This window comes from Heterodontus francisci, chromosome 14, assembly GCF_036365525.1.
Source record: "Heterodontus francisci isolate sHetFra1 chromosome 14, sHetFra1.hap1, whole genome shotgun sequence".
Classification (NCBI taxonomy): domain Eukaryota; kingdom Metazoa; phylum Chordata; class Chondrichthyes; order Heterodontiformes; family Heterodontidae; genus Heterodontus; species Heterodontus francisci.
In genome coordinates, this window is record NC_090384.1 from 24,243,120 (window position 1) to 24,315,208 (window position 72,089).

The following is a 72,089-nucleotide window of genomic DNA, read 5'->3' on the forward strand; positions in this document are numbered from 1 at the left end:
CGTAGTTCTCTGCCTCACAGATGCACAACAGTGACTCCAGCTGTCGCTTGAGTTCTGAAACCCGAAGTTCAAACTTCTGTAGCCGGTGACACTTCCTGTAGATCTGTTCGTCCAGGACACGTGGTGTATCCATGACTTCCCACATACTGCAGGACATACATTCCACTTGGCCAAGCTGATCTGCCATACCGTAACTTTAAAAACATTTTATTTCAATGAGAAGTAAAATAACTTACCAGTTACTCACCATCAACTTCATCCCCTGTACCCAAGAGAGAGGCAGCTACTGGAGGCTGAACAACGGTAGAAGAAAGAAACGAGCCCCTTCCTCATGCACCAAATTCCCACTTTACACTCTGCACATTCAAATTTATTTTCTTCTGAATTTATGTTCCCAAACAATATGCACGGATGTTGTGGGATTCCCCCATCATTGAGGATAGGGAATTTTGTGGAGCCTCTGTTTCCTAATTGTCTACCACATTTCATGACTGGATGTGGCAGGACTGCAGAGCTTAGATCTGATTCGTTAGTTGTGGGATCGTTTAGCTTAACGCTGCATTTGTTTTGTTTATGGCTATAAATGGCCGATTGTATTCTGATAGCTTTCATTTTAAAGTAACAAAAATAAACCTGCTCGAAAAGTAACATTTAAAACTTCTCACAGTACATGCACCATCTGGATGCAAAGTGAGTTTTTTTCATATATGGTGCTGATGAGGATGTATCCACCAAGAGGTGCCTTCCCTTCTCAGTTCTTTGAGCTTCTTTGCACTGGCCTGGGACGACTCTGTGGAAATCAGCACCATTTTTCGTGAAGACAGCTGCCTAGACCGTCGCTGGCTTTAATGTCACAAGCTCTGCAACTGCACATGGACAGGAAGTTTGCCCTCTGCAGTTGCAGTACCAACAACTGTAGCCATTACAAAAAGTAATCAAAAAGGTTAATGGAATATTGGCATTTATTTCAAAGATATTCGAATGCAAAAATGAAGAAGAATAGCTCAAATAAGGCCAATTAATATATTTAGAGTAAGCTGGAAAAAAACTCAGCACCTGAAAAAAAACTTCTGCAATTAATCTCAAAGTAATAAATCAGATAATTGTCAGACATGGGCTGAAAGTCCATGATATTGTTTATTTTAAATATGCATTTTAGCAGTTTACATATTGTTAATTTCCACATGTAATTGTGTCTATCGGAAACCCTCAGCTCACCTGAAAATGTTATTGTCTCAAATTCATAGTAAGTAACACTTGGGGCAGGGGTAGGGAAAGCAACATATCTAATTGGTTCTACCAGCCTTCATTCTTCTCACCCAACCAATCTGAGCAGTTGATACTGACAACCTACAATTACAGTGCAAAAGAAGCAGATTTTTCCATAAAATATTGACACATTAACTGTCTGAAAAGTTGATGGTTGGCATGCATGTTGGTCTATGGGAGTAATTTTCAACTTCACCCCTGGGTGGTAATATAGTAGAGTGAATCACCCATTAATTGTAGAACCCTCCTGATCCGCTCTGTCATATTACTGCCTATGTAGTGAAGTTGAAAATTATCCCCAATATTTAAACATAAAATGTATACATTGATCTGTTTTGTGAAATAAAAGTATGAGAGATTGGCAGTCGTGTGCTAAAATACTGCTCTTTGAAATGGTAAAGAAAGAAATTGGACAATAATGTCTCCACCAGCTGGACAGAGAAAGGAATTCCAGAGTTGAAGGAAAACCTTTATGACTCTGTAAAAGAGCCAAAAAAGGAGGGGGAAAAAATGGAATTGATTATGAGTAATAGGGACAATCTAATCTCCAACACAAGTGGGTGAGGCTTTAAATACCAGTGATCATAATGTGCTCACATTTAACACAAGAATTGGAAAGGTCCTTAAACCAAAGGTGCCAAGATTAAAGATACTTCTGTCTGTTTAAACAGCATTACCAAGCAGTCTATTAAAAAAAGCATTTCAAACCATGAAGGAAAGTGGCATAGAATTAAGACAGATTCAATATATAACATATGTCAAGAGTGCAAAAAAGGCATCAGAATGGCAAAGAAAAATTTGAATTTAATATGCGAAGAGAAGTGAAGGATAATAATAAAAATGGAGGTGAATTTGGCCCAAATACTTTAGCAGCTAAAGAGGTCCCGAGATGGGAATTTAGCCCATCTTTCATGCATGACACCACCTCAGTAAATAATTTGAAGTTCATGCTAGGAACAACTGCTTGGAGCATCATTAAGGGGTTGATTGACAATTAAATTGCCTCCTAGTGCTCATTAAAAAGGCTGCATACCATTTTCATTGGTAATTCTTCATTTAACTACTTAGTGTTGTGTGATTGCCTTTAAGAGAGATGTCCCTTTAAGATCTTAGTATGCCAATGAACCAAGTACCAGGATGAAGTCAAGTAACTACAAGCCAGAGTCATTCTGGTACTGTAACACCCAGAGTAAGGTCTGTAAATAGTTAGCTGTGTACTGTATATCATAAGAAAGAGAAGCACAGTTAAGGTTTCAAGTCAGTGAAGGGTCACTGACCTGAAATGTTAACTCTGCTTCTCTCTCTATGGATGCTGCCAGACCTGCTGAGTATTTCCAGCATTTCTTGTTTTTATTTCAGATTTCCAGCATCTGCAGTATTTTGCTTTTATATTACTGTACATAATAGTTAGTAGTGGAAGATTTTTGAGACCTGTTTTGAGATCTTCACCAACTGGACTCTACGCATCTCGTTTATGCTGCATCAGACAACATAAAAATAACTCATTATATGTGACAGCTGTGGTGAGGAAACCAAAATCTAGGTTTGAAGACCACAGGGAAAACACCTCTGAAAACGACCTTCCTACAGCCACTGGAGAGAAAGTTCAAAAGGTACTGGCTCAAACAGTAAAAAAAAAAGAACTTACCTAAAGCTGTAGAAGATGGAGTGCTGAACGACAGGCTGCAAATCAACCTCTGCGATCGGGTGAGTCATCGTTTTGACAGTCCAGGAATCCCCGCTGAAAAAAAGCTATGAGGTGCTTGCAAAGTTGATTTTTTTTTTAAAAAGTCTCAGTAAAAGAAAAAAAAACAGGGAAATCCCAATCCCTATCTCAAGCTGATTGATTGTTTTCAAATCTCCCCTCCCAGGCTGATTGAAGTCGGCACCAATACAGGAGGCGCCCGACAGCAAAAAAAGCGGGAATCCTCCCTTCACGCAGCTCACAGCTATTGCTTAAAAAAATCATCAAACCACTTGAGCGTGAAGAGCTTTCATTCACACAGCCAGAAAACACATAAAATCACTCAAGTGTGAAGAATTGCCTGTTGAATGGTTGTACAAACAAACCCGAGCAGAGAAAAAAAAGCATTTGAAATGCCTATTGGACAACGGTGTAAACAGACCAGCTAGAGTATTGCTGAAAATCGAGAAATTTTGTTGAAGCTTTTCATCTTGCATTCATCAGGACAATTCGCAAGAATATCAGTGTAAGTAAAACAACAAATTTATAATGTATGAGAAGAGAGTGCAGATTGGTTGGGAAGTGGACTCTGATTGGTTGAGGCATTGCCATGGTGAATGCACCAGTTTATGGTGACTGACAATTAACTGCCAAGCTTTGTTTGAAATTTAGAGAAGGCAACTTGACTCTGATTGGTCATGGCATTACCCTGAGGAATGAACCAGCGAATTCTGCCACTTACTTTGTTCAGGAGAAACAGTGCAATGTGCATACATGTTCTCTCTGTCTGCAAAGATCAGGACTCTGTGTACTAATGTATGTAGCTTCCAGTATGTGCAAATACGGCACACTGCGAGCCCGACTGACAATCTTAAATTGGTTGTCAGCATAATTCTTAGCACACTGAGGATTATTTAGCCAATGTTGTCCAATTGGGGAATTACATCTGATGTTGGACACAGTTATTTTGAGTTTTACAAACGCAGGCTGGTCTACCGCAAGCTTACCTTCACTGGTCAATACACGCGCTGGGATTCTTACAGTTGCACATGCTACAAGATTGGACTTATCGGCAACCTCATAAATAGGGCCTGAGCCATTTGCTTACCATGCAAGCTTGATTTTGAAATAGGGCAAATCAAAGGCATCCTGCGTGACAATGGCTACCCTGATCAGATCATTTCTTGCAGTATATCACGCAAATTTATGAATGGCTTAAGGCCATCTTTTTTGGTGCTGAAAAGTGCCCTGTCTTCGTGAGGTTACCCTGAAAGGGTAATGTATCCCACTAATTTGAACAGTTAGCTGTTTTATGCTGCTGTTATGCAATAGCAACACGTGTGGTGTTCACCATTAACAGGATGCTGCCTTCAAGCCAAAAAGACATTCTGCCTATTACACAAACAAGTAATGTGATGTATGAAGTAAATGCCAGTGTGATGCTAGGTATATAGGCTGTATGTCCCAAAGACTTGTGGATCGTATCAAATAACATTTCCATTCTGCTGTTCGCAACGAGCAAGGTACAGACCGTACCCAACCAGCCTGTGCTTGCAAAACTCAAAACAGAGTGTCTAACATTTGATGTGATTCTGCGATTGGATAACATTTTCTAAATAATCCTCAGTGTGCTAAGAATTACACATACATTCAGTTCAAGATTGTCAGTAGGACTCTCTGTGGTGCATTTGCGCGTACTGGAAGCTAGATATATTAATTGCCATGCAGGCCCCCACCTGCCAAGCATGAAGCATATTAATTTCACCACATGGACATTAAATTTCAAACTGTTGTTGAAGTGAAGAAAGGACTTGCTTTAGAAAAATTGCCAGATCTTGGCTGGAAAGACATTTTCAGACAGGAAACAAAGAGTAGGAGTAGACGGGTCTTTTTCCGAGTGGCAGGCAGTGACTAGTGGGGTACTGCAGGGATCAGTGCTAGGACCCCAGCTATTCACAATATATATCAATGATATAGATGAGGGAATTAAATGTAATATATCCAAGTTTGCAGATGACACAAAACAGGGTGGCAGTGTGAGCTGTGAGGAGGATGCAGAGAAGCTCCAGTGTGATTTGGACAGGCTGAGTGAGTGGGCAAAAACATGGCAGATGTAGTATAATGTGGATAAATGTGAGGTTATCCACTTTGGTGGCAAAAACAGAAAGGCAGATTATTATCTGAAGGGCGATAGATTGGGAAAGGGAGGCGTGCAGTGAGACCTGGGTGTCCTTCTGCAGCAGTCACGGAAAGTAAGCATGCAGGTGCAGCAGGCAGTTAAGAAGACAAATGGTATGTTGGCCTTCATCGCGAGAGTATTCAAGTACAGGAGCAAGGATGTCTTGCTGCAATTATACAAGGCCTTGGTGAGACCACATCTGGAGTATTGTGTGCAATTTTGGTCTCCTTATCTGAGGAAAGATGTTCTTGATATGGAGGGAGTGCAGTGAAGGCTCACCAGACTGATTCCTGGGATGGTAAGGATTGACATATGAAGAGAGATTGGGTCGATTAGGCTTGGATTTGCTAGAGTTTAGAAGAATGAGAGGGGATCTCATAGAAACCGACAAAATTTTAACAGGACTGGACAGACTAAATGCAGGAAGGATGTTCCCGATGGTGGGGGAGTCCAGGACCAGGGGTCACAGTCTAAGGATAAGGGGTAAGCCATTTAGGACTGAGATGAGGAGGGATTTCTTCACCCAGAGAGTGACGAACCTGTGGAATTCTCTACCACAGAAAGCAGTCGAGGCCAAATCATTAAGTCTATTCAAGAAAGAGTTAGATATAGTTATTAGGGCTAAAGGGATCAAGGGATACGGGGAGAAATCGGGAACAGGGTACTGAGTTTGGATGATCAGCCATGATCGCATTGAATGGCAGTCCCGGCTTAAAGGGCCTACTCTTGCTCCTATTTTTCTATGTTTCTCTATTAACAGACGGTGTTTGGAAGGACAAAGCAGCCATTCCCTGATACATCCAACCCACAATGGACCCTTGGCTGGAAAGACGTTTGTATGTTAACAGACAGTGCTTAGAAAGGACAAAGGACCATTCCCTGACACATTCAGCCTACAATGAACTTTTGATCACCAGACATTGAAGGTGGGGGAGCTTGCATTCCAAGTAGACTGCTAAGATGGCCGAATACACAAACGAACATGGTCAAACCAGCTAATCACGAGTAACCTGCTGGGCAACCTGAGTTTTTTGAATTTGTAGAAACAGTTTGGGAAGAAAGCAGAATGCTCCTGGACTGAGAAGATCTCTCCTGGATGGCTCACCATAGCCTCTCCTGTCTCTCTGTTCCCATCTCTTTCTCACAAGCCTCTGAATCCACTGAAGACACATGAACCCCAAGAGAGAAAAGTCTCCTACAGTGATCAAAGTTTCAGAAGAATACCGGGACCCAATGAAAAGCAAGATGTACTTACAATCAAGGGATCTACAGTGAGCTTGAAGAAACATAACAAAAACTCTTCATATATTGCCTCAAACTGTTCCACTTTATTTTTCTTCTGCTCCTTTCTGTCTCTATTTGCATGTGTGTATTGCATACGCATGCTAGCGTGGGGGCATCGTGCACCCGTAGGCGTCAACCAAATTAGAGATTAAGTTTAAGTTTAATAAATTCCAGGGTTGGGGCCGACCATGACTCATGGCCCTCCTGCCTTGGGCGCTATGGCGTTGGAAGGATGAATGAGAACGGGCAGAGACTGCTTGAGTTGTGTACCTATCATAACCTCTGCATCACCAACTCGTTCTTTCACACTAAACCCTGTCACCAGGTTTCATGGAGGCACCCAAGATCGCGTCGTTGGCACCAGCTAGACCTCATTGTCACAAGGCGAGCCGCCTTAAACAGTGTTCAAATCACACGCAGCTTCCACAGTGCGGACTGCGACACCGACCACTCCCTGGTGTGCAGCAAGGTTAGACTCAGACCAAAGAAGTTGCATCATTCCAAGCAGAAGGGCCACCCGCGCATCAACACGAGCAGAATTTCTCACCCACAGCTGTTACAAAAATTTCTAAATTCACTTGTAACAGCCCTTCAAAACACTCCCACAGGGGATGCTGAGACCAAGTGGGCCCACATCAGAGACGCCATCTATGAGTCAGCTTTGACCACCTACGGCAAAAGTGCGAAGAGAAATGCAGACTGGTTTCAATCTCATAATGAAGAGCTGGAACCTGTCATAGCCGCTAAGCGCATTGCACTGTTGAACTACAAGAAAGCCCCCAGCCATTTAACATCCGCAGCACTTAAAGCAGCCAGAAGTACTGCACAAAGAACAGCTAGGCGTTGCGCAAACGACTACTGGCAACACCTATGCAGTCATATTCAGCTGGCCTCAGACACCGGAAACATCAGAGGAATGTATGATGGCATGAAGAGAGCTCTTGGGCCAACCATCAAGAAGATCGCCCCCCTCAAATCTAAATCGGGGGACATAATCACTGACCAACGCAAACAGATGGACCGCTGGGTTGAGCACTACCTAGAACTGTACTCCAGGGAGAATGCTGTCACTGAGACTGCCCTCAATGCAGCCCAGCCTCTACCAGTCATGGATGAGCTGGACATACAGCCAACCAAATCGGAACTCAGTGATGCCATTGATTCTCTAGCCAGCGGAAAAGCCCCTGGGAAGGACAGCATTACCCCTGAAATAATCAAGAGTGCCAAGCCTGCTATACTCTCAGCACTACATGAACTGCTATGCCTGTGCTGGGACGAGGGAGCAGTACCCCAGGACATGCGCGATGCCAATATCATCACCCTCTATAAAAACAAAGGTGACCGCGGTGACTGCAACAACTACCGTGGAATCTCCCTGCTCAGCATAGTGGGGAAAGTCTTTGCTCGAGTCGCTCTGAACAGGCTCCAGAAGCTGGCCGAGCGCGTCTACCCTGAGGCACAGTGTGGCTTTCGTGCAGAGAGATCGACCATTGACATGCTGTTCTCCCTTCGTCAGATACAGGAGAAATGCCGTGAACAACAGATGCCCCTCTACATTGCTTTCATTGATCTCACCAAAGCCTTTGACCTCGTCAGCAGACGTGGTCTCTTCAGACTACTAGAAAAGATCGGATGTCCACCAAAGCTACTAAGTATCATCACCTCATTCCATGACAATATGAAAGGCACAATTCAACATGGTGGCTCCTCATCAGAGCCCTTTCCTATCCTGAGTGGTGTGAAACAGGGCTGTGTTCTCGCACCCACACTTTTTGGGATTTTCTTCTCCCTGCTGCTTTCACATGCGTTCAAATCCTCTGAAGAAGGAATTTTCCTCCACACAAGATCAGGGGGCAGGTTGTTCAACCTTGCCCGTCTAAGAGCGAAGTCCAAAGTACGGAAAGTCCTCATCAGAGAACTCCTCTTTGCTGACGATGCTGCTTTAACATCTCACACTGAAGAGTGCCTGCAGAGTCTCATCGACAGGTTTGCGGCTGCCTGCAATGAATTTGGCCTAACCATCAGCCTCAAGAAAACGAACATCATGGGGCAGGACGTCAGAAATGCTCCATCCATCAATATTGGTGACTACGCTCTGGAAGTGGTTCAAGAGTTCACCTACCTAGGCTCAACTATCACCAGTAACCTGTCTCTAGATGCAGAAATCAACAAGCGCATTGGTAAGGCTTCCACTGCTATGTCCAGACTGGCCAAGAGAGTGTGGGAAAATGGCGCACTGACATGGAACACAAAAGTCCGAGTGTATCAGGCCTGTGTCCTCAGTACCTTGCTCTACGGCAGCGAGGCCTGGACAACGTATGCCAGCCAAGAGCGACGTCTCAATTCATTCCATCTTCGCTGCCTCTGGAGAATACTTGGCATCAGGTGGCAGGACTATATCTCCAACACAGAAGTCCTTGAAGCGGCCAACACCCCCAGCTTGTACACACTACTGAGTCAGCGGCGCTTGAGATGGCTTGGCCATGTGAGCCGCATGGAAGATGGCAGGATCCCCAAAGACACATTGTACAGCGAGCTCGCCACTGGTATCAGACCCACCGGCCGTCCATGTCTCCGCTTTAAAGACGTCTGCAAACGCGACATGAAATCCTGTGACATTGATCACAAGTCGTGGGAGTCAGTTGCCAGCATTCGCCAGAGCTGGCGGGCAGCCATAAAGACAGGGCTAAATTGTGGCGAGTCGAAGAGACTTAGTAGTTGGCAGGAAAAAAGACAGAGGCGCAAGGGTAGAGCCAACTGTGCAACAGCCCCGACAAACAAATTTCTCTGCAGCACCTGTGGAAGAGCCTGTCACTCCAGAATTGGCCTTTATAGCCACTCCAGGCGCTGCTTCACAAACCACTGACCACCTCCAGGCGCGTATCCATTGTCTCTCGAGATAAGGAGGCCCAAAAGAAAAAGAGAAAAAAAGAGAATAAATTTCAACTTTTCTTCTTTAAACCTATGAAAGCCTGTTTGTGCTGGTTTCTTTGCCTTACAATTGGAAAGCAGTGAATAAGGATTCACCAAAGGGGAGCTCAAAAACATGGTGTGTTTAAAATTAAACCCTGTTACAGTAAGACCAGGTGGAGGCTGAAAGGGAACCCTAGCGCTCTTTCTCATTTGGTCATAAGATATTACACAGGGCCCTGTTCTTTGCAGACAGAAAGAACACTTACAAACATTGCACCTGTTTCAGTGAAACAAAATAAGTCATAGCCATTTGCTGGTACATTCCTCAGGACAATGCCTTGACCAATCAGCGTCAAGCCGCCTACTTTAAATTTCAAACAAGGCTTGGCAGTTAACTGTCAGTCGCCATACACTGGTGCATTCACCGTGGCAACACCTCTACCAGAGTCCACTTGCCAACCAATGAGCACTCTCTTCTCATACAGCATAAATTTGTTCTTTCGCTTACATTGGTATTCTTGCAAATTGTCCTGATGAGTGCAAGATGCAAAGATTCAACAAAATGTCTTTATTTTCACCAATACTCAAGCTCTGTACTACCAAATGACTATTTGTCCACCAGCTAGAGTGCTAAAAGCTGGATAAACAGACAAACTCTGACAAATACCTACTCCTGTCAATCAAAGCAGCCAGTTTAAATAACAGTTTCTTGAAGGAGAAACAGTGCAGAGTCATAAAGCAAGCTCTTAAATCAAGTTTTAAAGCAAAAGAACATAAAGATGAATATCAAATTTCCCAGCATGACCTGGAAGGCCATGGATATCCCATCAGAGTTCCAACTTTTCAAACAGAGATTGCAGTCATGTTTCACCGACCAAGTAACTGCAGAACCAGAAAAGCAGGCTGTAAAAATAATGATAAAAATTGGAAATGAGGGATTATGCAGAATCAATACCTCAAGCATATCTGAAGAAGACCAAAAAGATCCCGCAAAGATAGGAAAGTGCTGGAAGATCAGCTCAGATTAAGGATGAATTTTAGAATTCATTGCCTGGAAGTGAAGTTTTAAATTGTACAGACTGTGTTTGAACTGGCAGAAATGTTCCTGGACTGAAAATACCTCTCCAAGCTGGTTCACCACAGCCTCTCCTGTTTGCTCCCATCTCCTTCTCACGGAACTCCAAAACCCATTGAAGACATAGGAACCCCAACAGAGAAAAGTCTCCTACAGTGAACAAGGTTTAAGAAGAATACTGGCCCCCAATAAAAAGCAAGATCTACTTACAATCAAGGACACTACAGTGAGCTTGAAGCACAGTAACAAAAAACCCTCCTCAGAGATTGCCTCAAACTTTTCCACTTTATTTTTTCTTCTGTTCTTTTCTGTTTCTATCTGCATGTGTGTATCGCGCATGCATGCTAGCGTGGGTGTGTCGTGTATCCATAGGCATTAACAGATTAAGGGTTTAAGTTTAAATAAATTTCACTTTTCTTCTTTAAACCTGAGAAAACCTGTTATGCTGGTTTCTTTGCCTCATAATTAGAAAGCGGTGAACAAGGATTCACCAAGGGGCAGCTAAAAACACAGTGCGTTTAAAAATGAAACCCTGTTACAGTAAGACCAGGTGAAGACTGAAAGGGAACCCTGGACCTCTTTCTCATCTGGTCATAACAGTCCCTATTGCCACATAGACCAAAGGTTGAGAGCTCTTGGATTCAACAGGATTGCGGGATTACCCATATTCCAGGGAGACATTGATTGTACACATATGACCATGTAAGCCTCTCATTTATACTCAGAGGTGTTCAAGAACAGGAAGGAAGTCCATTCTTGAAATGAGTAGCTTCTCTGTGACCACTGGCAGTGCATCATGCAGGCGAATGCTTACTGTCCAAGGAACTGCCAGAGTGTGTTTACAGTGAGACAGTCATTCGTTCCACAGATCTTTGAGCCCCAATGCAATGTGCATGTTGGCTACTGGATGGCAAAGGATACCCTCTGATATCGTGGCTCATGACTCCCCTGAAAAACCCCCAGACTCTAATTGAACACTAATACAACGAGAGCCATTCAGCAATTAGGTATACCACTGAACAGACAATGGAGGCTCCTGAAGCAGAGGTTTAGATGCCTTGACTGGGTCAGGGGCTGCCCTGCAGTACTCAGTCGAGAAGGTGTCCATATTCATGGCGATTTGCTACGGCCCGAAAATCTGTCAATTAGCGCCAGCAATTGTGCCAGAGGGTCAAGCTGAGGAGCTACAAGTGAAAGAAGAGGAAGAAAATGAAAAGGGGGGCTCGCAGAGCACCACAGGTTTCCAGGTAGAAAGCCTGCACCTTAGCGGGATGATTACTGACGTCTAATTATAGAGTGCTTTTAAGAGTTCTGCTCCACGATCAGACTCCAGAGCATTGTTCCCACATGATGTACCTTGATTCCACCACTGCCAAATTTATCTATGTCAAAAACAAGGAAAACGTTACACAACCAACAGCACTCGCAAATATTCACCACTGGTGCTTACCCTAGTAGCTATTTATAGGCTACTATGTGTAACCTGGTGCTTTTACAAAATGCAATCCCAGTGGCAGCAGTAAGCAAGGTGTATGGCTGCTGAGAATCTGAAGAGGGCAGTTCGGATGTCCTGTTGGGTTGCCCACAAGAGGCTGTGGGCCATGACGACCCGTCCTGAGACTGCACCATTTCAGCATGTGCTTCAGCAGCATTGACTGCTTGGCTGACAGGTAAAGGCAAGGGCAAAGGTGCAGTGGCAAGAAAGAGCAGCAGTGCTGGCATCCAGAGAAAGGCCAGTGGGGTCCTGGACCATGATTGTATGCCACCATCTCGGCCCTCTGTTTACCCAGTCCAGTGAATTGGTAGAAGCTAGATCTCTTGCCATGGGAGACACTCTGGAAATCCCTTTCAACCAAGGAGCCCAAAGCCACCATGTAGCTGCCTGAGCTTCCATTGCGGCACTTCATCATTCCATGCAAGTTGCAGTAACTGTATTGGAAGTTGCACCCTCAGTCATCAGATCCTGCATGCTGTCAGGCTCCACAGGTCTTGGGCTGGAATGGAACAGCCACTCCATGCTAGAGAATATGAGTTCAGGCTTTGCATCAAGTCACAGGTCAAGATGGAGGCAGACTTCTCTGTCCCTAGCCAAAGCCTATAAGCTTTCAGGCAGACTCACCATTGCTCCAAGCATTTGGTTTGTCTCACTTATCAGCCTTCCTCTGAAGCTTGGCCTTGCAGGATTCTCATTTGACCCCTCTATAGTATGTGACCTTGCCCCCCACCCACAACAGAAATGTGCCACCTGTGGTGTTCCTTCCAGCCTGCATACTGCCCAGTGTATCTTACTATGAGCATCCCTCTTTTAATCTAACCTCTAAGTTATACGTGATGCTGGTCTATGAGCAGGTCCATGCAACAATAGTTGCCACCTTGCAGTGCATTCTTCTTCGGTTCTTTGGAGGGTGGGTGGGGGGAAAGGGTGAGAAGGGTGAGGTGGCTATTCCTCACCTTGAACTTGCTCCAGGAGGCGAGGTAGATCCTGGGAGCCTGCAATGATAAAGCTGGACTAATAATGTTGCAACATGTGTGGCCACTATAAGAGGATGTGTGTGCTGCAAACATATGGAGTTTGGGAGTGAAAATAGCTTTGAACAATTTGGGATCCGGACTAGTTGTGTAACTGTAAAGAAGCTGGAGTGGCCATGTACCTCCAAGTAATATGCTGCACCTCTGGCTAAGCTGTCTCCCACTCCTCTCCTGATCACAGCCAGCACTGCAATGCCTGAGTCAGATCCTCCTGATACCTGTGATTCTGCTGCAGTCTGTTATGTGCTGTTCTGTCCTGGAAGTGAATGAGTGCATTGACACATTTATTTGTGCAAGTGTGATGCCTCATATGAGAGAAGAGCTGAGATATATATTGGAGGTGTGAGCAGTGCTTGTGAAGGGTGCAATAGCTTCAGGTGAGTGAATATCAGTGTATCCTTAGATGATGGATGAAGTTGTGATGCTGGTGGTAATACAGTTATTGAGCAGTGTGTTTGTGAGATGGAATTGTACTTTGACCAAATTTCTTGCAGCACGAGACATTACCACCTCCTGGGCGTTCACCTCTCACGTATTGCATTAGCAACCTTTGTAGCATCATTTGCCCCTGTGGGTACAGAACATCGCTTCTCCTCTGAACTTCCTCCACCGTCTATTTACATCCCTCTAGAGCAGACAGGTAACATTAATCTGGAAATAGAGCTCAAGGGTGCTGCAGACATAAATTGTAACATTATTCAGATTACTACAGCTGTGCAAACTTTAGGTAAATAAATCTCAGGGCCCAAGTATGATGCATGCAAGGATTCATAGGAGGAAATGGCAAGAGTTGAAAGATTAGATTCCTTGGTGCTATACGGTTTTGTGGCACACATCTTCTAGAAATCACTGGCGTGGTGCCTGAGGATTGGAGAAAGGTAGATATTATTCCTTTTTTTTAAAAAAAGAAAGTTAGCAACATTGGGCCAAAATAGTGAGATATCCTGCCACTTTATAAATTATTGGTGCAATCACACTTGGAATACTGTGTACTGTTCTGGCTACTATTACAAGAGTGCTTCTATTTTTTGTTAAATATATTTTATGAACTTATTGTTGAATTATGGACATTGATTCATCTGGAAGCTTGAAGAGCTGCTGAACTTTGTGTTTTTTTTCCAAAAGAGGTCACAAAAGGCTTCCTGAACCTGGCTTACAAACAAGTCCTTACTTGAAGGCACCTGTTTTCAGATAAAATACTGGCAGGGAGCTTGCTGTTTTGAGTTGGAGGAGATGTTTACAGAGAAGTGACAGGTCAAGATTTATAGCAGTCAGGAGGCTTGACTGCTGGAATGTTTTTGGTTTCACTTTGAATTAGAATTGAAAAGAAAAACTAGCTTATTTTTTCTCTCTTGGAAAAGAACCCTGCATATCCAGTGAGTCAGTCTCATCTTCCCTCCTGTATTTGAAGAAACCCTGCATATCAAATGTATGGGACTGAAACCCCTGTTGCCATATTTCTGCTGTAAGGCCCATCTGAAGCCTTTGTAGCTGCATTTCCTGGAACGCCTACCCAAACTGATCTTCAACATTGCCTGCAAACAACTATTCTAGGACAATCCCAGTGACAGCCACCTATACACATTTGGGACGCCAAACCAAAACAAAGGACATCTTTCCACATCTCTTTTTTCTTCAAGAATGAGCAAGTATTCAGCCTAATTTTTTTTTTTTGTAACAGAGCTCAAAAGCAAAGTGCCCTTTCATTTTTACGGTTAACCAATGCGTGTATGAGAGTGTGAGGGGCTAAGGTTAAAAGGGAACTGTTAGATTTCAATCTGTGTGTTTTTGCTTTGCTTCATTACTGGTTAAGTCTTGCTTTACAATTAACAGATAATTTTGTTGTTTATTAAAGAAACCTGGTTTGTGTGTTTTATTCCGGGATGAAAATACAGTCTATGATTGATCATAGTGGGAAAAAATTCAAATATATGTTGTGACCTGTGGAGAAGTGGAACTAGAAGTAACAGTGCACTCCTCCCATCTTGGCCGTAACACCACCAGGGTACAAAAAAGGATACTGCAGCTATTGAAAGGCTACACAAGAAATGAACCAGAATGATAAAGGGGATGGAGGAATTGGATTAGGGAGCAATTAGGTGAATTAGGCAAGTTCCCTCCAAAAGAGAAAGTTACAAGGTGATATGATTGCCTTTTTTAGAATTCTAAAGGGGCTAGATAATGTAGACTATGACAAGCTTCTTCACTTTTTCTAGAACCGTAGAACCAGAGGACACAACCTGCGCTTGAAGGGTTGTAAGTTAAAATTAATCTGTGGAAACAATGTTTCAGTGTGTCAGTAGTTAATCTATGAAACAAATGCCCTAGGGAGATTGTTTTGAATCCTTCAAATGTAAATTAGATAGATTTCTTTCAGAAAATAACATTTTGGGATAATGGATCTGAGTAATTTGAGATATGACATGTGGTAAGTGTATTATGCTTGTGATGAACAAGTGACTTTGGACTAAGGGTGGGTGGTGCATAAAATTTGCCCATTTTCACGTACTGGAATCATTGTGTGTGATTACCCTGTGCCCAGTTATATTGAGGCAAGCAGTAAGCAACGTTTGTGTTGCTTGTGCATCAACAGAACTGTAGCATGCAGCCCAGTGTGAAACACGCTGCTGACCAGCTGCATGCTCAACAGGGGACCCAGCAGCTCATGTGGCGAGTCTCCAACAGCTAGCCTGTACTTCTTAAAAGCAAATTGCCCCTTTTAAAGGGGAGATGCACTCAGGGTACAGCAGCTGTTATACAGTCTCAGAAATGCTTGACGGAAGGAAGAAGATTGGTAATGGAGCAACAGGCCAGAAAGAGAGCTTCCAAATCCTCAGTTAAGTTATTCGGAGGCCTTAGTGATGGAGGTGGAGAGGAGGAGAGAGGTGATGTTTCCACAGGGGGCCAGAAGGCCCTCAAGGCATATCCTCTGAAGGGAATGGGAGAAGGTGGTCACAAGGTCAGTTCCCAGTGTCTGACCTTAAAGACCTGGCTACAGTGCTGTAAAAATTCATTGACATCACACAGGTGGTCAAGGTCAACGAATGCATTCTCAAATGACATCTCCTACCCATCAACTTCTCACTGCTCAATGCACCACACTCACATAACTCGCCCATGAACAATCAAGATTCATGCCTAACATTCAGATGTTCCACCCTCACACACTAACCAATGCTGTCAGTCTCACACCCACCTCACAGCTTCCACATACCTCCAGCATTTCAGCTATGGCAGGCACATCACTGACATTCTTCCCTCTGAAGATTTGCTACCCGGCCAGCCCTTGAAGCCTCATCCTGAAGAGGATGAGGAAATGCAGACCTCTGAAGAAGCACTGTCGCTTCATCTGACAATTGTAGCCACCAGCTCAGATATTGACACTGCATGTATGTTGGAGACTAGTATAGATGAGGGATCAGCATGTATTGAGTTACCTGGCACAAGTGGGCTGCAGCCTAGGCAGGGGGAAAGGGTAGCATATGTGACAGTTCACTAGAGAGTAAGGTCACAGATGGGTCCTGCTGTATATGACTCAGATGAGTACTTTGATGGGGTGGCAAACAGGAGAGCACGGATGGACGTGCACATGTATTGGACATGTATTTTACCAGCAGCAGGAGGGTGGCTCAGACCCCCAGAAAGCCACCAGGTTTTATCTTGCGGGCTGAGGAGGGCCTCCGGCCTCCTCCAAAGCCCCTACTACCCCCACTGAAATAAAGACCCCCCCAATTAAGGGCTTGGGGAGCATAAAATCCTGGCATGGCTCCCCAGGCCCAGAGGAGGTGGGCTCACTCCTGACCTTTGGGCCAGTGGGTGGGGCTTCCCACCCCATGTAAAATTTTGGCCAATGAAACTGGAATAAAAAGCTATTCTCATTTATGGTGACTATGAAACTACTGGATTGTCATAAAAACCCAGCTGGGTCACTTTAGGAGTGCAAATCTGCTGTCCTTACCTGGTCTGGCCTACATGTGACTCCAGACCCACAGCAACATGGTTGACTCTTAACTGCTCTCTGAAATGGCCTCTAAGCTACTCGGTTGTATTAAACCATGACAGAAAAGTTGAGAAAGAGTAACACTGGACAGACCAACGATATCGACCTAGGCACTGCACTGGAAATGACAAAGGCACACCCTGCACAGTTGACCCTGCAAAGTCCTCCTCACTAACATCTGGGGACTTGTGCCAAATTTGAGAGAGCTGTCCCACAGACTAGTCAAGCAACAGTCCGGCATAATCAAACTCACTGAATTGTGCCTTACAGCCAGTGCCCCAAACTTCTCCATCAACATCGCGGTGTATATTCTACAGTGATATACCTCCGGGAGAGAGAGGACCTGGAAGTCCTTAGCATTGACTCTGGACCCCATGAAGCCTCATGGCATCAGGTCAAACATGGGCAAGGAAACCCCATGCTGATTACCACCTACTGCGCTCCCTCAGCTGATGATTGAGTACTCCTCCATGTTGAACACTACTTGAAAGAAATACTGATGGTAGCAAGGGCACAGAATGTACTTTGGGTGGGGGACTTCAATGTCTGTCACCAAGAGTGGCTCAGTAGCACCACTACAGAATGAGCTGGCCGAGAGTACTGAAGGACATAACTGCCAGATTGGGCCTGCAGCAGGTGGTGAGAGAACCATCAAGGGGGGAAAACATACTTGATCTCGCAGTCACCAATCTACCTATCGCAGATGCATCTGCCCATGACAGTATTCGTAGAAGTGACACATTCCTTGTGGCGACGAAATCCCACCTTCATACTGAGGATACCCTCCATCATGTTGTGTGGCACTGCCACCATGCTCAATGGGATAGATTCAGAACAAAGCTAGCAGCTCAAAATCAGGCATGGTGGGCCATCAATGGCAGCAGAATTATATTCAACCACAATCTGTAACCTCATGGCCCTGCATATCTCACTCCAACATTACTATAAAACTAGGGAATCAATGCTGGTTCAATGAGGAGTGCTGCAGAGCATGCCATGAGCAGCACCTGGCATACCTAAATATAGAATGCGAACCCAGTGAAGCTACAACATAGGACTACATGCATGCCAAGCAGCAGAAGCAGCATCCAGTAGACAGAGCAAAGTGATCCCACAACCAACGGATCGGATCAAAGCTGTGCAGTCCTGCCACATCTGGTCATGAATGGTGGTGGACAATTAAACAATTAATCGGAGGAGGAGAAGGCTCCAAACATCCCCATCTTCAATGAGGGCGGAGCTCAGCACATCAGTGCAAAAGACAAGGCTGAAGCATTTGCAACCACCTTCAGCAAGGTCCTTAGCATCACAGATGCCAATCATCATCCATTTTGATTCACTCCATGAGGTACTGGATACAACAAAGATAAAAGGACCCTGACAGCCTCCTGGCTGTTGTACTGAAGACTTGTGCTCCAGGACTAACCATGCCCCCAGCCAAGCTCTTACAGTAAAGCTGCAACACTGGCATCTTCTTGACAATGTAGAAAATTGCCCAGGTATGTCCTGTCAGCAAAAAGGAGGACAAATCCAATCCAGCCAATTACCGATCCATCAGTCCACACTCAATCATCAGTAAAGTGGTGGAAGGGTGATTGACAATGTTATCAAGTGGCACTTACTTCGCAATAACGTGACAGCGAAACTCAGTTTGGATTCCCCAAGGCGCATCTGCTCCAGACCTCGTTACAACCTTGGTCCAAACATGGACAAAAGAGATGAATTCCAGAGGTGAGCTGAGAGTGACTGCCCTTGACATCAAGGCAGAATTTGACCAAATGCAGCATCAAGGAGTCCTAGCAAAATTGAAGTCAATGGGAATCCAGGGATAAACTCTCCACTGGTTAAAGTCATACCTATCACAAAGGAAGATGATGGTTGTGTTTATTGGAGGCCAAACATCTCAGCCACAGGACATTACTGCAGGCTTTCCTCAGGGCGGTGCCCTAGGCCCAACCATCTTCACCTGCTTCATCAATGACCTTCCCTCCAACATAAGTCAGAAGTGGGGATGTTTGCACAGTGTTCATTACCCTGTGAAACTCCTCAGATACTGTTGCAGCAAGATCTAGACAACAATCAGGCTTGGGCTGATAAGTGGCAAGTAACATTCGTGCCACACAAATGCCAGGCAATAATCATCTCAAACAATAGAGCATCTAACCATATTCCCTTGATGTTCAATGGCATTGCCATTACTGAATACCTGCAAAACAGACACTAAGAGAATACGGAAGGGTGAATAGTTCAGTTTTGTATGCATTATTGGAAGCATTGTTAGATAGCCTTCACAGCGATCAACAAAGGTGCACCAAGAGAAGACACCCCACTTAAATGGATTGTCTGCTGCGTATCTATCATCTTTCATAGATGGAAGGATGCCAACCATATGTTGGCTCAAATTGTTATGGAATAGTTTTTTCCTGATGTCTTTTATATCAGAATTTTGGCCAAAGGGACTGAAGGTCTGCAGCAGATGAATGGAAAGATAGGAAATTGTGGTGCAATGGTGATGTGGGGGATATGATTTCAAGGGATTCGGAGTCTAAGTAGCTGATCACGGACAGCCCTGTCCGGAGTGAAGGGTTTCTGGATATCTCTTCCCTTTCTCCTCTTCCTCTTCCCAAAGTGCCATTCGAAAGCCTCATGTTAAGGGCTGTATTAACATGACAGAGGGCTTGCGAAGGATGCAGCGGACCACCATGAATTTGGAGAAACATTCCATTGCATACTGAAGGGTACCCCCGAGTGATTCAGGCAATTAAATTGCTATTTTAGGGGGATGATGGTTTGCTCCAACATGTTTCTGGTGGCAGCATGGCTCTCATTGTAGGCACACTGTCTACGCAAGATTGGGTGGTGAAGGGGAGTCATGAACCAAGTGATAGCCCTCGTCACCAAGCAGCCAGCTGCTGGTATGTCATGGTAACCCAAAGCTGGCAGGCACTGTTGACTGGTACAGGATGAATGCATCATGGCTACTTCCAGGATAACAGGCATTCACCAAGAAGATAGCTTTTAGTGTTCCTATGCACAAAAATTCCAGCATTATTTTCGGAGCTTCCTTGAAAGCCAACAAATGAGCGCAGTTAGTAGAAACTCATAACAGTGATTAATTCACTCTGGGGAGTGGCCATTTTGTGGGCAGGGCTGGCTTCTAGAGCACTGTTTTAAAAAATAGAGCAAAAGATCACAGAACTCAAGTTGTACTGAATGAAACTTGTGCTTAAAATTCTGCCATCTTTTGCACCAGTTATGTTGATATTGGGATGGGGGAGGGAAATGTGCTGAGAAAACTAACACGGTTGTGAGGAAATTCCAGGTCTATGCCTGTATTTATAAAACCCAGTATCCCATATGCTTTATTAACTGTTTTGTTAACATATCCTGCCACCTTCAAAGATTTGTGCACAACCATCCCCAGGTCTCTCTGTTCTTGGACCCCTTTTAAAATTGTGTCATTGAGCATTCACACTTTTCTGCATTGAATTTCATCTGCCATGTGTTCACACATTTCACTAGTCTATGTTCTCTTGAAGTCTATGACTAGCTTCCTCACTGCTGACTACATTTCCAAGTTTTCGATCATCTACAAATTTCAAAATGGTGATCTGCACCCAAAGTGCCAGTCATTAATGTATATCAGAAATAGCAGTCATCCTAGTACTGACCTTAAGAAAGTCCATTGTTGACCTCCCACCAGTTTGAAAAATAAACATTTACCACAAATCTGTTTTCTGTTCCTTAGCCAATTTTATATCCATCCTCCTATTTTCTCTTTTATCCCATAAGCTTCAATTGTGCTAACAAGCCTAAATTGTGGTACTTTACATACACAATAACAACCGCACTATCCTCATCTGATGCCTCATCAAAAAACTCAATCAAGTTAGTCAAAACACAATTTGCCCTTAACAAATCCATGTTGGCTATCCTTTATTAGCCCGTGCTTATCCAAGCAGCTACTAAACTTGTAACACAACATAACTATCCCACTACTGCTCCATGTTCGTCCAAGGAAATATCATGGGAGAGACATATGTTGGTGTCAGGACATTGCAAGTGACTCTTTTCCCTGCTTCCCAGACACGAGAAAAGAGTCAACATTTTGTCCTAAGGTAATCAATAAGAATAAAAATAACCCAAAGTGATTCAGCTGAGCCTGAGGACATGATTAGGTGGAAGGGTGGTTGCTACCTCATGATTTGCAGAATACAAGTCCAGAAGAAAACACAGCAAAGCAATCCCACCTATTACTCCTCCAACCCTTCAATCTATTACAGTGAAGTAACTAGAAAAAAGGTTTTATGTCTTACCCTCTAATTTTTGAAAATAGTATGAAGACTTAAATGCTGGAGTTAGAGGTCCTGCTACAGGAAATGCAGCAAAGGAGGATCTATGCTATTTGACGCTGAAAGTCAGCATCCAGTAAAATCAGAAGGGGGAAATGCATGGATGTATGGTACTGTCAAAACCACTGTAGTCAGCCAGCAACCTCTTAAATTGCTCCAAATGAAGTCATGCGTTGGTATTAAGAGGAGGCCAATAGCAAATTTCTTGCTATTTCTTGTGGAGCCTAAGTTAGGAACTATCACACTCTGAGATACCATTTTGAAACTTCAGGGCTGAATTTACTTGGGACTGCTCTGCTTTGTTGCCATAACTTTTGTGAAAGCTTGTTGGAAACCCGGTTCATATGTGCACAGTTTCCACTGAAGATATGTAAAGGAGCGAGAGAAGTCTCAAGGAATCTCACTGTCACATAAACAACTATTGCCCTTTTATCAAGCCTAAGCTGAGTGTGATACATTTTTTTATTTGTTCATGGGATGTGAGCATTTCTGGCAAGGCCAGCATTTATTGCCCATCCCTAATTGTCCTTGAGAAGGTGTTGGTGAGGCACCTTCTTGAACTATTGAAGTTCATATGGTAGGTACATCCAATGTGCTAGTTAGTTAGAGATACAGCACTGAAACAGGCCCTTCGGCCCACCGAGTCTGTGCCGACCATCAACCACCCATTTATACTAATCCTACACTAATTCCATATTCCTACCACATCCCCACCTGTCCCTATATTTCCCTACCACCTACCTATACTAGGGGCAATTTATAATGGCCAAGTTACCTATCAGCCTGCAAGTCTTTTGGCATGTGGGAGGAAACCAGAGCACCCGGAGGAAACCCACGCAGACACAGGGAGAACTTACAAACTCCACACAGGCAGTACCCAGAATTGAACCCGGGTCGCTGGAGCTGTGAGGCTGCGGTGCTAACCACTGCACCACTGTGCCGCTGTTAGGGAGGGAGCCCAAGGATTTTGACCCAGCAAAAGTGAAGGAATGATGATATAGTTCCAAGTCAGGATGATGTGTGGCTTGGAGACGAACTTGCAATTGGTAATATTCCCATGCATCTGCTGCCCTTGTCCTTCTAGGTGGTAGAGTTCATGGGTTTGGAAGGTGCTATTGAAGGACCCTTGGTGAGTTGTCGCCATGCATCCTTTAGTTACCAGTGTTGTGGCTGTACTGGGGTGCAGCTAGTTCTGGAACACAAGTCTTCAGTACTCGTGCCTGGATGTTGCCAAGGTCCTTAGCCTTTGCTGTGTCCAAGGCCTTCAGCCCTTCTTGATATCACATGAGTGAATCGGATTGGCTGAACACTGGCTTCTGGGATGCTGGGAACCTCAGAAGGAGTTAGATCATCCACTTGCCAACCTTGGTTGAAGATGGTTGCAAATGCTTCAGCCTCGTCTTTTTTTATCTGACATGCTGGGCTCCCTCATCATTGAGGATGAGGATGTTTGTGGAGCCTCCTCCTCCTATTAATTATTTAATTGTCCACCACCATTCATGACTATGTGGCAATACTTTGATCTGATCGGTTGCTGTGGGATTGCTTAATTTTGTCCATCGTATGCTGCTTCCGCTGTTTAGCATGCAAGAAGTCCTGTGTTGTATCTCCACCTTTAAAGGTGGAGTAAACAGCTGAGGCCTTTTGCCCAGGATTCCGCTATAAATCAATGAATTCAGCAGAAATGGATGCCGAGAACATCTCTGTTCTTCCAAAAGCCATCCACACTATTTTTCTTCTCCTTCATGGCTGCTTACTGGATAATGGCCAGTCAGATGCAAAATAACTTTCTGTATTCAGTCGCACTTGAACATTAATTGAGTTCACGCTCTTCTGTTCTGGTACCTTATGAGGTTGATATTAAGAGCCCTGATGCCTACATAGATGCCTTTTATGCACATAGTTCTGCTTCCTCCTTGAGAATCAAACTAGCATTCCATATAATCCATTTGTATTATCATTTTAAATGGTTAAATTTCATGATATTATTATATTTAGAGACCTACAGAACAAGATTTTGTCAGTGAGAAGTACTTTAATTACTTAAGGGAATGGAACTGAGGTTCATTCTAAAAAAAGTCGAAATGAACAAATTTGCCACACCTGATGGAGACATTTGTCGTGAATACTAATTTTACTGCTTTACTGAAGTGCAGGATGTGTGTTAACTTGGATGTGCAAACTTACTCAGGAGAACATGATTTCATAAATGAATTATTTTAATTAATAGTAGCCATCCAACCTAATCCTACTTTCCAGCTCTTGGCCTGCAGCCTTGTAGGTTATGACACTTCAAATCCAAGTACTTCTTAAATGTTTTGAGGGTTTCTGCCTCTACCACCTTTTCAGGCAGTGAGTTCCAAATCCCCACTACTCTCTTGGTGAAAACATTTCCCCTCGAATTCCCTCACAATCTCCTACCTCTTATCCTAAATCTATCCCCCCCCTGCTAATGGACCCCTCAACCAATGGGAATAGGGCCTTCCTATCTACTCTATCTAGTCATAGAGTCATAGAGTCGTACAGCATAGAAACAGGCCCTTCGGCCCACTGCGTCCATGCCAACCATAATGCCTATCTATACTAATCCCACCTGCCTGCATTAATTCCATATCCCTCTATGCCTTGCTCATTCAAGTACCTGTCTAGATGCCTCTTAAATGTCGCTACTGTTCCTGCCTCCACCATCTCCTCAGGCAGCTCATTCCAGATACCCACTATTCTTTGTGCGAATAATTTACCCCTTTGATCCCCTTTAAATCTCCTCCCTCTCACCTTAAATCTATGCCCTCTAGTTTTAGTCACCCCAACCATGGGAAACAGACTCTGGCTATCTACCCTATCTATGCCTCTCATAATTTTATATACCTCTATCATGTCCCCTCTCAGCCTCCTTCGCTCCAGGGAAAACAGACCCAGCCTATCCAATTTCTCTTTATAACTCAAGCTCTCCAAACCAGGCAACATCCTTGTGAATCTTTTCCGCACCCTCTCTAGCTTAATCACATCTTTCCTGTAGTGCGGCGAGCAGAACTGCACACAGTACTCCAAATGCAGCCTAACCAACGTTATGTACAACTGTAACATGATGTCCCAACTCTTGTACTCAATGCCTTGGCCGATGAAGGCAAGCATTATCATACGCCTTCTTCACCACCCTGTTTACCTGTGTTGCCACTTTCAGGGAGCACACCACTGGTCACCGGCCTCCAATCTGAAAAACAACCCTCCACTACCACCCCCTGCCTCCTATCACCAAGCCAATTTTGTATCCAATTTGCTAGCTCACCCTGGATCCCATGTGTTCGAACCTTCTGGACCAGGCTACCATGCGGGACCTTGTCAAAGGCCTTGCTAAAGTCCATGTAGACAATGTCCATCACCCTGCCCTCGTCAATCCTCTTGGTCACCTCCTCAAAAAACTCAATCAAATTCGTGAGACATGATTTACCACGCACAAAGCCATGCTGACTATCCCTAATCAGACCACGCTTTCCAAATACATATAAATTCTGTCTCTCAGAATCCCTTCCAATAACTTTCCCACCACTGATGTAAGGCTCACCAGCCTGTAGTTCCCTGGCTTATCCCTGCTGCCCTTCCTAAATAAAGGCACAACATTAGCTATCCTCCAGTCTTCCGGTACCTCACCCGTGGCTAACGAAGCAAAAAAAATCTCTGCCAGGGCCCCAGCAATTTCCTCCCTTGCTTCCCATAGCATCCTAGGATACACCTGGTCAGACCCTAGGGATTTATCAACCTTAATGTGCTTCAAAACCTCCAACACTTCCTCCTTTGTAATGTTGATATGCTCCAGGATATTGGTGTTCCCTCCCTTGAACTCACTAGCTTCCATGACCTTTTCCACTGTAAATACGGACGAGAAATATTTATTTAAGACCTCGCCCATTTCCCGTGGTTCCACATATAGACTGCCACACTGATCTTTAAGTGGACCTACTACCCTTTTACTCTTAATATACTTACAGAATCTTTTAGGATTCTCCTTTATCTTATCTGCCAGGGAAATCTCATAGCCCCTTTCCGCCCTCCTAATTTCCTTCTTAAGTGTAGTCCTACATCCCCGATACTCCTCGTGGAACTCGCTCGATCCCAGCTGCCTATACCTGACATATGCCTGCTTCTTTGTCCTGACCAGACCCTCAATATCCCTCGTCAACCAAGGTTCCCTAAACTTGCCAGCCCTTGCCCTACCATCTAACAGGAACATGCCGGCCCTGAACTCTTCCTATCTCAGTTTTAAAAACCTCCCACTTGCCAGACGTCCCTTTACCTGTAAACAGCTCTCCCATTCAACTTTTGAGAGTTCCTGTCTGATGCCATCGAAATTAGCCTTCCCCCAATTTAGGACTTCAACCTGAGGACCAGTCCTATCCTTTTCCATAACTATCTTGAAGCTAATAGAGTTATCTAGACTCCTCATAATTTTATACACTTAAATTAGGTCTCTCCACAGCCTCCTTTTTCCAAAGAAAACAACCCTAGCCTATCCAATCTTTCTTCATAACAAAAATTCTCCAGTCCAGGCAATATCCGCATAAATCTTCTCTGTAAGCACTCTAGCGCAATCACATCTTTCCTATAGGGCAGTGACCAGAACTGCTCGCAGTTCCAGCTGTTCCAGTGTTTAATACAGTTCCAGCGCAACATCACACCCCTGACATTCAATGCCTCAGGTGATAAAGGCAAGTATCCCGTATGCTTTCTTGACCATGTCATGCAGGCCCCAGCTGCCAAGAATGAGGCATAGTAATTTTGCCACATGGACACTGAATTGTCGCTGGGAAAAGGAGAAGGCCTGTTACAAGGTGTTGCCAGGCCCCGGGCTGGAAAGACATTTTTACATATTAACAGTGTTTGCAGACAAAGGACCATTCTCTGACACACACAATACACAGAACCAAGACATGGTCAGACCAGTTAGTCACATGACTAACCTGCTTGGCAACCTTGGGGTTTCTGAATTGTACAGTTTTTGAACTGAGAGCCTGCAGAAAACTGAATGCTCCTGGACAGAAGAAGACCTCCTCTCTCCTGTCTGCTCCCATCTCTTTCTTACTGAACTGAATCCACTGAAGACACATGAATCCCAAGAGAGAAAAGTCTCCTACAGCAAACAAGATTTAAGAAGAATACTGGACCCCAACGAAAAGTAAGATCTACCTACAATCACGGACTGCATAGTGAGCTCAAAGACCCATAACAAAAACTCTTCAGATATTGTCTGAAACTTTTCCACTTTATTTCTTCTGCTCTTTTCTGACTCTATTTGCATGTGTGTATCGCGTATGCATGCTAGCATGGGCATGTCGTGTATCTATAGGCTTCAACCGAATTAGAGTTTAATTTAATAAATTTCAATCTTTCTTCTTTAAACCGAAGAAAACCTGTGTGTGCTGGTTTCTTTGCCTTATAATTGGAAAGTAGTGAACAAGGATCACCAAGGCTGGAGCTAAAAACACGGTGTGTTTAAAATTTAAACCCTGTTACAGTAAGACCAGGTGAAGGCTGAAAGGGAACCCTAGACCTCTTTCTCAACTGGTCGTAACAACCATCTTATCTACCTGTCCAGTCACCTTCAGGGTTTCATGGACATGCGCTCCAGTCTTCCTCTGTTCCTCTACACATCTCTGCATCCTACCATTTGTTGTGTATTCCCTTGCCTTTTTAATCTTCCCCAAATGTAGTACCTCACTCTTTTCCCAATTGAATTCCATTTGCCACTGATCCACCAACCTGACTAGTCCATTGATATCTTTGAGAAACTTTGGCACAGAGTTGATGAACTGGAGTCTGAAAGCTGCAGTGCATCAGAGAGGTGGAAAGTTACCTGGACACTTTGTTCCAGAAGGCAGTTACACCCTTTAGGCTATATACTTCAGATTTGGTCCACTCCCAGGAACAGGAGGACGTGGCTAAGAGTGAGGTAGGTATGGGGATCCAGAAGGTACTAATGGAGGAGTCTCAGCCCTTGCACTTGTCCAACAGATTTCAGACTCTTGCAGCTTGTGTGTATGAGAGCAGGGACTGGAGGAAGCATGAGAAAACTGACCACAGCACCATGGTGCAGGGGCCATTAAAGTGGGGGAGTTAAAAGGAAAGTAGTAGTAATAGGGGATAGTATAGCTGGGAGGGACAAATACTGTTCTCTGCAGCCGAGTGCATGAGTTCCAAAGGCTATGCTCCCTGCCCAATGCCAAGGTTAAGGACATCTCCTTGGGGCTGGAGAGGAACTTGGAGTGGGAAGAGAAGATCCAGCTGTCATGATCCATGTGGTACCAACGACATAGGTGGAACTAAGAAAGATGTTCTACTGAGGGAGTATAAGCAGCTAGGGGCTAAATTAAAAAGCAGAACCACAAAGTAATAATCTCTGGATTACTACCTGAGCAATGAGCAAATTGGCATAAGGTAAATAAGATCAGAGAGTTGAGTGCATGCCTCAAAGATTGGTTGGTGTGGGAGAAATGAGTTTCGATTCATGGGAGACTGGCACCAGTACTAAGTGGGGGTGGGGGGGGGGTGGTGGTGGAGTGGTGGGGGGAAGGTTCAGGTGAGGAGAAATTTAGAAAGTTAACGAGAAGGACAAGGCAATAGTGCAGTGCAGTGATACAGATAAAGCCACATGTGCAGATAAGCCATGTCGAACTCCTCTGGCTATTGTAAGATTATTAGGTCACTAAAAGCTACTAACCAGAGTACTAATTGTTAAAATCTAGCTATTATAAACTAACATATGATATATTATCATAAACTAACATTTAGCTTTCTTACAACCCTTCTTTGTAGTACGGTAAAGTGGAAAATCTTAGGAAATAGGGCACAGTATGGACAAGATGTCATGGCAGAGGGATTCTGGGAGATTATGTCAAGTTGTAAACTGCTTACTTGCAGTGAAAAGGTGAGACCTTGAGAGCAGACAGTGAAAATAGCTTCTACATATATTTGTCTCGTAGTGAGAAAGGCATCCTCAAAATGTAAAAACATTGAGATAAAGTAGTCAACATTTGCGCAACTCCGATAGGTTAGCAACCATCAAAAATGATCCTTATTTGGTTAAGAAATGCATTCTTTAATACAGGGCTAATCACTGATTGGGAGAAGGGAGGGTTAACTGGAAAGCTGTCAGGATAAAAGGAGTCTTGTCTTTGGCACTGCATAGCAGATAAGTTTGAACAACAAAAAGAGACGAGAAAGACCGAAAACTTGAAGACCAAAAGCTGCAAGAGAAAGAGTTGTGTGCTCTGCCGTCCGGTCTCTAATACAGGTAGTATCTGTGTTAGACTGTTAATTACCACTTGAGTTTGTGACAATGGTTTATCTGAAAACTGAACAAACTTGTCTTTACCTTTATATCAATAAAATCAAATCACTATAAGCTGTTCTGCTACCACGTCTGTTCCACCTTAGAAGGGGTATAAAATACCCCTATCTTATCAAATCTTACACTATTCATGGGGTTGGTGTAGGGACAGCTATACCCATAAACAGAATCCTTCTTGACTCAATCCTCAATTCAGGAGAGGCGGTGGCATAGTGGTAACATCACTGGACTAGTAATCCAGAGCCCAGGGTAATGCTCTGGGGACAAAGGTTTGAATTCTATCACAGCAGGTGGTGACATTTGAATTCAATTAATAAATCTGGCATTAAAAGCTAGTCTATTGGTGACCATGAAACTATTGTCAATTGTTGTAAAAATCCATCTGGTTCACTAATGTCCTTTAGGGAAGGAAATCTGCTGGCCTTACCTGGTCTGGCTTATATGTGATTCCAGACCCATAGCAATGTGGCTGACTCTAAAATGCCCTCTGAATTGGCTTAGCAAGCCCTTGGTTCAAGGACAATTAGGGGTGGGTAATAAATGTTGGCTTAGCCACAAACAAATTTTTAAAAAACCTGCTAGATTGGGTCAGAAAGGAGGTGAAGAATGACATAATTGAACCTTGTCAAAGTAGCTGGAGCTCTTCTCTGGTGCTAGCACCAAAACCAGATGGTTCCAAAAGATTTGGATTCCAATCGGAAAGTCAATGCAGTAACTAAAATAGACTCTTATCCAATCTCATAACTTGATGAAAACTGGAAAGACCATGTTGAACACTTAAAGGTTCTGTTTGACATGTTGGACAGAGCCAATTTGGAAGAGCTAGTTTCCAGAGTTATAGTTACATTTTAGGGCAGGTAGTAAGGTCAAGGTCAAGTATTGCCTAGAGAAGCTAAAGTTCAAGTGATAATAGACTTTCCAATCCCCAAGTCAAATAAGAAGATACTATGATTCGTAGGGGTGTGTGGGTTCTCCCGGATATTCGTTCCTAACTTCGGTACAATAGTAACTCCACTGACGAATTTACTGAAAACAAGCATGGAGATCCAGTGAACAGAATCCTGTCAAACGGTGTTTGAAAAGTTAAAGGAAATTTTAGTAAATGAACCCATTCTAGCGATGCCAAATTTTGGCATGCCCTTTAAAGCAGCTATTGATGCCAGTGATGTAAGAGCAGGAGCAGTGTTAGTCCAGGATGACGATATGGGTATGGTACGACCAGACAGTTATTTCTCCAGAAAATTCAATCAGTACCAGAAGAAGTACTCCAGTGTTGAAAAGGAGGCTTTAGGTCTCATATTGGCTCTTTAACATTTTGAATTATACGTCAATAATGATCAAGGGGAAATAACTGTTTACACCGATCAAAATCCATTAAGGTTTTTGGAAAGTTCGAAACCAAGAATGACAGATTATTTCGGTGGAGTTTAATGTTACAACCATGTACCCTAAAGACTGAACATGCTGGAACAATGTAATTGCCGATTCAGAATGCAAAGAAAGGGTATCATGGAGGAAAGCAACAGAGAGAGACAAAATATTATTGTTACCTATGTAAAGTGTAAAATGGTGATAATGGAAATGTTTACAATGTTTTATATGAGTCTGTTGTAAGAAAAATCATTTCTATCGTAATGAATTTTTTATTTTTGGGGATGTGTTATGAGCACTGGACTTTGTAACATGATTATATTTTAAAAGTTTAAAATGGAGTCCGAGGAGTCAGGTGACCTCACATTAACTCTGTTTTAAGACAAGACAGAAATCTTAGTTATCAGGGCAACAAAGATCCCAGATCAAAGACGTTTTTGAAAATCGGAAACCGCAGGGGTATAAAAGCTAAAGAACAAGGAGTCAGTGATCCTGAGGATGCATGGCAGCTGCTAACACCTGGAAAGAATGGAAAGTCCAGGTGGAAATCAACAGACACTTCACAGAGATATGTTAGAACAGAGCAATAATATTAACCCCATGCATTACTTTGGTTCTAGTCTATCTTGAAATGATTAAAATCACCGAATATTATTGCTCTGTTCTTACATAGCTCTCTGATCTGTCTGTAGATCTACACCTCCATCTTTGTTTCACTATTTCGTGAGACGTAATAGATTGAGAATTGTACCATTCCCCTTCTTATTTCTTAACACTACCTTTATAGATTTTGTCTTAACGCAAGGACATCTTTACATTCTAATAGAATTGTTTACCAACCCTTCCACTCACACACATTTTATTCATCCTTAACCATTGTTATCAATCAACAATATTAAGTTCCCAATCCTATCCAAACTTATGTCACATCTCATATGTACACATAGATAGACTATATCACCATAGTTATTAATATTTTGAACTCTCCACACATGTCAGCTGTGTCAGTCGGTAGCACTCTTGCCTCTGAGTCAGAGGTTGTAGGTTTGAGGCCCCATCCCAGGTCTTGAGAGCAAAAATCAAAAGCTGACACTCCACTGCAGTACTGAGAGAGTGCTGCACTGTTAGAGGGGCCGTCTTTCAGATGGGACATTCAACTAAGGCCCTATCTGCTCATGCAGGTGGATATAAAAGATCCCAGGGCACTATTTTGAAGAACAATTGGGTAGTTATCCCTGGTATTCTGGCCAATATTTAACTTTCAATCAACATCACAAAAAGATTATCTGGTCAGCATCACATTGCTGTTTGTCAGAACTTGCTGTGTGCAAATTGGCTGCTGAGCTTCCTACGTTACAACAGTGACTACACTTCAAAAGTTTGAAAGCGCTTTAGGATATACTGTGCGTTAATTGTATTTTTTTAAATTCATTCATTGGATGTGAGCATTGCTGACTAGGAAAGCATTTATTGCCCATCCCTAATTGTTCTTGAGAAAGTGGTGGTGAGCTGCTTTCTTGAACTGCTGCAGTCCATGTGGGGTAGGTACACCAACAGTGCTGTTCGGAAGGGAGTTCCAGGATTTTGACTCAGTGACATTGAAGGAACGACAAGATAGTCCCAAGTCAGGAAGGCAGGTGGCTTGGAGAGGAACTTGCAGGTGTTGGTGTTCCCATGCATCTGCTGCCCTTGTCCTTCTAGGTGGTGGAGGTCACAGGTTTGGAAGGTGCTATTTAAGGAACCTTGGTTGTTGCTGCATCTTGTAGATGGTACACATTGCTATCACTATGTGTCGGTGGTGGAGGGCGTGAATGTTTGAGGATGGGGTTCCCATCCAGCGGGCTGCTTTGTCCTGAATGGTGTCTAGCTTCTTGACTGTTGTGGGAGCTGCACCCATCCAGGCAAGTGGAGAGTATTCCATCACATGCCTGAGATGTGCCTTGTAGATTGTGGACAGGCTTTGGGGAGTCAGGAGGTGAGTTACTCACCACAGGATTTCCCGCCTCTGACCTGCTCTTGTAGCCACGGTATTTTTATGGCTACTCCATTTCAGTTTCTGATATTTTTTGCATTTGATTGTATGCAAGGTGGTGGGCATTAGCTGGGGCTTCACTTGTGCCTCTATAATAAAGAACAGACTGAAACTGTTGTGGTTGGGTTAGGAGGTGCATGTGTGTAATGTGTAACTGTGCAAATAAATGCTTATAAAGTGTAACAATTGGCTCCAATTCCAGCCTTCACTGCCTGCCTTTTTGGAGTACAACTCTTCGGTCATGTAAGGTGCTATACAAATTGAAGTCTTGCTTACAGTTTAAATTCTTTGTGCATTCACATCAATAGCATTCAATCTTGATTCCCATATATTGCATCAATCACAGAGAATCATAGGATCATAGAATGGTGACAGCACAGAAGGAGGCCTGTCATGTCTGTGCCATCTCTCTGCAAGAGCACCAGTGCTGGAATGTATATACCACATTACTCACTTGTGTGGTAGGCAGAATGTCTTTTTGGCTTGACGGCAGCATCCTGTTACTGGAAAAAAACATTTGTGTTGCTTCTGCATAGTAGCAGTGTGAAATGGCTGGCTTCACCTGTTGCTCAACAGCCACAGGCTGCCAATTTGCAGACCTGAAAAGTGCACAGTCTGCCTGAAATCACCCTGGAAGGGTAAGGTATCTGAAAAATTTGAGCAACAGATGAAGCTAGCCATTTCAACCAATCAAAGTCAACTTGCTAAACAATCAGCACTCATTTCTCATGCAGTATAAATTGTTGCTCCCTTTGAAATTTGGTATTCTTGGGCTGAATTTAGCTTCAAAGATGGCTAGGTACACACGTGGGTTTTGCTCTGTGGAGCGCCGTGAAATTAAACACGGTGGATCATTTACATGGCTGGGGCAGGTGCTCTGTCCCTGGCAATGGCGTCCGGCACAACTGCAACGGCGCCAGTGCCATTTTTAAAGGGCTTCAAGCCCATACATTGAATTTGATTTTTTGAAGTGACAGGCAGTATAAATTTAAAGTAAAAACTTTACTGAAAGTTTCAAGCCCCTATCCCAACCCCCCAATGACTCAACAATTTAATACTTACCCTCTCCTCCCCCAAAAAAACTTACCTTGCGATCCCCACCAAAGTTTATGAACTATTAACTTTACCCCTTCCCATCACCCCCAGACCAATCAAAAAGGTTTCACTCTGCTCCCCCCACCCCCTGAAAACTTACCTGCTCTCCCCCACCCCACCAGTGGCGATCCGAAGGCGCGGGAATCCCGGCAACCGACCAGAATATGGTAGCGGGATGGCCGACGGGAGCAGGTAGGTCATTAATTCATTAATTTAGATCAATTTAAATATTTTAATCCTGCTCCTGTCGCCGAGTGGCAGGGCGACAACCATGAGGCTTCGCCACTGCCAGGAATATGGGATGGGGCCTTCAGGCGTCGAGGCCCATGGCGGGCCTCTCCTGGAGGCATTTTCTGGGCCCCACATGTCCCTGACCCGGGGGGCCAGTAAAATTCACCTCCTTCTGCCTGTTCTGATGAGTGCAAGATGAAAAGCTTCGACAGCATGTCTCTTTTTTTCAGCAATACTAAATCATTTGCTTCCATTTTAACAGCTTTATTAATCTTGCTCCTGTCACTTAAAACCTGGACTTCCACCACGCCTGTCAAGTTAGTTTAAATCCTTCCCACTGCTCTATTTAACTTCTTTGCAATGTTATTGGTACTAATTGCATTCAGTTTCAGACTCGCATGCCAGTTATCTTCCCTTGTTCCGGAGCTTACTCCAACACTTGAAGAATGTGAATCCTGCAATTACCCATTGACCTTCATCATGTTCTTCCCCTTAACCTGTCCAGCATATGGCATAGGAAACACTTAGGCCTTGTTTCTCAGTCTAGTGCCTAACTCCTGAAACTTCCTTTCCAAGATCTCAAGTCTATCATTGATTCCAACTAGTTTTGGTTGTAATCCTCCAGTACAACAATGACTACACTTCAAAAGTACTTTACTGCCTGTAGCGTTTTTTGGGATGTCCTGAGATCATGAAAGGCACTATGTAAATGTAAGTTTTTTTTTACTTTCCAAAAATGTTTCCATTTGTTCTGTAATATCCTTCATCCTGGCACTAGTGAAGCAGTATACTATACAGGACTCCCAGTCATAACTACAAGTAAGGTTCTCCATTCTCCTGGCTATAAAGTCTGCCACAAGAACCACTTTCCTATTCTTTTGCTGTGCGTGCTTCTCACTCATTTGGATAATTTCTTGTTTCATGGTACCACAGTGTTGCTCAGGAGCATCCTTCTTTGTGCAGCTCTACTGTCCACCTCATAGTTGTCAAACATGATTCATCAACTGGACTGTTCCAGTCATTACGTCTCCCTCTGCTGTCCATCCAGATTGTCACCCATCTCTCTCTTTTTGTACTATCCCTATGCCCTGAACTGTATGGCACTGTCTCTAGAGTGTTAACATTCTGGAGAATATGATCCAGACACTCCTCATTTTCTCTAACACTACAGAGTGCAGCAATTTGCTTCTCCTGGATATACTAAGGATCCATTATGGGCTACATATATGCTACACACATCAGGAGCATAAGATTATTAGGTTACTAAAAAATTACTAACCAGAGTTCGATTTGTTAAAATTCAGCTATTATAAAATAACAATTGTCTTATTATTATAATAAAGTAACATTTAGCTTTATTAGAACCCTTCTTTGTAATATGGAAATGTGACAAAACTTTGGAGATAGGGCACAGAATAGACAAGATGTCAAGGTAGAGGGATTCTGGGAGATTATGTCAAGTTTTAAAATGCTTACTTGCAGTAAAACGGTGAGACCTTGAGAGCAGACAGTAAAAACAGCTTCTGTGTAGATTTGTCTCGTAATGAGATAGGAACCTCGAAATGTAAAAGCATTGAGATAAAGTAGTCAACACAAAGGGATACTGCTTGCGCAAATCCAAAATGTTAGCAACCATCATAAAATAATCCTTGGTTGGTTAAGAAAGGCATCCTCTAATACAAGACTGATCACTGAGGGAGAAGGGAGGGTTAATGGGAAAGCTGCCAGGATAAAAGAAGTCTTTGACACTGTACTACAGAGAATTTTTGAACAAAAAGAGACAAGAGAGAGAGACTAACCAAAGCTGCAAGAGAAATAGTTGTGCACTCTGCCGTCAAGTCTATCATATGATTAATATCTGTGTTAGACTATTAATCACTGCCTGAGTTTGTGACTATGGTTTATCTGAAAACTTAATAAACTTGTCTTCAGCTTTATCTCAATAAAGTTGATTCACAACAAACTTTGCACTGCCAAGTCTCTCTCACCTTAGAAGGTGGTATAAACCACCCCATCTTAACTAATCTTACAGGGGGATTATTTACACTGCTATTTCTACATACTTTACTTGAAAATGTAAATGGTTTTAACCTAAACTCCCACTTCAAAATCTCACAAGAATCAAATTCTGCTCATTTACTCCATAAAAGCATTAGTTATAAAAAAAAAACCTGTCCAACTGCACTTCAAGCCTGAACTTCCTTCAATTCTGAACTCTCAACGAGACTAAACTCCACACTCTCTCCTGGCCTCATGCAGTTTGAAATTGATTTCTCACTTCTCTGTTCAAGTTTATAAAGTGCAGTTGTCACTGGAAAAAAACAGCCAACCAGGAAGCACTCTCAGTATTGAACAGCTGAGATGGAGATTTACAGCAAACTTTTAGCTCAATATACAGAAAATAAATTAATGAAAATTTTAGCACATGTGTACTGATAACCAAAATGAGTACTTTCAATTTTCTTACTATTTTGAATATTATCCCATAAGATCCTGATATATTGATCACGGTCACTCCTGCACTGCTCATGCTGAAAACCAATTGCATGTAGAAATTCATGTGCGATCACACCAAAATGCACACATTGTGGTTTTTTCAGTGATACTTTCCGTGCATTCCGTCCATATCCTACATTTGCATAGCACCTAAGAAAATAAAGAGTTAAAAGCATGAATGAATTTTCCTACAATAGAATTTAAAATAATACCAACTAACACACTACATCCAGAGGAAACCCATACCTTTGCTAGGCACAGAAACCACGGTCCTTCATCTTACATTCACTCGATTTACACAGCCAACGGCATATTCAGCCCACTTCAAGATATCAACCAGTGTGGTTAGGTACTTCAGATGGACATCTACATTTTCTGACTTCCACAACTAAATCTTCACTATTTCTTCCTTCCTCTTACGGACCTCACAAGAAAATCATAAAATCCAGTCCTCAGAGGGAGAGGACTCTTTGGAGGACCTCATCCTCCTGAAGACATATTCTCACACTATATATGCATGGCAGGAACCAGAACAAAGGCTGGCACATTAAATGGGTATTTTAGTAAGATAGATAGGTTGGCACTGGGTGAGTTTCACAGCACAAGTAGGCAGGAACAGATAGCGGCAGTAGGGCCAGTTGGGAATACATGCTGGAGGTTGACATCTTCTTTAAACTCTCCAAAGCAGGAAAGAGGTGTTTGTCTATGGGGGCCACCCACTAAAGGGAGAATACTTGAGGTACAGGAGAAAGCATATATGGTATTGGAAGTCCTACCAGGTATTCTATACACCAAGGTTTGAAGGATGGAGGAGTCTGTGGCGTGCTCTCACAGAGGTTCTCAACTCTAAATCTACCCTGAAGCATGTGGCTACCTCTGGAGATACAGCAGCCGGGCTGTCAAAGCAGTTGTACAGACTCTGGGCTTCAAAGTTTGCCCATCCTACAGAAGTTGGTAGACAGAGTAGACCCAGCTTTCAAGGCGTCACTCATCTTTTTCAGCCTGATTTCCAACAGACCAGTAGAACTTCTATGCCACTGCAGTGGAGGAAGTTAGATGTAATGGACGGAGTATGTGACTACCTCTCTCAGGATGTCAGTACATTTCATCCGTTGCCACCCCCTCAACCAATACCCAATATGGTTCCTGAACTTTAGATGGCACAGACTGACCTGGCAGAGATCCAGTAGTAACAGCGAGTAGCAAGGACTTTACTACTCCAGCAATTGAAGTTTGTTGGCTGCAAGCATCTCAAGAGTCTGAATGAGACACGCAGCAACCTAATACCAGATCTGCTCAAGCCACTGGGATAACACCACGTAAAGTCTAAGACACAAGAAGTGATCAGCCAAAAATAGCATTTAGAGCTCACACTTGGGTGTTGCATGAATTGATTTGTTAATACTTGCTTCCTGGTACCCTCTGCTTTCAGGGTAACTTCTGTGGCTACTTTTGACTATGTTGAAATTAGTTCAACATTTTGAAGGTGACAAATATCAGGCAGGCCCCCCGACCTGTGAAGAATGAAACCTATATTTCGCCACATGAACATTAAAACTTAAAACTGGTGCTGGGAAGAAAAGAGAGCCTATAACAAGCAATTGCCAGGCCCCTTGCCGGAAAGACCTTCTTTTGCAGGCTAGCAGACAGTGGTGGAATAAAGGACCCAATCTTTGCTTCCCCAATACACAGAAGAAATGCCAGTAATTGACAAAGAGACGAACGTAGGTGAGGACCTGGAAACAATCATTATTATGGAAGAGGTAGTGTTGGGCAAGCTAATGGAGCTAAGGATTGATAAGTCTCCTGGCCCTGATGGAATGCATCCCAGGGTACTAAAAGAGATGGCGGGAGAAATAGCAGGTGCACTGATGGTAATTTTCCAAAATTTGCTGGACTCTGGGGTAGTCCCAGCTGATTGGAAAACAGCAGATGTGACGCCACTGTTTAAAAAGGGAGGTAGACAAAAGATGGGGAATTATAGACCGGTTAGCTTAACCTCTGTAGTGGGGAAGATGCTTGAGTCTATTATCAAGGAAGAAATAGCAGGGCATCTCGATAGAAATTGTCCCGTTGGGCAGACGCAGCATGGGTTCATGAAGGGCAGGTCATGCTTGACAAATCTTTTGGAATTCTATGATGACATTACGAGCAAGGTGGACAATGGGGACCCAGTGGATGTGGTGTACCTAGATTTCCAAAAGGCCTACGACAAGGTGCCGCACAAGAGGCTGCTGCATAAGATAAGGATGCATGGCGTTAGGAGTAAAGTATTAGCATGGATAGAGGATTGGTTGACTAACAGGAAGCAGAGAGTGGGGATAAATGAGTGCTATTCTGGCTGGCAATCAGTCACTAGTGGTGTGCCTCAGGGATCGGTGTTGGGACCGCAATTATTTACAATTAATATAGATGATTTGGAGTTGAGGACCACGTGTAGGGTGTCAAAGTTTGCAGATGACACTAAGATGAGTGGCAGAGCAAAGTGTGCAGATGACTGTGAAACTTTGCAGAGGAACATAGATACATTGAGTGAATGGGCAAAGATCTGGCAGATGGAATATAATGTTAATAAAGTCATTCATTTCGGTCGGAGTAACAGTAAAAAAGATTATTACTTGAATGGTAAAAAGTTGCAGCATGCTGCTATGCAGAGGGACCTGGGTGTCCTTGTGCATGAATCGCAGAAGGTTGGTCTGCAGGTACAGCAAGTAATTAGGAAGGCAAATGGAATTTTGTCCTTCATTGCTAAAGGGATTGAGTTTAAAAGCAGAGAGGTTATGTTGCAGCTGTATAAGGTACTGGTGAGGCCGCACCTGGAGTACTGTGTGCAGTTTTGGTCTCCTTACTTGAGAAAGGATATACTGGCACTGGAGAGGGTGCAGAGGAGGTTCACTAGGTTGATCCCGGAGTTGAGGGGGTTGGCTTATGAGGAGAGACTGAGTAGATTGGGATTATATTCATTGGAGTTCAGAAGAATGAGGGGGGATCTTATAGAAACATATAAAATCATGAAGGGAATAGATAAGATACAAGTAGCGAGGTTGTTTCCACTGGCAGGTGAAGCTAGGACAAGAGGGCATAGCCTCAAGATTAGAGGGAGCAGATTTAGGACTGAATTAAGAAGGATCTTCTTCACCCAGAGGGTTGTTAATCTATGGAATTCCTTGCCCAGTGAAGTAGTTGACGCTTCTTCAGTAAACGTCTTTAAAGCTAAGGTAGATATCTTTTTGAACAATAAAGGAATTAAGGGATACGGTGGGAGCGCGGGTAAGTGGATCTGAGTCCACGAAAAGATCAGCCATGATTTTATTGAATGGCGGAGCAGGCTCAAGGGGCCGGACGGCCTACACCTGCTCCTAGTTCTTCTGATAAGAAGTGGATAGATCACATGACTAACTGGCTGTTGCAGAATCTGAACTAGCCACAGAGAATTTGAAGTCAGAAAGCTCTTTTCTCCTGGACTGAGAACACTTCTCTCCTGTCTGCTCCCATCTCTTTCTCATAGAACTGAAGACCCATTGAAGACACATGAACCCTAAGAGAGAAAAGTCTCCTACAGTGAACAAGGTTTAAGAATACTGGACCCCAACGAAAAGCAAGACTACTAACAAAAAGACTACAGTGAGCTTGAAGCACAGTACACAAGAAACTCTTCATAGATTGCCTCAAACCTCTCCATTTTATTTTATTCTGCTCATTTCTGTCTCTATTTGCATGTGTGTATCGTGCATGCATACTAGCATGGGGCACGGCCTATCTCGTAGGCATCAATCAAATCAGAGTTTAAGTTTAAGGTTCAATAAATTTCACTTTTCTTCTTTAAACCTAAGAAAGTCTGGTTTGCTCATTTCTTTGCCTCATAATTGGAAAGCGGTGAACAAGGATTCACCAAGGGGGAGGTCAAAATACAGGGTTTGAAAATTAAACCCTGTTACAATAAGAGCAGATGAAGGCTAAAAGGGACTCCTGGACACCTTTCCCATCTGGTCGTAACAGAAATTTGGGGACTAGTCTGGGATTTTACCCACAGACAAACGAGAGAAATTGGAAGTGGGAAGCCAAATTGTTCCCAATTTTAAAAAAAGAGCAAGATTAATACAGGTTTTCTTGTGGTTGTGTGCGCTAGAATACTATCATGTCTGCAACTGAAGCTACTAGCTCTCCAAGCCAGGGTGAAGTAACTTGGGATAAGTTAAAAGCACTGTCTATGGAGGAGTTGAGAAAAATGGCTGAGCAGTGTAGGATCATTGTACGTGGCAAGGCTAGGAAGTCTGAACTCCTAAGGCGAGTGGCCAACTATTGTTCCTTTGAATCTGAAGATGCAGAAACAGTGTTAGAAGCAAACCCAGAGAGGGTACTGCTAGCAAAGTTACAGTTGGAACAAAGGAAATTCAAATTAGAGGAAAAAGAGAAAGAGGCAGGAGAGGGAGAAAGAAAGGGCCTTCTAGAAGGAACGTGAAGAAACAGAAAGACAGGAGAAGGAACAAGAGAGAGAGGAGCGATAGAGAAAGAATATTCCAGAAAGAATCCAAAGAGAGAGAGCTAAAGCGGCTTGAGTTAACTGGGGGGGTGACAGAGTAACCCTAGTGAACGCATGGCCAATATGGAGGAGCAGAATTCAGGGCTGGATACAAAATTGCGAAAACTCGTTCAATTAATTCCAAAATTCAATGAGGAAGAAGTGGAAGTGTTTTTTGTGTCTTTTGAGAAACTGGCAAGGCAGCTAAAATGGCCAGCTGAGACCTGGTTCCTTTTCGTACAAACAAAACTAACTGGGAAAGCCCGTGAGGTTTATTCCTTGTTGCCTAATGAGAGTTCATCAAATTATGAACTGACCAAAAATGCTATCTTTGGGTCATATGAATTAGTACCCGAAGCCTACCACCAAAAGTTTGGAACCCTCAGAAAGCAAGCTAATCAAACTTATCTGGAGTTTGAAAGAAGTAAGTAACTGGCTTTTGACCAGTGGCTGAGGGCTGTTAAAACACAGCTCAACTATGAGACTCTCAGAGAAGTAATCCTGTTGGAGAAATTTAAAAACTCTCTCCCAATCTCCATAAAGACCCATCCAGAGGAGCAGTGGGTTCAGGGAGCCCAGCAAGTGGCTGTTGTGGCCGATGAGTTTGCTTTAACTTATAAGTCGGTTTCCCAGGGGAGAATCTTTCCTAACCACCCCCACAAATCTGAAAAGGACAAAGGATGGGAAGGTGATATCCGCCCAAGCAGTCCTGGGAGAGAAAGGAAAGCAACAGACACAAGGGGCTCTCTTCTAACCAAAAAGGAAGGTGCTGTGAGCAAGAGTGAGACCTGGAGACCTGTGTGCTTCCATTGTAATAAAGCCGGGCACTTAAAAGCTGACTGCTGGAAACTAAAGGGGAAACCGGCAGGAGGTCAGAGAGACAGGGCAGTGGCAGGAGACGGTCCCCTGCAGAGTCCCTGAATGTGTAGTGGGTCAGGTCATGATCAAATCAGCTCCCCCAGAGGAGACTGCAGTGGCACTGCAGGCAGATGACCATGAGGTCTGCCTGTCTGAGACTTTCTTTGGAAAGTTAGGAGACCCAGGGAATGAATTAAATGGATTTTTCCCTAGGTGAGGCTCAGCGAGCCGACCCAGTATTGCAAGAGTTAGTACAGGCTGCTCAATCTAAAAGTGACGCAGAGGGAGTCACTGACTGCTACTATTTAAAGAATGTGGTACTGATGAGGAAATGGAGTTCTCCTCACAGACCTGAAAGCAAGAGTGGACAGTAGTTCACCAGTTAGTGGTGCCACAGAGGTACTGGGGAGAAATATTAAGAAGGGCACACCAGACTACAGTGGCTGTACATGCCGGTATACGAAAGACCAAAGCTCACATGAGACAACAGTTTGACTGGCCAAAACTCCACAAAGATGTGGGGGAGTGCTGCAGGAGTTGCTTTATGTGCCAGGTTGAGGGGAAAACCCCATGCTACAGTGAAACCTGCACCCCAAAGTCCTGTACCGGTGTTAGGAGGACCCTCCAGCAGAGGGCTGGTGTACTGTAAGGGACCCCACCGAGAACAAAAGGGGACAGGCAGGCACACAGCTGGCAAAAGTTTAGAAAGAGAAGGGGAAAAAGTGACCAAGAGGGCAGGTTAAAGGATAGCGGGAGGAATCCTGGATGAAAACCCCTTACTATCAGGTCAGCCAACCCCGGAAAATGTGAAAGGTTAGACCCCACATCCTCCTATGAAGATGCAGACTCCAGAACTACCCCACCAGAGTTGCTTACAGCATTTACAGGAACCTGCAGAGACAAAGAGAGACCTCTACAGGGCACAGAAACTGTGTGAGTGATGCCTCACCTAGTTGAAGTGTCACAGGACAGTGCAATCAAGTCTGCAGGTAGGAATGTCCCGGAGAACAAAGGGGAGATTAACAAAGAATCCTCCCCCGCAGTCAGAGGGAAAGGGAACCACCCATCCCCGAAGTCAAAAGTCCTTGCATGACTCAGAGAGTTCAGGATAGACCCGCCCACTACTAACTCTCCTGAGAAAAGGGATAAATTAAAGCAGCACTGGCATCCAAAAAAGACAATTTTAGTTAGCTATAAGGTTGATGAATGGATGGAAATGAATGAGAGTAATGTATGTTTTTTCTTTCTGTATCTTATATTTCTCTCCAACTTTGTAATTAAATGTGCCTTTTTTTTTCAAATCCCATTTCATTCCCCTGAGCGTGGAGATGTCAGGCAGGCCCCCCACTTGCCAAGAATGAGACACATATTTCGCCACATAAACATTAAAACTTAAAATTGGTGCTGGGAAGAAAAGAAGAATTACCGGACCCCTTGCTAGAAAGACCTTCTTTTGCATGCTGGCAGACAGTGTTGGAACAAAGAACCCAGTCTTTGCTTCCCCAATACACAGAAGAAGTGGTCAGACCAGTTAAGTCACATGACTAACTGGCTGTTGTAGAATTTGAACATGCAACAGAGAATTTGAACTCAGAAAGCTCTTTTCTCCTGAACTGAGAACCCCTCTCTCCTGTCTGTTCCCATCTCTTTCTCATGAAATTGAAGACACATGAACCCCAAGAGAGAAAAGTCTCCTACAGTGAACAAGGTTTAAGAAGAATACTGGTCCCCAACGAAAAACAAGACTACTTACAAAAGGACTACAGTGAGCTCGAAGCACAGTACACAAGAAACTCTTCTAATATTGCTTCAAACCTCTCCATTTTATTTTTCTCCTGCTCTTTTCTGTCTCTATTTGCATGTGCATATCGTGTATGCATGCTAATGTAGGGCGCGGCATGTATCCGTAGGCATTAATCGAATCAGAGTTTAAGTTTACGGTTTAATAAATTTCACTTTTCTTCTTTGAACCTAAGAAAACCTGGTTTGCTCATTCCTTTGCCTTATAATTGGAAAGCAGTGAACAAAGATTCACCAAGGGGGCGCTCAAAACACAAAGTGTTTAAAAATTAAGCCCTGTTGCAATAAGAGCAGATGAAGGCTATAGGGATCCCTAGACACCTTTCTCACCTGGTTGTAACACAAGTTTCTGGATTAGAAAGCAATAGATTGAAGACTGCAGGGTTTTTATTGTAAGGGGATCTGGTCACGAAAGAGTCGTAGAAGTGACAGATGTCTATGTGAAACACTGAGCTAGGAGAGCATCCTTTGCATCTGGGATGACAAAGTGATCCTCACACTATATGTCATGTCCTTTGTATTCCTCCTGACCATCCTTTTCCTCATCAGATGTTGAGTCCTGCAAATCTTTTTCTTTCTGCACCTCGACTCTCCTTTGTTAAGTGATGTTATGCAGAAGGGAGCATGCCATAATTATTCTGGACTCTGGCTAGCAAGTGTTTTAAGTAACCTCCACACCTATTAAGGCATCAGAGCCTCAACTTGACCACCCCAGTGGCCAGCTTCATGACACATCTCCACTGTACCTGTTCTGTGTGAAGTTTTGTGGAACCAACAAGGTGATATCAGCCACGGTAGACGTGGGTATCCGTTATTCTCAAGGAGCCATTCTCTGAAACTGATGCTCGGTCAAATCATGGTAGAGATACTGCACTAACGTAAGATGAAGACATCATAGGTAGCTCCCTGGGTATCAGGTACATGAACCTCTACTTGTAGTTGCACACAAGTTGTTTGATAATGGGGTGGAAGCCCTTCCAGGTGAGAGAGCTGCTGGCTGGTCAGAGAGTGACCAGGTGGCTATGTATGTGCAGTTTATGGCACCCTGCACTTGTGGAACCCCAGCCAAAGCTGCAAAACCTTTCCACCTGATTACTGTCATCAGTTGGGCAGGAGATATATTGAATAGCACACCTGCCTGATGAATTTATGAGTGAATGAATTCAACACACTGGATAGGTTTCCCTGACAGTCTTGGAGGATCCTGATGCCTAAAAGTTGAGGGCGGTGGTCACTTTCACAGCCACTGACATGGAATGGCCTCCAGTTAAAGAGGTCCTCTTTGGCGAGATTGCAGAGGCCCACCTTAACTATCTGAGCCTCCTGAAACACTGCTCCTTAGAGAGGTAAAGGAAGGTCAGCCTCTGTTTGTAGTCCCTGTTAGGTGGGCAAGGCCTTCTGTGATCATGCTCCTTCAATTCCGGTCTTCTCTGTGGCCCTCCTGCAGCATGTTCATGCCGTTGCTGATGCTGTCTTCCTCCTCCTCTTCACTCCAGTTATGTGCAGCTAAGCCACACTCACAATCAATTTTCTTTCTTTGTTTTTTATTCATTTACATGATGTAGGCATCACTCGAAAGGCCAGCATTTATTGTGTATCTCTAATTGCCCTTAAGGTGGTGGTGAGCAGCCTTCCTAAACCTCTGCAGTCCGTGTGATGAAGGTACTCCCATAGTGCTATTAGGTACATAAGAACATAAGAAATAGAAGCTGGAGTAGGTAATTTGGTATTTCAAGCCTGTTGCACTGTTCAACAAGATCTTCCACCTGAACTCCAACTTCCCATATTATCCCCATACCCCTCAATTCCCTTTGTACCCAAAAGTCTATTAATCAGTTTGAATATACTCAAAGACTTAGCATCCACAGCTCTCTGGGGTACAGAATGCTAAAGATTCACCACCCTTTGAGTGAAGAAATTTCTCCTCATTTCAGTCCTAAATGGCCACCCCTTATTCTGACACCTGTCAAACCCCTTAAAAATTTACTGTGTTTCAATTAAATCACCTCTCATTCTTCTAAACTCCAGGGCGCTGGCTACTCCAGCTCTGATGGCCCCATAGACTGCTGCGGGGTGGGGGGGGGGGGGGTGCCATATCTTTGGAGCTGGAGGCCTCCCCACATGGCAGGGAGCCATTGTGAAGCTGGAAAAATGTTGGCTGTGCCACAAAATCAGCCCTAATTGTGGCCCTAACTGTTTAAATTGCCTGCCCACCTCCATGAAGCAGGCAATCTGCTTCCCAGGCCGCAACGGGGCACTTTCCCTAGTCTAGTGGGAATGCATCAGGGAGCCATCCTGACACGGCTCCCCCTCATTTTCCCGAACCACTGCCTTCACCCCCGCCACCAAGGGGCTGAGAAATTCTGCCCATGCTTACAAAATAACCCAAATTGGAAAAAAACTATTCCAGGATGCTTAACATTTTGAAAAGACAGGCAAAATGGAAAAGGAGGAGGAGTAACCCTTATAATAGAGGATGACATAAGGACAGTACTAAGGGGAGATGGTGGTGTAGTGGTAATGTCACTGCACTTGTAATCCAGAGGTCCAGGCTAATACCCTGGGAACATGAGTTCAAATCCCACCATGGTAGCTGATGGAATTGAGATTCAAGTAATTAAGACATTTTTAAAAATCTGGGATTGAACGCTAGTCTCAGTAATGGTGCCATTAAACTATCACTGATTGTCATAAAAAAAAATCAGGTTCACTGATGCCCTTTCGGGAAGGAAATCTGCTGTCCTGACCAGGTCTGGCCTACATGCAACTCCAGACCCATAGCAATGTGGTTGACTCCTATCTGCTCTCTGAAATGACCTATTAAGCTATCAGTTGTAAAGGGAAATTAGGGCTGGGCAACAAATGCTGGTCTTGCCAGCGCTACTCACATCCGATGAAAGAATAAAAAAACTTAGAAAGGATCTTGGCTTAGAAGATCAGGAAGTAGAATCAGTAAAGGTGGATATTAGGAATAACAAGGGCCAGAAAATGCTGGTGAGAGTAGTCTATAGGCCCCCTAACAGTAGTTATACCATTAGTCAGAACATTAAGCAAGAAATAGTTGCAGTTTGTAACAAAGGCAATGCAATAAACATGGGGCACCCTAATCTTCATAAAGATTGGCCGAATCAAATTGGCAAAAGTAGTCTGGACAATGAGTTTGTAAAATGTTTTCATGACAGCTTCTGAGAACAATACGTTGTGGAACCAACTAGAGATAAAGCTATTTTACATCTAGCATTGCACAATGAGGAGTGATTAATTAGTAATCTTGTAGTAAAAGATCCTCTGGGAAAAAGTGATCACGAAAAAACTGAATTCCATATTACATTTGAGAGCAACATACACGAGACCAAAACAAAAACCTTAAACTTGAACAAAGCCAATTACATAAGCATAAGGGGAGAGCTGGCTACGAATGATAGGGTAGTAGACTAAAAGATATGGTGATGTCTTGATGAGAATGAGGAAATTGGAGAGACATAGAAACAAAATATTTTGAGTCTGTCTTCAGTAAAAGAACAAAGAACAAAGAAAATTACAGCACAGGAACAGGCCCTTCGGCCCTCCAAGCCTGCGCCGATCCAGATCCTCTATCTAAACATGTCGCCTATTTTCTAAGGGTCTGTATCTCTTTGCTCCCTGCCCATTCATGTATCTGTCTAGATACATCTTAAAAGACGCTATCGTGCCTGCGTCTACCACCTCCGCTGGCAACGCGTTCCAGGCACCCACCACCCTCTGCGTAAAGAACTTTCCACGCATATCCCCCCCTAAACTTTTCCAATCTCACTTTGAACTCGTGACCCCTAGAAGATACAAATTACATACCAGAAATACAGGGTAACCAAGGGGCTAATAAGAATGTGGAACTAGAAATAATTAATATCATCACAGAAAAAGTACTATAGAAACTTAAGGGATTAAAAGCCAACGAATCTCCAGGAGCTGATGCCCTACATCCTAAGGTTCTAGAAGAGGTAGCGACAGAGATAATGGATGCACTGGTCATGATTTTCCAAAATTCCCTAGATTCTAGAATAGTCCCAGCAGATTAGAAGTTAGTAAATGTAACACTGATGTTCAAGAAAGGAGGGAGAGAGAAAACAGGGAGCTATTTTCTCCCTGTTTAGCCTGACATCAGTCTTCGGAAAAATGCTGGAATCTAAAGTCTCAATAACGCACTTAGAAAATCATAGTATAATCAGACAGTCAACATGGTTTTGTGAAAGGCAAGTTGTGTTGAACAAATTTAATAGAATTCTTTGAGGATGTAACTAATAAATAAAGGGAACGAGTACACTTGGATTTCTAAAAGGTATTTGATAAGGTGCTACACAAAAGGTTAATACACAAGAGAAGGGCTCTTGGAGTTAGGAGTAACATGGATGGAGAATTGGCTAACGGACAGGAAACAGAGAGTAGGGAGAAACAGGGCATTTTCAAGTTGGCAGGTTGAAAATGGAGAAGTGCAGCAAGAATTAGTGCTTGGGCCTCAGTTATTTATAATCGACATTAATGACTTAGATGAAGAGACTGAGAGTAATGTATCTAAGTTCGCTGAAATTTCAAAGCTAGGTTGGAATGTGAGCTGTGAGGAGGACAAAAGGTGGCTGCAAAAAATATATAAACAGGTTAAGTGAGTAGACAAAGAGGTGGCAGATGGAGTATAATGGGGAAGTGTTAAGTTATTCACTTAGATTATACTATGATTTTGGTAGTAAGAATGAAAAAGCAGAATATTTTCTCAAAGGTATGAAACTTTTAACTTGATATTCAGAGAAGCTTGGTTGTACTCTTACAAGGAACACAAATGCTAGCATGCAAGTACAGCAAACAATTAGGAAGGTAAATGGTATGTTGACCTTTATTGCAACAGTATTGGAATACAAGCAGATGGAAGTCTTGCTATAATTGTATACGGCTTTGGCAAGAGCACACCTGGCGTTCTGTGCGCAGTTTTGGTCTCCATACCTAAGGAAGGATATACTTGTCTTGGAGGTGGTACAGTGAAGGTTCACTAGATTAGTTCCTAAAAACATAAAAAATAGGAGCAGGGTAGGCCATTTGGCCCCTCAAGCCTGCTCCAACATTCAATAAAATCATGGCTAATTTGATTATGACCTTAACTCCACTTTCCTGCCTGCCCCCATTACTGTGAACTCAACCTTGAATATATTCAATGACCCAGCCTCCACTGCTCTCTGGGGTAGGGAATTCCAAGGATTAACAACCCACTGAGAGAAGTTCGCTCTCTGAATCACCATCTTAAATGGGAGATAACCTTAACTTGAAATTGTGCTCCCTTGTTCTAGATTCCCTCATGAGGGGAAACATCCTCTCAGCATCTACCCTGTCAAGCCCCCTCAGAATCTTATACATTTCAATAAGATTACCTCTTATTCTTCTAAACTCCAATGGGTATAAACCCAACTGCTCAACCTTTCCTCGTAATGCAATCTCTTAGGAATCAATCTCGTGAATCTTCTCTGAACTGCCTCCAAAGCAAGTATTTCCCTCCTTAAATAAGGAGACCAAAATGTATGCAGTACTCCTGGTGTGGTATCACCAACGGCCTGCACAGTTGTAGCAAGACTTCCCTATATTTATACTCCAAAACCCTTGCAATAAAGGCCAACATTTCACTTGCCTTCCTAATTAGTTGTACTAGCATGCTAACTTTTTGCACTTTATCTACAAGGACACCCAGATACATCTGTACTGCAGCATTCTGCAGTCTCTTTCCATTTAAATCACATTTTGCTTTTCTATTCTTCCCACCAAATTGAACAACCTCACATTTTCCCACATTATACTCCATCCAAATATTTTTTCCACTCACTTAACTCTTTGAGCAGGATTTTTAAAGCCCACTTAGTGCGGGTACGGAGGCGAGTGCAATTTGAAGATCCTGTTCACGGACGTCGACCCTGGGTTCCGCTGCCTCCAGAACGTGGTGCCATTTTTAAAGGGACGCCGGCAGTAAAGGAACAGATCTGGCACACACCTCCAATAAAGGGCCTGACAAACTCACTGAAGAGCTCATTAGCAGGTTTGTCAGTAGTTCTGCATAAGTTTTAATGGCTGGCAATGGGGAAGACGCCATGTGGGGAATATGACAGGGTTGTGAAGATGTGAACAGTGTGGAAGGCCATGAGAACTATGGAAAGGACTTACTAAAAGACTGCAGAGGCCCAAGGTAAAGTGCAGCTGCTTCAAAAGTTCCACAGAGTGACCACTGCTGCAGCTTTTCTTAGTGGTGAGTGGCAGGAAACCAGAGAGGAACGTGAGGCCGCTGGCATCGCTTAGGCACCTGGGGTTGGAAGGGAAAGGGTTGGTGAACACACAAAGTCCAGATGAGGGAGTTTGGATGGGAACAGGCCACTCTGACACCGGACAGAGCAGCCAGGATTGGTTGCGGCAGATGCAACCTCCTGGACAGCAATAGGCCAGAGGAGCACAGCAGGGCACTGCAAGGGGAGGAAGGCATGGCCCAGACATCAGGTGCACAGTCAGCTGCCTGCAAATGGCAGAGCACCAGTGCCATAGGAGCCTGCACCTATCCAGGCAAATGGCCTCAGCCCTCTGTGCTCTGATCTACAATGACTTGAGGCTTCACAGCCCCATGGCAGTCCCCTACCTGCAGCCGTCGAGGTCTCTATTGCCCTGAATTTCTATGCCAGGGATCAGATGTGGACCTAGGTGGCATTGCACAGTCAGCAGCTTATACGGCCTTCAGGCATGTCACAGATGCCACTTTCAGAAGGGCAGGGAACTACACCCACTTTAACACAGGTGGCCTGTGCAGGCATGGAGCGCATTGGGTCCAGCCTCCATTGTTGGACTGCCCCAGGTGCAGAGCATCATTGCTTCCACCCATGTGGCGTCCTGTGGCATCAAGGCACAAGTTGCCAGCCAGTGAGATCCATCAACAAGAGCTTCTACTCCCTCAACATCCAACCGGTCCACAATCAGAATAAGAGACTCCTCCATGTGTGCACTCGCTTTCCTGACAGCTGCCATGACTCCTTCATCCTCCGGCAGTCCAGGCTGCCTCGGTACTTCATTCCATCTCTCAAAGTGCATGGATGGCTCCAAGGGGACAAGGGAAATCCAGGGGTGTACACAGAATAAAGTAGTGGTGGGATAGGGAAATGAGATGTGGGTGGAGAGTGAAACAGGGAAATGATCAGAGATGGCCTTATCTGTGGTTGTTACAGTGGGAGTAGCAAGGCCATGTGAAATGGTAAACTGCAGGGGGCGGTCGTAAAATAAAAAACAAAGTGCTGAAAATTCACATTAGGTCTGCAGCATCTGTGGAGACAGAAGCAGAGTTAATGTTTCAGGTCTGTGACCTTTCTAACCTTTGCCAGTTCTGATGAAAAGAATTAGGTTTTAAACAAGTGAAGGTGGTGGGGAACAGAACGAAAGGGAAAGTGTGTGATAGGGCAAAGGGCAGGAGAGATTTAATAACAAAGCTGTCCTGGGACAAAGGCAAAGAGTGTGTTAATGCCTGTGGTGAAAGACAAAGAATTAGTCCAGAGAGAGTGTTGATAAAACACATGTAAAACAGGGACATGGTTAAAAAATAAAATAAAATATAAAAATATTATATTTATGTAAGAATATAGATACATTTTGCATTAGTTTAGTGCAAGCCAGAATAAAACAGCTGATGTGGACAGAATTGATTGAAAGTGCATGCTGTAGATCAAAATTAAGATGAATTATAGGGCTGAGATATTGTAAGGATAGGCACATATAAATTATGGAATAAATAAGCTAGCTGGTATGAATCATATAATTATGAGCTTAAAAAGGTTGGTAGGCTGAAACACAGGCTTTTAAAAAACAGGTTTATCATCACAACAGGGGAAGGGAACTGAAGGAAATTGTTCCAGTCTAAAGCAGGAAATTGGTTCCTTTCACTATAGAGATTGCAAGAGATAAGACATCAAAGTCTTGTGCAACAAATATATGGTTGGATGAACTAGGATAGGAAATTATAGTATGGTGTGACAGGGTACAGGACCCTTATGCTTTCCAGCAATCTGTTCAATGATCAATGGGTCAAAAAATTCTTCAGGAAGTCAGATATGAAAAAATATGGCATAAAAAGAAACACAATGCTTGACTCAGTCTGTACTTTTTGACTACCTGCAAGGTAGCTTGAACAGACCTGGATAGCCCATTTCCCTCATCTCTACCCTCACCCCTTCCCCTCCCTCCCAAAACCGCAACAGGTTTCCCCTTGTCCTCATTTTCTATCCCATCAGCCTCCATGTCCAAAGGATTATCCTCCGCCATTTACACCAACTCCAGCGTGATGCCACTACCAAACGCACCTTCCCATCCCTTCCCCTGTCAGCATTCCGAAGGGATCGTTCCCTCCGTGACACCCTGGTCCACTCCTCCATTACCCCCACCACCACATCCCCTTCCCATGGCACATTCCCCTGCAATCGCAGGAGGTGCAATACCTGCCCATTTACCTCCTTTCTTCTCACTATCCCAGGCCCCAAACACTCCTTTCAGGTGAAGCAGTGATTTACTTGTACTTCTTTCAATGTAGTACACTGTATTCGCTGCTCACAATATGGTCTCCTCTACGTTGGGGAGACCAAAAGCAGACTGGGTGACCGCTTTGTGGAACACCTCCGCTCAGTCCGCAAGCAGGACCCCGAGCTTCCGGTTGCTTGCCATTTCAACACTTCCCCCTGCTCTCATGCTCACATCTCTGTCCTGGGCTTGCTGCAGTGTTCCAGTGAACATCAACGCAAGCTCGAGGAACAGCATCTCATTTACTGATTAGGCACACTACAGCCTGCCAGACTGAACATTGAGTTCAATAATTTCAGAGCATGAATGATGGGCCCCCATTTTACTTTTATTTTTAGTTATTTTTTTCTTTTCTTTATATTTATTTATTTGTGTGTTTTTTGTGTTTATTTTATTTTATTTCATCTTAGTTTGTTCACTTTGCTGACCCACTTTTTTTTCATGTTTGTACTTGCGGCTGTTCAATTTTCAGTCCGTTAACACCCTATCTGTCTTTCAACACACTATTAACATATTGTTTGCCTTCGCGCCATGACCTTCTGGCCAGCTATTCTGTTACCTTGTCCTATCTACACCTTCTCCTTTGTTATCCTTTGCCCCACCCCCGCTTTACTTGCTTATAACCTTTCACATTTCTAATATTTGCCAGTTCTGAAGAAGGGTCACTGACCTGAAACGTTAACTCTGCTTCTCCCTCCACAGATGCTGCCAGACCTGCTGAGTACTTCCAGCATTTCTTGTTTTTATTTCAGATTTCCAGCATCTGCAGTATTTTACTTTTATTTTATCCTGGATAAACAAGGTTCTCTATATCTTAGGAACATAGGAAAAGGGGAGCCCATTGACGTATTGTACTTGGATTTCCAGAAGGCATTTGACAAGGTGCCACATAAAAGGTGTTATGACCAGGTGAGAAAGGTGTCTAGGGGTCCCTTTCTGCCTTCACCTGGTCTTACTGAAACAGGGTTTATTTTTAAACACACTGTATTTTGAGCACCCCCACCCAACCTTTGGTGAATCCTTGTTATCCACTTTCCAGTTATACGGCAAAGAAATTAGCACAAACAGGCTTTCTTATGTTTCAAGAAGAAAAGTGAAATTTATTAAAACTTAAACTCAAACTCTAATTCGGTTAACGCCTAAGGATACACGCGCACCCCACGCTCACATACATACGCGATACTCACATGCAAACAGAGACAGCAAAGAGCAGAAGAAAAATAAAGTGGAGAGGTTTGAGGCAATATCTGAAGAGTTTCTTCTTACTGTGCTTCGAGCTCACTGTAGAGTCCTTTTGTAGGTAGTTCTTGCTTGTAGGTAATTCTTGCTTTTAGCTGGGGCCCAGTATTCTTCTTAAACCTTATTCACTGCAGGAGACCTTTCTCTCTTGGGGCTCATATGTCTTCAATGGATTCCAAAGCTGGTGAGAAAGAGATGAGAGCAGACAGGAAAGGCTTTGGTGAGCCATCCACAAGAGGTCTTTTCAGTCCAGAAGCAAACAGCTTTCTGCCAGTTCAAAACTCTGTGGCAAGTTCAAATTCCTGCAACAGCCAGTTAGTCATGTGACTAAACTGGTCTGACCACATCTTCTGTTCATTGGGAGCAGGGACTGGTTCCTTTGTTCAAATACTGTCTACTAGAATGAAAAAATGTCGTTCTGGCTAGTGGCCTGGTAATTTCTTTTAATAGGCCCTCTTTTCTTTCCAGCAACAATTTGAAGTTTAATGTGCATGTGGCAAAATTAATTGCCTCATTCTTGGCAGATGGGGGCCTGCATGATAAAGGTTATTGCACAAAGTAGGAGGTCTTAGTGTAGTGGGTAACATATTAGCATGGATAGAGGATTGACTGGCTGGCAGAAAACGGAGAGTATGTACAAATGGGTCCCTTTCAGATTAGCAGGATGTGATGATTAGAGTCAGTAGGGGTCTGTGCCTCAAACCTTTACAATTTATATCAATGATTTAAGATAAGGGGAGCATTGGCATGGTAGCTAAATTTATAGATGGCACAAGATAGGTAGGAAAGTATGTTGTGAAGAGGACATGAGGAGCTTGTAGACCGATATAGATAGGTTGAGTGAGTGGACAAAATTCTGGCAGATGGAGTATAATGTGGGAAAATGTGAAGTTATTCACTTTGGCATGAAAAATAAAAAAAGCAGAGTATTACTTAAATGGAGACTGCAGAACTCCGAGGTGCAGCAGGATCTAGGTGTTCTACTGCATGAGTCAGAAAAAGATAATGTACAGGTACAGCAAGTAATAAAGAAGGCAAAAGGAATGCTATCCTTTGTTATGAGAGGAATTGAAAATAAAAGTAAGGATGTTATGCTTCAGTTATGCAGGGCATTGGTGAGACCACATCTCGAATACTGTGTGCAGTTTTGGTCTCCTTATTTAAGGAAGGATGTCAACGCATTGGAGGCGGTTCAGAGGAGGGTTACTAGATTGATATCTGGAATGAGCGGGTTGTCTTATAAGGAAAGGTTGAACAGACTGTGCTTGTTTTCACTGGAATTTAGAAGAGTGAGGAGAGACTTGATTTGAAGTATATAATATCCTGAACGGTCTTGACAAGGTGGATGTGGAAAGGATGTTTCCTCTAGTGGTTGCATTCAAACTAGGGAGCACGGTTTTAAAATTAGGGGTCGCCTTTTAGGACAGAGGTGAGGAGAATTTTTTTTCTCTCAGAGGGTTGTGCGACATTGGAACTCTGCCTCAGAAGACGGTGGAGGCAGGGTCATTGATTAATTTTAATGCGGAGGTAGATAGATTCTTGTTAGGCAAGGGAATCAAAGGTTATTGGGGGTAGAGGGGAGTGTGGAATGAGCGACACAAACAGATCAGCCATCAACTTATTGAATGGCGGAGCAGGCTAGAGGGGCCGAATGGCCTACTTCTGCTCCTAATTCATATGTTCGTATGAAACAGAAGCAGGAGTAGGCCATTTGGCCCCTCCAGCTTGCTCGTTCGTTCAACAAGATTATAGTTGATCTTCTACCTCAACACTATTTTCCCACACTATGTGCATATCCCTTAATGTCTAGAAATCTATTGATCTCTGTCTTGAACATACATAATGACTGAGTCTCCACAGTCCTCAACTAAATCCTAAATGGCCTACCTCTTATTCTGTGACTGTATCCCCTGATTCAAGACCACAGCGCCACCCCTCCCCAACCCCTGCCAGGGAATACATCCTTCCTGAATCAACCCTGTCGAGCTCTGTAAGAATTTTGTATGCTTCAATGAAATTACCTCTCATTCTTCTAAACTCGAGAGAATACAGGCCGTCTCCTCAATCTCTCCTCATAGGACAATCCCGCCATCCCAGCAATCAGCCTGGTGAACCTTTGTTGCACTCCCTCTATGGTAATTATATGCTTCCTTAGGTAAAGAGACCAAACCTGTACATAATACTCCAGGTGAGGTCTCACCAAGGCTCTATATAAATTCAGCAAGACTTCTTTACTCCTGTACTCAAATCCTCTTGCAATAAAGGTCAACATACCATTTGCCTTCCTAATTGCCGCTGCACCTGCATGTTAACTTTCAGTAACTTATGAACAAGGACACCCAGGTCCCTTTGGACATCAACACTTTCCAATTTCTCACCATTTAAGAAATACTCTGCATTTCTGTTTTCCCTACCAAGGTGGCTAACTTTACATTTTTCCACATTATATTCCATCTGCCATGTTCTTGCCTAGTCACTTAGCCTGTCTAAATCACCCTGAAGCCTATTTGCATCTTCCTCACAACTCACATGCTCACCTAGTTTTGTCATTAGCAAACTTAGAAATATTACATTTGGTCCTCACATCCAAATCATTAATATAATATGCGAATAGCTGGGGCCCAAGCACTGTTCCTTGCGGTACCCCACTAGTTACAACTCGCCAACCTGAAAATGAACCGTTCATTCCTTCTCTGTTTTCTGTCTGGGAACCAATTCTCAATCCATGCCAGTATATTACCCCCAATTGCATGTGCTCTAATTTTGCTTACTAACCTCTTGTGTGAGACCTTATTGAAAGCCTTCTGAAAATCCAGATACACCACATCTACTGGTTCTCCCTTATCTATTCTGCTAGTTACATCCTCAAAAACTTTCAACAAGTTTGCCAAACATGATTTCCTTTTCACAAATCTGCCCAATCTTACCATTATTTTCCAAGTGTCCAGTTATCACATTTTTTATAATAGATTCCAGCATTTTCCCTACTACTGATGTCAGGCTAACAGGTCTGTCGTTCTGTTTTCTCTCTCCCTCCTTTCTTAAATAGTGGGGTTACATTTGCTACCTTTCAATCTTCAAGAACTGCTCCAGAATCTATAAAATTTTGGAAGATGATCACACATCCACTACCTCTACAGCCACCTCATTCAGCACTCTGCGATATAGATCATCGGCTTCAGGGGATTCAAAACTAGGGGTATTATGTGCAATAGATTGTAATCTATAATCCATCTGACCAGACCAGAACTAATTAGTCTCAATCATCCACTCTCTCAAATATCAATTCAATTCACCCTTAAATTCGCCTCCCCAGGCAGTCCATTTCACATGTTCACCATTCCACTGGTTCTAGAGTTTGTGGCTGTGTCAAACATGTTATTGGTTTTGAATTTATCTATTCCCTTACACATCCTGAATAATGTCTCTCCTGAGGTTTATCAATTCCAGAGTAAACATTTCCATGCTTTTGAATCACTTCTCATAGCCCAGACCCTAAAGCTAAGCATCAGTACCATTGCCCCTTTCTGCATTGCTTCCAATATACAATGGAAAGCCAAATTATAGACCGAACTCCAGGTATGGAGACTCATTGGGGTATTATCTCCAATTCTTATTTCCACTAACCTCAATTTAACCATGCTATTTGTCCATGGTGCAAAGAATAAGATTGAAAGAAATGTAAAATGGGTTGTTGATTTGCCATCACCTGCTTTACACTATTGCAAAATGTTACAATTACCCCCTTTATAATCTCCTAGGATTTGCACTCTAGCCCTCTGACTATAATTCGCAAAATCTGGTTAACTTTTCTTATTGCTCCCAAACAATGTGCTGTTGATCTCAGTAAGCTTATCGCTAATATTCTCAGATCACTTCATGGGGCTGTGTCTTGCAGCTTACGGTCACTTAGTTTAGATTCCCACTGTTTATTTCCCTTCCTTAGTCTCATTAATTTGCATTTGTCCACATTAAAATGCACTTGTCACTCATGCATTCATCCTTCCAATATATCCAGATCTGGATTACTCCCGGTGCAACGTGCCAGTGAATATAAGAATAGGAAGATAGAGCAGATGAATGCGCGGCTGAAGACATGGTGCAGGAGGGAGGGTTTTAGTTTCCTGGATCACTGGGTCTGTTTCTGGTGAAGGTGGGACCTGTACAATTTGGACGGATTGCACTTGAACCTGAACGGGAACCAGCATCCTTGCTGGGAGGTTTGCTAGTGCTGTTGGGGTTGTGGGTTGGGGGGGGGGGGGGGGGGGAAGTTTAAATTAGTTTGGCAGAGGGATGGGATACAGAGTGGAGGTACAGTCGGGGGTGATGCACAACCAAATATAGAATAGAAATTGTCAGTCTGCAAGACAGAGCAAATATAGACCTGTTAAGGCACAAGAAAATAATGCTAGTTCTGAAGGGTCACTGACCCAAAATGTTAACGCTGCTTCTCTTTCCACAGATGCTGCCAGACCTGCTGGGTGGTTCCAGCATTTCTTGTTTTTATTTCAGATTTCCAGCATCCACAGTATTTTGCTTTTAAAATAATGCAAGGCTGGATTGCATCTATTTTCATGCATGGAGTCTTACAAGTAAGGCAGATGAATTGAGGGTATTGATTAACACTTGGGAATATGATATTATTGCTTTCACAGAGACATGGTTGAGGGAAGGGCAGGACTGGCAGCTCAATATTCCAGGATATAGAATCTTCAGGCGTGACGAAGGTGGGTGGACGACAGTGTGTAAAAGATTGATAAAGGAGTCAATTACTGCAGTAAGGAGAGCTTTTTCAGCCAGCACGTAGAAAGTCCTACAAGAAAAGGGGTGGTACTGGACCTAATCCTAGGGAATGAAGCCGGACAAGTGGTAGAAGTGTCAGTGGGGGAGCATTTTGGGGATAGTGACCATAACTCTGTAAGATTTAAGGTAGTTATGGAAAAGGACAAAGATGGACCGGAAATAAAGGTACTGAATTGGGGGAAAGCCGATTTCAATATGATAAAACATGATCTGGCCAAAGTGGACTGGGAGCAGCTACTTGTAGGAAAGTCTACATCAAACCAGTGGGAGTAATTCAAAAAGGAAATAATGAGAGTTCAGGGCCAACATGTTCCTGTAAAGGTGAAGGGTAGGACCAACAAGTCCAAGAAACCCTGGATGTCAAGGGATATAGAGGATTGGATTAAGGAAAAAAAGGAGGGAGGAGGCAGTGGCCTAGTGCTATTATCACTGGACTAGTAACCCAGAGACCCAGGGTATTGCTCTGGGGACATGGGTTCGTATCCCACCACAGCAGAATTTGAATTCAATTAATAAATCTGGAATTTAAAAAAAAAGCTAGTCTAATGATGGCCATGAAACCATTGTCGATTGTTGTAAAAACCCATCTGGTTCACTAATGTCCTTTAGGGAAGGAAATCTGCTGTCCTTACCTGGTCTGGCCTACATGTGACTCCAGATCCACAGCAATGTGGTTGACTCTTACATGCCCTTGAAATGGCCTAGCAAGCCACTCAGTTCAACGGCAATTAGGGATGGGCAATAAATGCTGGCCTGGCCTGTGACGCCCACATCCCATGAAAGAATAAAAAAAAAGGAGGCTTATGGCAGATTCTAAGAAAACAGTGGAGGCCCTAGAGGAGTATAGGAAGTGTAGATGGGGGAGGTGCTTAAAAAAGTAATTGGGAGAGCGAGGAGGGAGCATGAAAAAACACTAGTGGGCAAGTTAAAGGAAAATCCCAGGGCCTTTTATAAGTATAATAAAGGCAAGAGGATAACCAGGGAAAGAGTAGGGCCCATTAGGTACCAAAGTGGCAATCTGTGTGTGGAGCCGGAGGATGTAGGGGAGGTTTTGAATGATTACTTTTCATCTGTGTTCACTATGGAGAAGGACAATGTAGGTGTAGAAATAAGGGAGGGGGATCGTGATATACTCGAACAAATTAGCATTGAAAGGGAGGAGGTATTAGTGATTTTAGCAGGTTTAAAAGTGGGTAAATCCCCAGGCCCAGATGAGATGTATCCCAGGCTGTTATGTGAGGCAGGGGAGGAGATAGCAGGGGCTCTGACACAAATTTTCAAATCCTCTCTGGTCACAGGAGAGGTGCTAGAGGACTGGAGGACAGCGAATGTGGTACCAGTATTCAAGAAGGGTCGCAGGGATATAGGCCGATGAGTCTAACATCAGTGGTAGGGAAACTACTGGAAAAAATTCTGAGGGACAGGATTAATCTCCACTTGGAGAGGCAGGGATTAATCAGGGATAATCAGCATGGCTTTGTCAGGGGGAGATCATGTCTAGCAAATTTGATTGAATTTTTTGAGGAGGTGACTAGATGTGTAGATGAGGGTAAAGCAGTTAATGTAGTCTATATGAACTTCAGTAAGGCTTTTGACAGGGTCCCGCATGGGAGATTGGTTAAGAAGGTAAGAGTCCATAGGATCCAGGGCAATTTAGCAAATTGGATCCAAAATTGGCTTAGTGGCAAGAGGCAGAGGGTAATGGTCGAGGGTTGTTTTTGTGAGTGGAAGCCTGTGACCAGTGGTTAATGATTTAGACATGAATATTGGAGGCATGACCAGTAAGTTCGCAGATGACACGAAAATTGGTGGTGTCATAAATTGTGAGGAGGAAAACCTTAGATTACAGGATGGAAAGATGGGCAGAGCAGTGGCAAATGGAAATTAATCCTGAGAAGTGTGAGGTGTTGCATTTTGGGAGGACTAACAAGGCAAGGGAATATACAATAGATGGTAGGACCCTAGGAAGTACAGAGGGTGAGAGGGACCTTGGTGCACTTGTCCATAGATCACTGAAGGCCGCAGCACAGGTAGATAAGGTGGTTAGGAAAGCAGATGGGATGCTTGCCTTTATTAGTCAAAGCATAGAATAGAAGAGAAGGGAGGTTATGATGGAGCTGTATAAAATACTAGTTAGGCCACAGCTGGAGTACTGTGTACAGTTCTGGTCGCCACACTATAGGAAGGATGTGACTGTACTGGAGAGGGTGCAGAGGAGATTCACCAGGATGTTGCCTGGGCTGGAGCATTTCAGCTAAGAGGAGAGAATGGGTAGGCTCGGGTTGTTTTCGTCAGAGCAGAGAAGGCTGAGGGGGGACGTGAGGTATACAAAATTATGAGGGTCATAGAAACAGTAGATAAGAAGAAACTTTTTCCCTTAGCAGAGGGGTCAATAACCAGGGGGCATAGATTCAACGTAAGGGGCAGGAGGTATAGAGGGGATTTGAGGAAAAATATTTTCACCCAGAGGGTGGTTGGAATCTGGAACATGCTGCCTGAAGGGGTGGTAGAGGCAGGAACCCTCACAACATTTAAGATGTATTTAGATGGGTACTTGAAATGCCATAGCATACAAGGCTACAGGCCAAGTGCTGGAAAATGGGATTAGAATAGATAAGTGCTTGATGGCCAGCACAGACATGATGGGCCGAAAGGCCAGTTTCTGTGCTGTATAACTCTATGGCTTGGTATTTGATATACCTGTTCCCTGTTGAAAGGAAGCACTGGTTCACTGCTATCAGCAAATAAATTCCTTTTGTGTGGTTTTATTTTCCCTGATTTAACTTAGCCCTGCTTTCTGGCTAGATTGTAGAGAGAACAGTAACACAAATAACATCTTAAACTCTATCAGTCGGGCCCTACAAATTCACGGTCAAATTTTACAAATTTCACAGTCACAGCATTAAAAGAATCATTAATTTCATGATTTCACATATTTAAATCATAAATTTCAGTGTCGCAACAAACCATGAAAATGGTCTATTTAAAAATGTTTTTAAAAAGGGAGGTTTCTGGTTCCGGATGGCATTTATTGTATACTCAAAGCTATTTGTGAAAACCTGACTATAAGCAGATCACATTCTTTATTCACTTAAGTCAGTCACTGAATGTGAGCATGGAGCAACTCGTAACTGTTTCTTTTTTCATTCCTTGTCTCTGTGCTGTGAACACCTGCATATTTAAGCATAGATCTCTCTGCGTTCACAGAGTTGGTTGGAATTGTCAGACAGTGCTGTGCTGACTTTGCAAAACTGCAGCACAGGCAAAGGACAATCCGCTTCTTTGCATTGCTTTTATAAGCAGGAATCTCCAGCCTACAGTTCTTGTCAAAGCCAGGAATTGCATCAAATAAGTTTAAATCTACCATCAAGGGCATTTGTGCAGGGTCAAAGATACGCACAGCTTTCAGGAATGCCACAGAATATTGTTGAAACCTCTGAGCTGCTTTTTCTTCACTTGACTGTTTCTCCATTGCAGTAATATTATTTGGGTTTCTTTGCCATGCAAGAAAAGCTGTGTTTGCTGACAATGTAAGGGATGACAGGGCGATGTGGGTGTGAGTGGCCGAGAGGAGGGAAGCAGCATGGCCTGGAGCTCGCGGCTGGAGCGGTGAGGAAGCGAGGAGCGAGTGGCCGGGTGGCGACGTGGGGCGGGTGGGGGGGGCTGGGGTGGGTGGTGGCGGGTAGGGAGCGAAGAGTGGGGAGTCATCAGCCAAGGGTGGGGGGGGGGAGGAGCAGTGGCAAGGGCTGCAGCGTGCGGCTGAGGGGGGCAAGCCGCCAGTTGGGGGGGAAGCCTGGAGTGAGTGGCCATGGGAAGACAGTGGCAGTGGGGAGGCAGCGAGTGGCTTGGCGGGGGGGGGGGTTGCTGTGGGGGGAGGTGGGCAGGAGGAGTGAGTGGCTGAGGGAAGGCAGTAGCATGGTGGGGATTGAGTTGGAAGAAGCGGCGATTGAAGCAGGAATGATGGGAGGGAGCGGGGTGTTGTTCGGGTGAATGAAGACGGCTATTGATGGGTGAGGATGTCATTGCATGGTGACATCAAGCATGCTCATGCGCACACTCATATTGGCAGGCTAGCAAATGTTCGCATGCATTGATGATGTCCGTGATTGCTCTGCACATGCTCTGCATTGTCAGGAGTCGCAAAGTGCAAGAAAACACCTGTTGAGCACAGGCATTTCATTCAGCATCATCAGAGTTTTGTTCGTTTGACTGTGCTTCAGCCCAGAATAGTACATCCATTACATCCAGCAGCACTGCCTCACCTTGTCTCAAAGCTGTTCTACTCCGCAGTTTCATTTCATCCTTCATCTCATTCGACGCATTAACACACAGTGGCACAGTGGTTAGCACTGCAGCCTTACAGCTCCAGTGACCTGGGTTCAATTCTGGGTACTGCCTGTGTGGAGTTTGCAAGTTCTCCCTGTGTCTGTGTGGGTTTTCTCCGGGTGCTCTGGTTTCCTCCCACAGCCAAAAGACTTGCAGGTTGGTAGGTAAATTGAAAATTGCCCCTAGTTTAGGTAGGTGATAGGGACAGGTGGGATTAGTGTAGGATTAGTATAAATGGGTGGTTGATGGTCGGCACAGACTCGGTCGGCCGAAGGGCCTGTTTCAGTGCTGTATCTCTAAACTAAAAACACTTCTTTTCTTCCTTTCAGGTGTCAAGGAACACAAGCTCCAGCAGCTGATGGGGACTAATGCCCCTCCAGATCCTTCTTCCCCTTCACTTTCCTCTGACCCCACCCCTTCTGATCTGACCCCTTGCCGTGTATTCACTGTACCCTCTGACCTCCCCCTCTCTGCCACTGAACGTTCTGCACTCAGCAAAGGTCTCATTTTTATCCTCTTACGCCCCCACCTCAATGAATTTCGCGCTCGGCATGACGTTGAGCTCTTCTTCCATTGCCTCCGCCTCCAGGCCCACTTCTTTGACCAGGAGTCCTCCCCCCGACCAGCAAACCCATTCACTCGCCTCTAGCATTCTCCCTCTACCTGGACCCCTCCCCCTGACCTCTCACCCACTCTTGATCTTTTCATTGAAAACTGTCGGCAAGACATTGGTCATCTCAATTTCTCTGCCCCCCTCACTCACTCTAACCTGTCCCCCTCTGAACTTGAGGCACTCCGTTCTCTCAGGTCTAACCCCGACATGGTCATCAAACCTGCAGACAAGGGTGGTGCTGTTGTTGTCTGGCGTACCGACTTCTACCTTGCAGAGGCTCAGCGCCAACTTTCAGACACTTCTTCCTACCTCCCCTGGACCATGACCCCACCACCGGACATCAAGCGACTGTCCACAGGACTGTCACTGACCTCATCTCCTCTGGAGATCTTCCCTCTACAGCTTCCAACTTCATAGTCCCACAACCCCGGGCAGCCTGCTTCTACCTCCTTCCCAAAATCCACAAACAGGACTGTCCCGGTAGACCCATTGTGTCAGCCTGCTCCTGCCTCACTGAACTCATTTCTTCCTATCTTGATTCTATCTTTTCTCCACTGGTCCAGTCCCTTCCCACCTTACTCTTCCGTGACTCTTCTGACGCCCTATGTCATTTTGACAATTTCCAGTTTCTCCGGGTGCTCCGGTTTCCTCCCATAGCCAAAAGACTTGCAGGTTGGCAGGTAAATTGGCCATTATAAATTGCCCCTAGTATAGGTAGGTGGTGGGGATGTGGTAGGAATATGGGATTCGTGTAGGATTAGTATAAATGGGTGGTTGATGGTCGGCACAGACTCGGTGGGCCGAAGGGCCTGTTTCAGTGCTGTATCTCTAAACTAAACTAAAAACTAAAATTCACATCTTGTTTGCCTTGCTCCATGACCTTCTGGTTGGTTATTCTCTGTGACCTTGTTCTATCTATACCTCCTCCTTTGTTATCTCTTGCCCCACCCCGCTTTACTTGCTTAAAACCGTTCACATTTTTAATATTTGCCAGTTCTGAAGAAGGGTCACTGACCTGAAATGTTAACTCTGCTTCTCTCCCCACAGATGCTGAGTTTTCCAACACTTTTTGTTTTTATTACATCCATTACTTTATTGTAAGCGTTGTGGATCATGACATGTCGAGATTCAAATCAAGTGATTAAACCCATCAGTCATGTAGTATTCTTGGCAACAGACTGAATCTCCTCATTCGGCTGGGGATTGTTTAGAAGGGTTCAGCATGGGCCTTACCACCAACAGTCCTCAAACCAGAGGCCTCGGCTGTATCAACCTTCGCCAGCTGCTCGCGTGCGGTGCTCTCACCAGGTAGTGACGCTGATTCTAAAACTGAGTGGTTATCCATTGAGGTGAAAGTATCTGCACTGGTGGAAGGTGCAAGAGAGTCATGGGACGGTGCATCCTCTCAGTTGTTGTCCTCCTCAGCGATGGATGGTTGACCCCCTGTGATTATGGACTCATGCGAATGGCTACCAGCATGAAAGAACATAAACATATGTGGGTTAGGTTGTGCAGATCTCCTGATGCCGACTAAGTGTTATGCAGGTCTCCAATATGGGCGCATGCCAACGTGAGATAATCCTCACTCTCTTGCACAGTGACTTCAATCTCCCCATCGTATATTGCACGGGCAAACTAGGCAGAGATCAGTGGGCGTACATCTGGGATTCCTCTGCCTGTCAGGGACATCTCCCTCCTATTATGGGCCCTCTTGTCCTGCAAGAGGAAGGATGGAGATGCCACAGAGATCAACATATCAGTTCTGCTCATTTCAGCCCCTTATTCCCTTCTGGGGAATCTGATGTCTCTCATGCCGACATTCACTGTCACAGGAGTAAAGTTGGGGGGGGGGGGGTGGCGTGGTGGAGGGTGGGCGGTGGTGGTGAGCGATGAAGGAAGATGGCCTGTGGCCAAGAGACAGCTATGCATCTGGTCAGGAAGAGACAGAACCCGAGCCACTCAGCTAACACTGCAGCACTGCGACCGTCCACATGTCACACAGCCTCCTGCAGAATCACATGCAATCCTCAAGAAGGCGACTGGTATGGAGCATTCACCTTGGCAGAATGCAGTAGGTCATTGACCCTAATCCTGCACTGGATCCAATTGCGCTGGGTGACTCCACAGCTGCTAACCTCCTCTGCGATCTCCACCCACCTTAATCAGGCAGGAGAACCTCTTCTTGCCATCGCAGGGGAAGACCAACTATCTGCCTTTTCCTTGCAGCCTGGCGGAGAATCTGCAGGAAGGCATCACTGAATTGAGGGGCCGCCCTGTGTCTTTGCTCAGACATTGTCTTCTGCCTATTTTGGGGAACTGGGGGAAATACAAGATGAAAATGGTTGTAGGCTGCAACAAGCTGACAATGTATCTAGGACAGGAATTATTGCAGGGCTGGCAGGCCTTTAAATATGGTGCCAGCACCTGCTCCAGAGTCATCTGAGGCTGTAATCAATGACCTGTCTCCCGGCACCCTGTCATGTGATTGGGGGTGACCCGTGCCTCCCCTATGCAAAATGACCACCCGCCGCGTATTCGCGGTGGGGTAGGCACCCACGTGACTGATAAGAATGGTGCCCTTTACCAGCCCCATCACCGGGATTGGCAGCCGGCTCATTAAATTCAGCCCTATATGTGCATTGCAAGTAATATGGACAGCATTAGGCATTACACCTTGGAGCACAGATTTGAAAGATTTGGTCATGTAAGTTGCATTGTCATCAATGAAAGCTGACACTTTGTTGAAATCTTCACCCTATTTTGAAATGGTTTTGATTATTGCTTGGGAAACTGTGGTGTAATTAACAGCTTCTTAGTGGACACAGTCTGCGAGCACTGTTGTTAGCTTTCCTGACTGCACCACTTCAGCCTTACCATCCATAAAATCAAACAAAACATGCAGCACATAGCTTTTTTGTTGATTGGTGGACTCATCACACAAATAATTGAAAAAGACTCATGTGTTAATCTGAGACTTCATCTCCTCACACAGTGTAGCAAAATCCTTCGGTACATAGACCTGTCACAGTCTATTTGCACATGGCAAGTAACCACCATTTTGCATATTACGTTGATGAATCCCCGCAGCTTTGGGTGATCAAGTTTTCCAATGCTTGCAAAAGCATTCACAAATTCCATTGTAACAAACTGATTATTTTCTGAGCCCTCTGTTGACTTCTTAAAAAGAGACGAAATCGTTGCTTTTTTGTGTGTGTTCCTTTTCCAGCAGTGTGGTGCCTGATGCTCTCTTTTTTCTACGATGGCTTTCAGACTTTAAGTGGCGCTGAACCATTGCCCACCATGTGTGATCCAACAAAACACTTGTATGAAACAGAATTCCACCATGAGCATACAGAATTGAGCTTCCAAATTCTTTCACTCAATGTGCTGCTGTAATGGTTGTGGCCGTTTTTGATTTGCTTATTCTGGAATTCTCACTTGTCTGCTAATACTTGAGACTGATTCTCTCTAAACTGCACCAGAAGCTCTCTCTCACCTACCAATCAGCGAGGTGAGCCTTGTGTCAATCACTAAAACATGTGATGTTCAGAACGTGCCCAACAATCAGCGAGGAAAATCATAGAAGGCCAATTGACCCATTGTGTCCATGCTGGCCCTCCTATGGAGCAATTCACGTAATGCCGCTCCTCTGCCCTCTCCCCACGTCCAGACAAGTTAACTGGGAAGGCTGCCATAAGATGCAAATTTCTGTTGCCCACAAAATGTTTCTTTAAATTATTAATTAGTTAATCAAGCTAGCCACATTACATGCAATCTCAAAACATCTTTGCCATTGCCAGAGATTGGCTTTACATTCAATGTTAATGAATTGCTGTTTTGCCTAATTACAATTATAAGATGCAGGCAGCAATTACTGTTTGTTTTTGTTTACTTCAAAAGAGCCTTGCGTCAATGAATGAAACGCACAAAGTCCGCAAAATGGCCGATTTCACAGGGGACTTGAGATTTCACGGCCTGTGATATATTTTTCATGGCTGTGAATTTAGTAGGGCCCTATTTATCAGGCATATATAATAATTCACTGAATACATTAACAAGTTCATTGCACAGTTGCATTTTTTAACTTACCCGCTTTCTGACTGAACAGAAATATAGTCAGGTTCATTGTGCCGCCTATAATAAAACTTTACGCATGTCAGGGAACTAATCTCATCTAGAGACCTTTTTATTAATTTTTTCTGTTCTGGATCTACAATTAAAGAACAAAACAAAATAAAACAATAAAGTATATTTAATTTAACACCATTACTATAAACCTAACTAAACAGACATATTGGGCTGAATTTTACTAGCCCCCCAACATCAGGGATCGTGTCAAGGTGGCCCGGAAAATACCTGCAGGAGAGGCCCACCACGGGCCTTGACACCGGGAAGGCCCTGCCCCATTTTAGTAACGGCAGCAAGGCCTCGGGCGGCACCCCTCCCACCACCCCCCCACCCCCACACCCGCCGCTCAACAAAAAAACTTTATTTAAATATGTTAATAAATTGTAATGAATGAACAATTGCCTATCTTTCCATGACAGCCGTCCCATGACGATATTCCACCCTGTTGCCGGAAATCCTGCGCCTTTGGATCTCCATTCAGAGATCCGAGGCGGAACACTGGTGAGAAGGGGGGAGGAGTGAATTTTTCAGGGCGGGGGATGGTGAACGGCAAAAATGAACATGATTGGTTGAGGGGATGGTGGGAAGGGGTTGAAGATTAAAGTAACGAAAGCACGGAGGGGAAAGGTCATGATGGAAAATGAGCTTTTTTGAGGGGGAGTGGACAAATAAACGAATTATTCATTGTGAAATTGGGAGAGGGGATTGGACGTGTGAATAAAATGTTATTTTAATATTTTGGAAAACCTATCACTTTAAACATTAAAATGTAATGGAAGGACCTTTAAAAAAATGGCATGGCGTCTGCGCAGTGGGGCCGGTCGCTGTTGCTGGGGACAGAGTACCTGCCCCCTCAATGTCATCGGGGTTGGGCAGTCCGTCCCCCCTATGTTAATGAGTCTCCGTGTGAAATATCGCGGCAGCCCTGCGGCGCACATCTCGCACACCTCGCACACGCACCTTGTGCTTTTTGTAGCTCTTGGCGTCAAGCTGTAAAAATTCAGCTCATTATTCATAATCTAAAAGATAATTTACAAAAATGGAACTAAAGGAACTAGAACAACCTGCGTAAAGCAATACAGAGCTTTTGTTTCAAACTTTAATGAAGTTACTGAGTAAGTGCTGTACTATGAGGTTTCCAATGAAAGTTTAAACCCAATCCTCATCTCATTGCATTATTCAAAGCAGAGCAGGTGAATTCTTCCAATATCCTGCCAAACATTTATCCTTTAAATGAGAAAAGCGAGCCATGGACACCTGCTGGGAATCTCTCAGCAGCTTGATGGCAAAGAGGATTTAAATTTCAAGCCGCTGTGTAGCCAGCAGCAGTCCTCAAGTAGGTCCTAAAATAGAAGTGAGGTGGTTGGAGCAGGGGGTTGATATGATCAGAAAGGGCTGAGTGGAAGGGGGGGCTTCTATTTGAACATGATGAAGGGGACACAATCAGAAGAGAGTACATTCAGGAGGTGGGGTTGTCTGGAAGAGAGGAATGCAACCAAGAGGAACGAGAGAAAACCAGGAGAGGGGTGTGTGATCAGGGGTGCGTGACAGCAGCAATCAGGATGGAGGAGAAACCCAAGTGGGGGCGTCAGCAATTGGGAGTGGGACAAAGGCAGCAATCAGGAGATGGATTAGGCAAGGGGAGAAAGGTGATTGGTAGGGAATTCTGGAGGCCAGATAGAGGTGGCCTACAGCAGCACATTTAAGGATGGCTGGTTTGGCTGCATGTAGACCTCATTTTTCTGAATGCCACCAGCCTCACGCCAATTGTGCTCAGGTTAGCCTAAGCTGACAAAGGGAACCTCAATCAGGTGTTAAGGCATCCGATTTGCAAATGCCTGTTTCAGGCCCTGAATGCCACTTTTGTATTTGACTGTAACAATATGCAGACTTCTAGCACCTAATGAAATCAAGTGCATTGCCTGCCACATTGGAGGCTTAGCTTAGTTTTGCGCTCAAGAAAAGAGATGTAATGTTACTGAATATGTACACCATGAAATGCAAATCATAACTGGCCATTCTTGTGGTTCTATGCAACTGTCAAAAAAAGCTTATCTTCTCTGGATGAATAGTTCGAGGGAGTTAAACATCTATCCTGACGTTCCAGCTGCTTACTAAGTTTAAAGGAGAAGGAGAGAAGGAGTAGGAGGAACAGCGAGATGTTCAGCCCAAACAGACTCACTTGAATGGCAAAATGACGAACAACTGCCGTCCAAAAGCAAAAACAAGAGAAAAACTAGAGTAAAACCAAAACCTGCAAAGAAAATGGAAACAAAATGGGGGCAAAGATTATGGTCTGAACTTGTTGAGGTCAATGTTAAGTCTGGAAGGCTATAAAGTGCCCAGTTGAAAGATGATGTGCTGTTCCTCGAGCTTACATTGAGCTTCGTTGGATCACTATTGTAGGCCAAGAACAGACATGTTAGCATGAAAGCAAGGTGGAGGATTAAAATGACAGGCAACTAAAAGCCCAAGGTCACACTTGGGGACTGAATGGAGGTGTTCCGCAAGGCTATCTCCCAGTCTGCATTTGATGTCCCCGCTGTAGATCAAACAGCATTGTGAGCAGCGAATATCATATAGTAAATTGAAAGGCATATACGCAAATCACTGTATCATCCAGAAGGAATGTTTAGGACCTTGGATGATCAGGAGACAGGAGGTAAAACAGCAGGTGTTGCATATCCTGTGCTTGCATGGAAAATTGCTGTGGGAAGGGGAGGGAGTGATTGAGGAGTAGCCAGGGTGACAATGGAGAGAACTATCCCTTTGTAATACTGAAAGTGGAGGGGAGGGGAAGATGTAATTGACAGTGGCATCAGTTGGAGGTGTTGGAAATAGTGGGTGATTATCCATTGAATATGAAGGCTGGTGGGGTGGAATGTGAGAGTGAGGGGAACACTATCGTGTTCTGAGAAAGAGAGGAAGGGATGAAAGCAGAAGTGCAGTAAATGGAATGGATATGGTTTGAGGGTCCCGTCAACCACGCTGTATTCGCTACAGAGCACTGAGTTAATGAGTCCAGGCTACCAAAGAAGGCTACCAAAGATGGGCATATATCAGAAAATACTAGGTGCATTGCGCAACCTGCAAGCAAGTTACGCACAATGTTAAAGAGCATGGAGGAGTGCAACTGCATTTTGTCCCTATGGTTTGTGCAAAGTATGGTGATCATTCTGTCCAACATGGACTGAATGGTCAGCTTCATCAACATGGCAGTGGCATTCACCATTATGGAGTCGCTGCTGACAGCTCTGAGAGTTTCCATGGCAGCTTACACTGCTGATACAGAAGCTCAGGCAGCTAATATGGTAGCTCACAGTACTGACATGGAAGCTCCAATGATCACCATCTTGTTTCTGGGAGCTGATGTTGGCAGGGACCTACAGAACATCTCAGTAATCCTATACTTTGTTTGTGGGCAAAGCTCTAGGAACGCTAAGGCATGAGTGGCAGGAGAGTGGCATTGACTTCACAGGAGAGTCACTTGCTGTCCGCTCTCAGAACAACACATCAGTGTGGCCTTATTACCTACTCTGCCAGTGCCCTGATGAATGCCACACTGCCATGGGAGCTGGGAGCAAGTCGGCAGCCACGTCCTTAAGACTCAGAGCGGCTCAAGCTGAAGTGTCCTCAAAAGAAACTTAACAGCATTTCATCTTGCAAGCTGTGGCCACTGGGGCACTTGATCAGCACCCATCCACCACCTTAAGCATTCACTCCCTCCATCAGCGGTGCACAGTGAAAGCAGCATGCACCATCTAGAAGATGAACTCCAGCAACTCGCTAAGCCTCTTTTGACAGCACCTACCAAATGCATGACCTCTATCACCTAGAAGAACAAGAGTAGCAGATGCATGGGGACACCACCTGCAAGTTCCCCTCCAAGTCACACATCTTCCTGACTTGGAATTATATCATTGTTCCTTCACTGTCATTGGGCCAAAATCCTGGAACTCCCTTTATAATAGCACTGTGGGTGTACCCAAACCACATGGACTGTAGCGGTTCACCATCATCTTTTCAAGGGCATTTAGAGATGGGCAATAAATGCTGGCCTTGCCAGCAATGCCCACATCCCTAGAATCAATGAAGTAAAAATATACACTCCATAGGAGCAAGAATATAGGTAAATATGCACAGGCTGACTTTTAATTATTTCTGTTAATTATTATAAACAAATGGAATAGAGTTGTTGAAGTAATTTTATTTTCTGGATTTGGTGTTGTTATTAATAATTATAATCCAATGAGAGCTAAATCCATACTGAAAGTAGGCAATTGGATGGTGGTGATAAGGATGGCAGGGATGCTTTAGGTGAAGCATTCTTGGATTAGTTACTTTTAGAGCACTGCAGCTAGAGGCATTGGTTGTTGATGCTGCTCCTGCCCTTTGTGCTGTTCCGACTCCTCCTCCTCCAAATCTTCCTGCCCAAATGATAGTAAGAACCCAGCCTCAGTATTGCAGTCATGCTGCATTTGACCACAAATCTGGTCAAGATTGTACTGCAGATTTCCTCCCAAATGCGGCATGGCGCAGTGGTTAGCACCGCAGCCTCACAGCTCCAGCGACCCGGGTTCAATTCTGGGTCCTGCCTGTGTGGAGTTTGCAAGTTCTCCCTGTGTCTGCGTGGGTTTCCTCTGGGTGCTCTGGTTTCCTCCCACAGCCAAAAGACTTGCAGGTTGATAGATAAATTGGCCATTATAAATTGCCCCTAGTAGGTAGGTGGTAGGGGAATATAGGGACAGGTGAGGATGTGGTAGGAATATGGGATTCGTGTAGGATTAGTATAAATGGGTGGTTAATGGTCGGCGCAGACTCGGTGGGCCGAAGGGCCTATTTCAGTGCTGTATCTCTAAATCAAAATCAAATCAAATGGTCCAGGCAGTGGAAGCATGGGTTGAGCACACTGACTGTATGATAAACTATGTATCTTTATGGCTCTTGTTATTAGTCAGTTCTACATCAGTGGCTGGGTTCCTGACAGGAGATATAAGTGCTATCTAGAGGGTATACTCTTGTGTTGTCCAGTAGCCAGCTTGTCACCTGATGGCCTAGTTGGAGTAAAGGCAACATAAAGGACTGGTGAAGGATGAATGAATTATGACTGCTGCCAGGAAACTGGTCAGAAACCTGCATGATGAATGATGAACGGCAGTCTATGGCACCTGGGGAAACCTGCAAAGCAGGAGAAGCCTCATGCTCCCTTGTTCTGCTTTGCTTGTCCATGGGAAATGAGAGGTAGACATTTCTTTTGACGCAGAGAGCTTCAGTAACCTCCCTGATACAGTGATGTACAGCAAACTTCAATATATCATTTATGTCACTTGTTGCAGCATGGAACACCCCTATGGCGCAAAGGTTGTGGCCACAGTGACCTTGACAG